We start from the raw sequence: 72,089 nt of genomic DNA on the forward strand, positions 1-72,089 counted from the left end.
TCCCCAGAATACTGAAGTGTAAAGTATACATACATGACATTATATCGGTATGGCAGGATTTTCTCATCAATTCCATTGTCAGAAAATAAAAACTGCTACATACCTCTATGCAGATTCATCTGCCCGCTGTCCCCTGATCTGAAGTTTACCTCTCCTCAGATGGCCGAGAAACAGCAATATGATCTTAACTACTCCGGCTAAAATCATAACAAAAACTCTGGTAGATTCTTCTTCAAACTCTGCCAGAGAGATAATAACACACTCCGGTGCTATTTTAAAATAACAAACTTTTGATTGAAGATATAAAACTAAGTATAATCACCATAGTCCTCTCACACATCCTATCTAGTCGTTGGGTGCAAGAGAATGACTGGGAGTGACGTAGAGGGGAGGAGCTATATGCAGCTCTGCTGGTTGAATCCTCTTGCACTTCCTGTTGGGGAGGAGTAATATCCCAGAAGTAATGATGACCCGTGGACTGATCACACTTAACAGAAGAAATAAAGATTAACACACCTTTCATACTGATGTATTTCATCAATAAATGCCCAGAGCCCTAATCATGCCACCAGCAATAATCCTAATGAATAAGCACCTCTGTAACTGACTAGTTACATAATTGTGCCTCTGTAGCAGAAACCCTGATTTAAAGGGACAGTCTACACCTTAGTCATCTTAAAGTCTTACCTTAGATTAAACTGTAAATAGCCTCTTGCAATCTTTCTACATTATGCAACAGAAATGGTACATTTTTTTAATTTAAAATTAATAGTGTTTCTGGCCAGTTTAAAATGGCTGCCAAGCTCAGCCCACTGATGACATCACAATCTGCCCTGCATCAAGGCACTCTGCTAAATAGAATTGACAGTCAGTTGAATCCAACTAGTGAGCCTATTGTGATTGGATGCCAAATGCAGCCAAGATCATGATGTTATCAGTGGGTGAGTTTGGCAGTCAATACAAAGTGGCCAAAAGCAATTTTCATTTTAAAATAAATGTTTTACCATTATTGCTGCATGATATAGAAAAGCTGCAGGAGCCTACTTGCAGTTTAATCTAAGGTAAGACTTTAAGATGACCAAGGTGTAGACCGTCCCTTTGGCCTGCTCATAAAAACATAAATTATGACTTACCAGATATTTTCCTTTCCATCGATACAGGGAGAGTCCACAGTTGCATTCATTACTTGTGGGAATACAGAACCTGGCGACCAGGAGGAGGCAAAGACACCCTAACTAAAGGCTTAAATACCTGTCCCACTTCCCTCATACTGCAGAGTAAACAAGGAATAGTAGGATAAATATCAGGGAGAGCACGGGCGGGAGCTGTGGACTCTCCCTGTATCAAAGTAAAGGAAATTATCTGGTAAGTCAAAATTTATGTTTTCTTTCTAAATACAGGGAGAGTCCACAGCTGCATTCATTACTTGTGGGGAATTATACCCAAGCTACAGAGGACACTGAATGCTAACGGGAGGGTACAAATAAGAGAAGGCCCAACTTGAGGGCACCACAGCCTGCAAAAAACCCAAACTCCCAAGGCTTCCTTGACAGAAGCAAAAAAATAAAATAAAAAATAGATAAGAATGTAAGGAGGACCAAGCAGCCACCCAACAATCAGAACCATAGGATCTCATGTCAGAGACCCTAAAAAAGTCAATGTACTCTATAAGCTAAGCGAACATGCTTCTCAACCATAAAAACAAGGAAGTGGATGAGACTTCCTGCCCCTTACGCTTCTCAGAATAGACACAAACAAGGAAGAAGTTTGACAAAAAGAAAATTTATGCTTACCTGATAAATTTGTGTCTTTTTAGACACGATGAGTCCACGGATTTCATCCTTACTTGTGGGATTACGCCTCCTGGTCAGCAGGAGGAGGCAAAGAGCACCACAGCAGAGCTGTATATATAGCTCCTCCCTTCCCTTCCACTCCTGTCATTCGACCGAAGTTAGGAAGAGAAAGCAAAAGCCAAGGTGCAGAGGTGTCTGAAGTTTACAAAAATTAATAACCTGTCTCAGAGAACAGGGCGGGCCGTGGACTGATCATGTCTAAAAAGAAACAAATTTATCAGGTAAGCATAAATTTTATTTTCTTCTTAAAGACACAATGAGTCCACGGATTTCATCCTTACTTGTGGGATACAATACCAAAGCTATAGTACACGGATGAAACGGGAGGCACAAGACAGGGAACCTAAACGGAAGGCACCACTGCATGAAGAACCTTTCTCCCAAAAAGAGCGTCAGTCAAGGCAAAATTATCAAATTTGTAAAAATTTTGAAAAAGTGTGAAGAGAAGACCAAGTTGCAGCCTTGCAAATCTGCTCAACTGATACATCATTTTTTAATGCCCATGAGGAAGCAACAGCCCTAGTGGAATGAGCCGTAACCTTTTCAGGAGGCCGCTGTCCAGCAGTCTCATATGCAAAGTGGATGATACTCTTCAGCCAAAAGGAAAGAGAGGTAGCCGTAGCTTTCTGACCCCTATGTTTCCCCGAAAAAACAATAAATAAAGAAGACGATTGACGAAAACCTTTAGTCAATTGTAAGTAGAATTTAAATGCACGGACTACGTCCAAATTGTGTAGCAGCCGTTCCTTCTGAGAAGGATTAGGACACAAGGAAGGAACAACTTTAGGAAGAAAACCTAGTTTAGTACGCAACACCACTTTATCAGCATGAAAAATAAGGTAAGGGGAATTATATTGCAATGCCGAAAGCTCAGATACTCATCAAGCAGAAGAGATAGCAACAATAAAACTTTTCAAAATAATAACTTAATATCTATGGAATGCATAGGTTCAAACGGAACCCTTTGAAGAATCTTAAGAACTAAATTCAAACTCCAAGGAGGAACAATTGGTCGGAACACAGGCCTAAGCCTAGTCAAAGCCTGACAAAAAGATTGAACATCTGGAACATCTGCCAGACGTTTATGCAACAAAATAGATCAAGCAGAGATTTGCCCCTTTAGGGAACTCGCTGATAACCCCATCTCCAATCCTTCTTGGAGAAAAGACAAAATCCTAGGAATCCTAACCCTACTCCATGAGTAGCCATTGGATTCACACCAATAAAGATACTTGCACCCTATCTTATGGTAAATTTTCCTAGTGACAGACTTACGTGCCTGAATCAAAGTATCTATGACCGAATCAGAAAAACCTTGCTTGGCTAAAATTAAGTGTTCAATCTCCAAGCAGTCAGCTGCAGAGAAAAAAGATTTGGGTGATTGTAATGTTACTCTAATATTCTCTTAGAGCAAATAATGTGCTAAATGGTTTAGGAGCACAACTGCAGAATTTAAGACTGTAATTGTATATATCTATATGCAAATAGATTAGTTTTGTATCAGCTCCATGCCAAGATGCACTATGGGAAAAGTGCAAAGTGCAGCAGGGAAATGAATTTAGTCTTTGAATCCCCAAGAGGGTTGTAAGAAAGTTAGAATTAACCCTCGAGTATAATCCAGTGATAGATTGAAAGAATATTAACCCTGCAGGAAGTGTGCTCTGAATCTGCAGACTTTTGGGTAACAGACAGAGTATTAGAAATAGTCTCTATTAGAAGCAAGAGCAACCGTTAGGCAGGAATCTGACTGAAATTACTTTACAACACAGTAAGGAAAACTTCTTGATATAAGTATAGTCTATTAGATAATACTCTTACTGTGACTCCGGATGCTGTGCTAGGTATTCCTGTGGCTGAGCTATTACAGAGATTGCAGGAGTTGTGTGCTACTGTGTCTGACTTCCGTGCTGTCCGCTGAGTGAGAGGAGTTGTCAGTGAAGCAGGTAAAGCTGCGGAATTGCGGTTAGCTGTTAGGTAGTGAGACAGAGTGAAATAGTCCTGTCTGTTCCTGCACAGTTACCAGATTGAGTGTAGGTATGTCCTTGCTGCTGAAAAGGAGGAATAACAATATTAACAGTCAGGGTTAACGAACTCCAGAAGGTTTATAAGTAGTTGAACTGTCCAAAATACAAAGTTCCTTATTGCATGCAAGACATCAGATAGATGCAGAAGGAAGTGTTAAAGATAACTCTTCAGTTGTTAGAAAAAGCTGTAGAATATTTGTAATCCAAAATGTTTAGAGAGCTTAGAGAAACAGCAGCTCTGAAACTGCTATACAAAATACTAAGCACAGAGGCCTGTGATCTCAGGTGTTTTATTAGTTAGGTAGGCAGGACAAGGTGAAACTGCGCTGGGTCCTAAAAGGTACAGGCTCTGACAGTGATGGAAGGGACCCTGAATGAGAAGGTCCTTCCTCAATGGAAGCTTCCACAGTTGCAGAGATGACATGTCCACCAGATCGGCATACCAAATACTGCGAGGCCACGCAGGAGCAATGAGGATCACCTATGCCCTCTCCTGCTTGATTCGAGCAATCACCCGGGGAAGAAGAACAAACGGGGAAAATACATACGCTAGGCTGAAAGTCCAAGGAACTGCCAACGAGTCTATCAGCTTGGCCTGGGGATCCCTGGACCTGGACCCGTATCTCGGAAGCTTGGCATTCTGACGAGACGCCATAAGGTCCAAATCTTCCCGACCCCATCTGAGGATCAGGGTTGAAAATACTTCCGGATGAAGCTCCCACTCTCCCGGATGAAAAGACCGTTTGCTCAGAAAATCCGCATCCCAGTTGTCCACCCCTGGGATGTGGATCGCCGACAGATGGCAAGAGTGAGTCTCTGCCCACTGAATTATCATGGCTACCTCGGTCATCGCCAAGGAACTCCTGTTTCCTACCTGATTGATGTAAGCCAATCTCGTTATATTGTCCGATTGGAACCTGAGGAATTGGGCCGAGGCCAACTGAGGCCAGGCAAGAAGTGCATTGAAGATCGCCCTCAGCTCTAGAATGTTGATGGGAAGGAGAGACTCTGCCTGAGTCCATACTCCCTGAGCCCTTAAAGAGCCCCAGATTGCTCCCCACCCCAAAAGGCTGGCATCCGTTGTCACAATCACCCATGACGGTCTGCGAAAGCATGTCCCCTGGGATAGATGATCCGGAGACAACCACCACAGAAGAGAGTCCCTCGTCTCCTGATCTAGGATTATTCGAGGAGACAAATATGTATAATCTCCATTCCACTGCCTGAGCATGCTCAGCTGCAGAGGTCTGAGGTGAAACCGAGCAAAATGAATGATGTCCATTGCCGCTACCATCAATCCAATAACCTCCATGCACTGAGCCACTGACGGCCGAGGATTGGACTGAAGAGCTCGCCAAGTATTTAGGATCTTTAACCTCAAATTTTCATTGCTATAGAGTCGAGAAGAGTTCCCAGGAATAGTACCCTTGTCTGCGGGATTAACTAACTCTTTCCCAGATTTACCTTCCACCGGTGAGTTCTCAGGAAGGATAGAAGAATGTCAGTATTGGAGTTTGCTATCTGATAAGATGACGCCTGGATCAGAATATCGTCCAGATAAGGCGCAACCGCAATGAACCCGTGGTCTTAGAACCGCCAGCAGAGATCCTAGAACCTTTGTGAAAATTCTGGGGGCGCCGTGGCCAGACCAAAAGGAAGAGCCACAAACTGAAAATGCTTGTCCAGAAAGGCAAACCTCAGAAACTTGTGATGATCTGCGTGTATAGGAACATGAAGATATGCATCCTATAGATCCACTGTCGTCATAAATTGACCCTACTGGATCAACAGAAGAACGGTACGAATAGTTTCCATCTTGAAACTTGTCTAGACTTTTGAGGTCTAGAATAGTCTGAACGTTCCCTCTTTTTTTGGAACTACAAACAGATTTGAATAAAACCCCTGTCCCCGTTCCTGAATTGGAACGGGACAGATTACTCCCATGGAGTTGATGTCTCCTACACAACGTAAGAACGCCTCTCTTTTTATCTGGTCTGCAGATAATCGTGAAAGAAGAAACCTTCCTCTGGGGGAAGAATTCCTGAACTCCAATGTGTAGCCCTGAGACACAATTATGAAGGCCTGGATGAAGAGAGCAAGTCTTCATTCTACTAGATACGGTCCCGGATCGGGGGCCGACCCTTCATGCTGACTTGGAAGCAGCAGCAGGTTTCTTGGATTGTTTACCCTTGTTCCAAGACTGATTGGGTCTCCAAGTGGACTTGGTTTGAGAAAAGTTCCCTTCATGTTTAGATGAAGAGGAAGGAAGGATTCCCTTAAAATTTTGAAAGGAACAAAAAATTATTCTGTCGCCCTCTCTGTTTGGATTTCTTATCCTGAGGGAGGAGATGACCCTTGCCTCCCGTGATGTCAGAAATAATTTCCTTCAAGTCAGGTCCGAAAAGGGTCTTTCCCTTGTAAGGAATACCAAAAGTTTAGACTTGGATGACACATCTGCAGACCAAAACTTCAACCATAAGGCCCTGCGTGCTAAGATGGAAAAGCATGAACTTTTAGCCGCCAATTTAGTAATCTGCAGAGAAGCATCCGTAATAAACAAATTAGCTAATATAAGAGCTTTAATCCGATCCTGGATCTCTTCCAAAGGAGTCTCAGTCTAAAGAGACTCTTCCAGAGCATCAAACCAATAAGCAGCTGCACTGGTAATTGTAACAATGCAAGCTGCTGGTTGTAATAGAAAACCCTGGTGAACGTAAATCTTCTTAAGAACACCCTCTAACTTCTTATCCATAGGGTCCTTAAAAGCACAACTATCCTCAATAGGAATAGTAGTCTATTTGGCCATGGTTGAAATAGCTCCCTCTACTTTAGGGACTATCTGCCAAGAGTCCCTAATAGCATCGGCTATAGGGTACATCTTTTTAAAAACGGGAGGAGAGAAGGAAATGCCTGGTCTCTCGAATTCCTTCGCAATAATCTCCGAAGTCCTCTTTGGAACTGGAAAAACATCCGAGTAAGAAGGAACTTCCAAGTATCTGTCCAACTTACTCAATTTCTCTGGAGGAACCACAATTGAGTCACAATCATCCAAAGTCATCAACAACTCCCTCAGTAATAAATGGAGGTGCTCAAGCTTAAACCTGAACGAAATTAATTCAGAATCAGTCAGGGGTAAAGCACTCCCTGAGTCAGAGAGTTCAACTTCGGATAGGACCTCCGTACCCTCCAACTCAGAACCCCGGGAGGGTACGTCCGCGATCGCCATCATAGTATCAGAGGCTGCATTGACTACATAGTTGTCCCTTATTGAACGCTTGCCGTGCAATATGGAAAAACATAATTTATGTAAGAACTTACCTGATAAATTCATTTCTTTCATATTAGCAAGAGTCCATGAGCTAGTGACGTATGGGATATACATTACTACCAGGAGGGGCAAAGTTTCCCAAACCTCAAAATGCCTATAAATACACCCCTCACCACACCCACAAATCAGTTTAACGAATAGCCAAGAAGTGGGGTGATAAGAAAAAAGTGCGGAAGCATATAAAATAAGGAATTGGAATAATTGTGCTTTATACAAAAAAATTATAACCACCACAAAAAAAGGGTGGGCCTCATGGACTCTTGCTAAAATGAAAGAAATGAATTTATCAGGTAAGTTCTTACATACATTATGTTTTCTTTCATGTAATTAGCAAGAGTCCATGAGCTAGTGACGTATGGGATAATGACTACCCAAGATGTGGATCTTTCCACGCAAGAGTCACTAGAGAGGGAGGGATAAAATAAAGACAGCCAATTCCGCTGAAAAATAATCCACACACAAAATAAAGTTTAAATTATAAGCAGAAGATTCAAACTGAAACAGCTGCCTGAAGTACTTTTCTACCAAAAACTGCTTCAGAAGAAGAAAACACATCAAAATGGTAGAATTTAGTAAAAGTATGCAAAGAAGACCAAGTTGCTGCTTTGCAAATCTGATCAACCGAAGCTTCATTCCTAAACGGCCAGGAAGTAGAAACTGACCTAGTAGAATGAGCTGTAATCCTTTGAGGCAGAGTTTTACCCGACTCGACATAAGCATGATGAATTAAAGATTTCAACCAAGATGCCAAAGAAATGGCAGAGGCCTTCTGACCTTTCCTAGAACCGGAAAAGATAACAAATAGACTAGAAGTCTTTTGGAAATTCTTAGTAGCTTCAACATAATATTTCAAAGCTCTAACAACATCCAAAGAATGCAATGATCTCTCCTTAGAATTCTTAGGATTAGGCCACAATGAAGGAACCACAATTTCTCTACTAATGTTGTTAGAATTCACAACCTTAGGTAAAAATTTAAAAGAAGTTCGCAACACCGCCTTATCCTGATGAAAAATCAGAAAAGGAGACTCACAAGAAAGAGCAGATAATTCAGAAACTCGTCTGGCAGAAGAGATAGCCAAAAGGAACAAAACTTTCCAAGAAAGTAATTTGATGTCCAACGAATGCATAGGTTCAAACGGAGGAGCTTGAAGAGCCCCCAGAACCAAATTCAAACTCCAAGGAGGAGAAATTGACTTAATGACAGGTTTTATACGAACCAAAGCTTGTACAAAACAATGAATATCAGGGAGATTAGCAATCTTTCTGTGAAAAAGAACAGAAAGAGCAGAGATTTGTCCTTTCAAGGAACTTGCAGACAAACCTTTATCCAAACCATCCTGAAGAAATTGTAAAATTCTCAGAATTCTAAAAGAATGCCAGGAAAAATGATGAGAAAGACACCAAGAAATATAAGTCTTCCAGACTCTATAATATATCTCCCTAGATACAGATTTACGAGCCTGTAACATAGTATTAATCACAGAGTCAGAGAAACCTTTTTGACTAAGAATCAAGCATTCAATCTCCATACCTTTAAATTTAAGGATTTGAGATCCCGATGGAAAAAAGGACCTTGCGACAAAAGGTCTGGTCTTAACGGAAGAGTCCACGGTTGGCAAGAGGCCATCCGGACAGGATCCGCATACCAAAACCTGTGAGGCCATGCTGGAGCTACCAGCAGAACAAACGAGCATTCCTTCAGAATCTTGGAGATTACTCTTGGAAGAAGAACTAGAGGCGGAAAGATATAGGCAGGATGATACTTCCAAGGAAGTGACAATGCATCCACTGCTTCCGCTTGAGGATCCCTGGATCTGGACAGATACCTGGGAAGTTTCTTGTTTAGATGAGAGGCCATCAGATCTATTTCTGGAAGTCCCCACATTTGAACAATCTGAAGAAATACATCTGGGTGAAGAGACCATTCGCCCGGATGTAACATTTGGCGGCTGAGATAATCTGCTTCCCAATCGTCTATACCTGGGATATGAACCGCAGAAACTAGACAGGAGCTGGATTCCGCCCATACCAGAATTTGAGATACTTCCTTCATAGCCAGAGGACTGTGGGTCCCTCCTTGATGATTGATGTATGCCACAGTTGTGACATTGTCTGTCTGAAAACAAATGAACGATTCTCTCTTTAGAAGAGGCCATGACTGAAGAGCTCTGAAAATTGCACGGAGTTCCAAAATATCGATCGGTAATCTCACCTCCTGAGATTCCCAAACCCCTTGTGCTGTCAGAGACCCCCAAACAGCTCCCCAACCTGTCAGACTTGCATCTGTTGAAATTACAGTCCAAGTCGGAAGAACAAAAGAAGCCCCCTGAACTAAACGATGGTGATCTGTCCACCACATCAGAGAGTGTCGTACAATCGGTGTTAAAGATATTAACTGAGATATCTTTGTGTAATCCCTGCACCACTGGTTCAGCATACAGAGCTGAAGAGGTCGCATGTGAAAACGAGCAAAGGGGATCGCATCCGATGCTGCAGTCATAAGACCTAGAATTTCCATGCATAAAGCTACCGAAGGGAATGATTGTGACTGAAGGTTTCGACAAGCGGATATCAACTTTAGACGTCTCTTGTCTGTCAAAGACAGAGTCATGGACACTGAATCTATCTGAAAACCTAAAAAGTTTACCCTTGTCTGAGGAATCAATGAACTTTTTGGTAAATTGATCCTCCAACCATGATCTTGAAGAAACAACACAAGTCGATTCGTATGAGATTCTGCTAAATGTGAAGACTGAGCAAGTACCAAGATATCGTCCAAATAAGGAAATACCACAATACCCTGTTCTCTGATTACAGACAGAAGGGCACCGAGAACCTTTGTAAAAATTCTTGGGGCTGTAGCTAGGCCAAACGGTAGAGCCACAAACTGGTAATGCTTGTCTAGGAAAGAGAATCTCAGAAACTGATAGTGATCTGGATGAATCGGAATATGCAGATATGCATCCTGTAAATCTATTGTGGACATATAATGCTCTTGCTGAACGAAAGGCAGGATAGTCCTTACAGTTAACATTTTGAATGTTGGTATCCTTACATAACGATTCAATATTTTTAGATCCAGAACTGGTCTGAAGGAATTCTCCTTCTTTGGTATAATGAAGAGATTTGAATAAAACCCCAGCCCCTGTTCCAGAACTGGAACTGGTATAATTACTCCAGCCAACTCTAGATCTGAAACACATTTCAGAAATGCTTGAGCCTTCACTGGGTTTACTGGGACACGGGAAAGAAAAAATCTCTTTGCAGGAGGCCTTATCTTGAAGCCAATTCGGTACCCTTTTGAAACAATGTTCTGAATCCAGAGATTGTGAATGGAATTGAACCAAATTTCTTTGAAAAAACATAATCTGCCCCCTACCAGCTGAGCTGGAATGAGGGTCGCACCTTCATGTGGACTTGGGAGCTGGCTTTGGTTTTCTGAAAGGCTTGGATTTATTCCAGACTGGAGATGGTTTCAAAACTGATAACGCTCCTGAGGATGAAGGATCAGGCTTTTGTTCCTTGTTGTGACGAAAGGAACGAAAACGATTATTAGACCTAAATTTACCTTTAGATTTTTTTATCCTGTGGTAAAAAAGTTCCTTTCCCTCCAGTAACAGTTGAGATAATAGAATCCAACTGAGAACCAAATAATTTATTACTCTGGAAAGAAAGGGAAAGCAGAGTAGACTTAGAAGACATATCAGCATTCCAAGTTTTTAGCCATAAAGCTCTTCTAGCTAAAATAGCTAGAGACATATACCTGACATCAACTCTAATGATATCAAAGATGGCATCACAAATAAAATTATTAGCATGTTGTAGAAGAATGATAATGCTATGAGAATTATGATCTGTTACTTGTTGCGCTAAAGCTTCTAACCAAAAGGTTGAAGCTGCAGCAACATCCGCTAAAGATATAGCAGGTCTAAGAAGATTACCTGAACACAAGTAAGCTTTTCTTAGAAAGGATTCAATTTTCCTATCTAAAGGATCCTTAAAGGAAGTACCATCTGCCGTAGGAATAGTAGTACGCTTAGCAAGAGTAGAGACAGCCCCATCAACCTTAGGGATTTTGTCCCAAAATTCTAATCTGTCAGATGGCACAGGATATAATTGCTTAAAACGTTTAGAAGGAGTAAAAGAATTACCCAAATTATTCCATTCCCTGGAAATTACTTCAGAAATAGCACCAGGGACAGGAAAAACTTCTGGAATAACTACAGGAGATTTAAAAACCTTATCTAAACGTTTAGATTTAGTATCAAGAGGACTAGAATCCTCAATTTCTAATGCAATTAGGACTTCTTTAAGTAAAGAACGAATAAATTCCATTTTAAATAAATATGAAGATTTATCAGCATCAACCTCTGAGACAGAATCCTCTGAATCAGAAGAACCAATATCAGTATCAGAATGATGATGTTCATTTAAAAATTCATCTGAAAAATGAGAAGTTTTAAAAAAACTTTTTACGTTTACAGACATAGCCTTCTTAAAGGGACAGTCTACACCAGAATTCTTATTGTTTTAAAAGATAGATAATCCCTTTATTACCTATTTCCCCGTTTTGCATAACTAACACATTTATAATAATATACTTTTAACCTCTGTGATTATCTTGTATCTAAGCCTCTGCAAACTGCCCCTTTTTTCAGTTCTTTTGACAGACTTGCAGTCTAGCCCATCAGTGCCTGCTCCCAGATAACTTCTCGTGCACGAGCACAGTGTTATCTATATGAAATACGTGAACTAACACCCTCTAGTGGTGAAAAACTGTTAAAATGCAATCTGAAAGAGGTGGGGTTCAAGGTCTAAGAAATTAGCATATGAACCTCCTAGGTTAAGCTTTCGACTAAGAATACCAAGAGAACAAAGCAAAATTTGTGATAAAAGTAAATTGGAAAATTGTTTAAAATTACATGCTCTATCTGAATCATGAAAGTTTATTTTGGCCTAGACTGTCCCTTTAATGGATTTAGAAACAAAATCTCTTATGTTATCAGGAACACTCTGAGTATTAGATGTTGACGGAACAGCAACAGGTAATGTAACAGTACTAAAGAAAATATTATCTGCATTAGCAAGTTTGTCATGACAAACAGTACAAACAACAGCTGGAGGAACAGATACCAAAAGTTTACAGCAGATACACTTAGCTGTGGTAGCTCCAGCAACAGGCAGGGATTTTCCAGAAGTATCTTCTGACTCAGCTTCAATGTGGGACATCTTGCAATATGTAATAGAAAAAACAACATATAAAGCAAAATTGATCGAATTCCTTAAATGACAGTTTCAGGAATGGGAAAAAAATGCCATAGAACAAGCTTCTAGCAACCAGAAGCACAAAATAATGAGACTTAAATAATGTGGAGACAAAAGTGACGCCCATATTTTTTTAGCGCCAAAAAAGACGCCCACATTATTTGGCGCCTAAATGCTTTTGGCGCCAAAATGACGCCACATCCGGAACGCCGACACCTTTGGCGCAAAAAAAACGTCAAAAATGACGCAACTTCCGGCGACACGTATGACGCCGGAAACAGAAAAAATGTTTGCGCCAAAAAAGTCCGAGCCAAGAATGACGCAATAAAATGAAGCATTTTCAGCCCCCGCGAGCCTACCAGCCCACAGGGAAAAAGACAATGTTTTAAGGTAAGAAAAAATGATTTATTCATATGCATTATCCCAAATATGAAACTGACTGTCTGAAATAAGGAACGTTGAACATCCTGAGTCAAGGCAAATAAATGTTTGAATACATATATTTAGAACTTTATATAAAAGTGCCCAACCATAGCTTAGAGTGTCACAGAAAATAAGACTTACTTACCCCAGGACACTCATCTACACATAGTAGAAAGCCAAACCAGTACTGAAACGAGAATCAGTAGAGGAAATGGTATATATAAGAGTATATTGTCGATCTGAAAAGGGAGGTAAGAGATGAATCTCTACGACCGATAACAGAGAACCTATGAAATAGACCCCGTAGAAGGAGATCACTGCATTCAAATAGGCAATACTCTCCTCACATCCCTCTGACATTCACTGCACGCTGAGAGGAAAAGCGGGCTCCAACCTGCTGCGGAGCGCATATCAACGTAGAATCTAGCACAAACTTACTTCACCACCTCCATAGGAGGCAAAGTTTGTAAAACTGATTTGTGGGTGTGGTGAGGGGTGTATTTATAGGCATTTTGAGGTTTGGAAAACTTTGCCCCTCCTGGTAGGAATGTATATCCCATACGTCACTAGCTCATGGACTCTTGCTAATTACATGAAAGAAAGGAAGATAACGCATCAGAAAGAGTAGAGGACATCACTGCAGCTATGTCTTTTAATGTGATTGCTGCAGAAACTGGTGAAACACATGGCACCGCTTGCACGGGCGTTAAGGGCTGTGACGATTGTGGCAAAAGCTGCAGCATACTCTGAATCTCATCTGTAGACTCTTGAGAAGCATCAGCCTTTGGCAAAGATTTATCAAAATAAAAATGGACAAAAATCCACAGTGGCATCCAAACACATGGAACATGTTACAGTCTGGATATCATCTGAATCCATGATAGCAATTATTGGTCTTTTCTCTTTAAATTAAAAAGTCTCACAATTTATAGCCAAATTGTACAATGAATATAAGCACTAACAAAATACTTGTCAATACATTTGATCTTGACAAGATGCTGTGCCTTTAAGAAATAAATGTCTAACAATTTTACTTTGTTACTGCCAATCAGTTAGACAATATCAGTATAAAGTGATTGTAACAAGGAAAAAAGCAGCAACTCGCCTCAACAGCTCGGCTGAGGCGCCTACCTGCCCCCACGGTCCATCGACCACTGTTAGGCACAAGTCCGGATCGTATCCCACAACGCCCAAGACTGCATGCTTAGTTCACAACCATGCATCACTTTGCGATGGGTCCTACAGACAGTCATAACTTCCGGAAGTAAATGCACGTTGCGCGGCTATTTTTTCAAAGTCCCAGCGCGCCAAGTAAGCCTGCCCTTCGTGGGCGTCACATAAGCATCCGACTAAGATTGCCGAAGGAAAGCCGTCTCAGTCCTAAGAGACTTTTTTTGTTGTTGTTGTTTATTAACAAATTTAATTTGTTCTTTGTTTATTTTTGAAGAAAAGCAGGTAGGTAGGCTCAAGAGCGTGCATGTGTCATGAGCGTTATATGACAGCAGTTTCTCTCAAGAATGTTATTAGCAATGTTTTACATTTCCAAGAGCACTAGATGGCAGCATTGTTTGCTGCCATACAGTGCTTCAGACACGTGCATGCTGCATACCCAGGCAGAAAAAAATGGGTTTCATGTAGCTATAAGAGATTCACCCTCAGAAACTGATAGCTCCCACTTCTTTTTTTTTTTTTTTTTTTTTTTTTTTTTATTTCGTTTATTGAAAAAGATAAATTGAACCAACAATGTTAGGAGACACAACTCCTATACAGTACAAATCAAATACATCTCAATTTCCATCGTTACATAACAAAAAATAGAATTGACAATAATCTTAAATTGATAATTATTTTTAAATTCCGTTTCATCCAAATCCAACAAATAAAAAATTAAGAGAAGATACAAAGAAAAAAGAAACGACCGATATCTTGGTTACATAAAACTGATAGAAAATAGATCCTCCTCTCCTAATTCTAAATTATTGCATAACTCAGTGCATACAGTCTTCTGCTCGAACTGACTAAAATGGTCCCTGGACCACTGGATTCTTCAGTCTCCTTAGTGTATATCATTAAGCTTTTTGAAGATATGAATTAACTAGGAGCGTTTCAAAAGCTAAACACTAGCTCCTGGTACCTATGTCAGGAATTTATGTCTAATAGTAACTTCTCTTCTACAAATTCCTCCTTGTTATAGACCATTACGGGATTCCTATAATTCCTTATACACTTTAAATTATCAGACACCTCTACTAAAGAACAGATGGACAGCAGGACCAGATAGAGGGGAGAGAAAAAAAAAAAGCCCCCCCCCCCCCCATCATTCCTCTATTGATTGCCCAGCCATAATCTAGGGAGCAAACCACGTTCTATTTGGCTTTGTAGCCAGGGAGAGGATTTATAATGTAACACCGCCTGTTCCTGCAACTCCTTAGGGAGTGAAATAATATATATCTTCCATTTGCTAAAGAATCTAGAAACTTGTTTTGAATTGGTAGATCTTGTATTACATTGTTCCAGCACCATTTGGTACTGGACTTCTTTTAAAAAATCGGTGAATTTGAGTGGTTTGTGGTTTCTCCAGTTCCTTAAAATTAGATTACGTGCTGTCAGAATGAATAAATTGATGAGTCTATTGTTAGGGAGGGCAGTAGAATATTTACATAAGAACAATATCTGCTATAACGTAACTTTAACATTTGTCCCCATTATCTTGGAGGCCTAGAAATTAATCTTCTGCCAAAATTGGGATATTTTGGGGCAAGTCCAAAAACAGTGTACATAATCTGTAGATTCCTTGCTACACTTAGGACAATTCCTTTTTTCTCGACTCCATTTTGCAAGTCTAGCTGGAGTGAGGTACGCCCTATTAACTAATTTGATATGGGATTCTTTCCATGTATGCATATAGGTTGCCCTGGCAACCAGCGAAATACTCTGTGTTATGATCTCGCTCTCTACTTTCAGCTTTTCTTTTGCCCATTTTGTTGAGAAATCTACAAGATTGTTTTGGCCCAAGGATCTCATAATAGCATGATATAGTTGGGGGATAGTGTTCACCCCATCATGATATTGTGTAATTATATGTTTCAGGTATTTGCTATCTATCCCCACCCCTGTATCTAGTCTCAATTTCTCCACACAGTGCCTAATTTGCAGAAAAGCAAAGAAACTGGACTTCGGAAGATGGAACTGGTTAGCAATATTCTCAAACGATCGGAGTCTCAGATTATCACCATCACACATCAATTACATAGTTCACTCCTTGTTCGGCCCATAGCTCGAATACCGAAGGTTTAGAGGTTATTGGGAAACTTGGGTTACCGATTAGAGGTAGAAATTCTGATTTCCTAAAATCTACTCCCAGTTCCTTGCATATTTTCTGCCATGCTTGTACAATAAACTTAAACGTGAACATCTGGCATAATTGGTCTGGTAGTTTACTTGCCGTGTGATGAAGGATCGCCTTCAAACTAAATGGTTTTATCAATATAGACTCGATCTCATAAAACGAAATCAGATTCTTTTCAGTGATCCAATCCAAAGCAAATTTTGCTACTGCAGCATAATTGTCAAGTTTCAGATTGGGGCAAGCCATACCTCCAAAAGCTTTAGGGAGTGTTAATTTGAATAGTGAAATCTGTGGTTTCTTTCCTTGCAAGATAAACTGATTGAACGCCCTATTGAGAATAGCTAAATCTTTTTTATACAACAGAAGCGGGAGGTTCTGCAAGAAATATAAAAGTTTGGGAAAAAACATCACTTTAATTAGCATAATACGAGCAGTAAGAGAAAGAGGAAGGCTACCCCAGTTCTGCAATTTCAGAGTCAGGCCCTTGATACACTGTTTAAAGTTAAGCTCATACCATCTATTAGGGTCCCTACTTAACATAATTCCTAGATACATAATCTGAGTAGATTCTAGAAATGAGTGAATACAGGGACCTATGGGTTTACGTATCCACATAATCTCTGATTTCTCGTAGTTAATTTTATAGCCTGAGAAAGAACTGAAAAGATTGCATAGTTCCAATAACCGAGGGATAGCTATCCTTGGGTTACTAAGGAAGAGCAGGAGATCATCTGCAAACAGGGAGAGAACCAGCTCATGACCTCCCAACTGGATATCCTGCAGTTCTTGCCTTAAAAGAATTGCAAACGGTTCAAGGGACAGATTAAAAAGGAATGGGGATAATGGGCACCCCTGGCGGGTACCCCGCCCTAAAATAATCTTCTCAGTTAGTTCTTCATTCACTATAATTGAGGATATCGGCTTCTTATATAGTTGTGTGATAAAATATTGGAAGGAGCCAGTTATACCAAATTTCCCTAGTACTGTTAACAAGTGGTCCCAGATAATAGAATTGAACGCCTTTTCAGCGTTGATTGTAAGTATGGCGAGATCCGGTTTAGGGGAGACCCTTTGTCTTTCTACCTTTTTCCAGAAGAAATCAAGAACCAATTGTACTTTCCTAAGATTTTTAATGGGGTTCCTGCCCATCATAAAGCCCGTCTGGGTGTACCAAATCTCCTAGAGGAATTTTCAGTCTACTAGCCAAGATATATGTCAAGATCTTATAGTCCTGGTTCAAGAGTGAAATGGGCCTATATGATGAAGTTAGCTCTAGGTCTTTGCCTTTTTTAGGGATTAAGACTATATTAGAAGCCGCAAACAAAGAAGATTGGGGTTTATTCCCAATAAAAACATAATTTATGCTTACCTGATAAATTCCTTTCTCCTGTAGTGTAGTCAGTCCACGGGTCATCATTACTTCTGGGATATTAAATCCTCCCCAACAGGAAGTGCAAGAGGATCACCCAAGCAGAGCTGCTATATAGCTCCTCCCCTCTACGTCACACCCAGTCATTCGACCGAGAACCAACGAGAAAGGAGAAGCTAAAGGGTGCAGTGGTGACTGGAGTATAATGTAAAAATTTAGACCTGCCATAAAAAACAGGGCGGGCCGTGGACCGACTACACTACAGGAGAAAGGAATTTATCAGGTAAGCATAAATTATGTTTTCTCCTGTTAAGTGTAGTCAGTCCACGGGTCATCATTACTTCTGGGATACCAATACCAAAGCTAAAGTACACGGATGACGGGAGGGACAGGCAGGATCTTTATACGGAAGGGACCACTGCCTGAAGAACCTTTCTCCCAAAAACAGCCTCCGAAGAAGCAAAAGTGTCAAATTTATAAAATTTGGAAAAAGTATGAAGAGAAGACCAAGTTGCAGCGTTGCAAATCTGTTCAACAGAGGCCTCATTCTTAAAGGCCCAAGTGGAAGCCACAGCTCTAGTAGAATGAGCTGTAATTCTTTCAGGAGGCTGCTGTCCAGCAGTCTCATAAGCTAAACGTATTATGCTACGAAGCCAAAAGGAGAGAGAGGTAGCAGAAGCTTTTTGACCTTTCCTCTGTCCAGAATAAACGACAAACAGGGAAGAAGTTTGGCGAAAATCCTTAGTTGCCTGTAAATAAAATTTCAGGGCATGGACTACATCTAGATTATGTAGGAGACGTTCCTTCTTTGAAGAAGGATTAGGACACAATGATGGAACAACAATCTCTTGATTGATATTCCTATTAGTGACTACCTTAGGTAAGAACCCAGGTTTAGTACGCAGAACTACCTTGTCTGAATGAAAAATCAGATAAGGAGAATCACAATGCAAGGCCAATAACTCAGAGACTCTTCGAGCCGAGGAAATAGCCATTAAAAACAGAACTTTCCAAGATAACAATTTGATATCAATGGAATGAAGGGGTTCAAACGGAACACCCTGTAAAACGTTAAGAACTAAATTTAAGCTCCATGGTGGAGCAACAGTTTTAAACACAGGCTTAATCCTGGCCAAAGCCTGACAAAAAGCCTGAACGTCTGGAACTTCTGACAGACGTTTGTGTAAAAGAATGGACAGAGCTGAGATCTGTCCCTTTAAGGAACTAGCAGATAAACCCTTTTCTATACCTTCTTGTAGAAAAGACAATATCCTAGGAATCCTAACCTTTCTCCATGAGTAACTCTTGGATTCGCACCAATGCAAGTATTTACGCCATATTTTATGGTAAATCTTTCTGGTAACAGGTTTCCTAGCCTGTATTAAGGTATCAATTAAAATCAAGCGTTCAATTTCCAAGCAGTCAGCTTCAGAGAAATTAGATTTGGATGTTTGAAAGGACCCTGAATTAGAAGGTCCTGTCTCAGAGGCAGAGACCAAGGTGGACAGGATGACATGTCCACTAGATCTGCATACCAGGTCCTGCGTGGCCATGCAGGCGCTATTAGAATCACTGATGCTCTCTCCTGTTTGATCCTGGCAATCAATCGAGGAAGCATCGGGAAGGGTGGAAAAACATAAGCCATCCCGAAGGTCCAAGGTGCTGTCAAAGAATCTACCAGGACCGCTCCCGGGTCCCTGGACCTGGACCCGTAACAAGGAAGCTTGGCATTCTGACGAGACGCCATGAGATCTATCTCTGGTTTGCCCCAACGTCGAAGTATTTGGGCAAAGACCTCCGGATGAAGTTCCCACTCCCCCGGATGAAAAGTCTGACGACTTAGGAAATCCGCCTCCCAGTTCTCTACTCCTGGAATGTGGATCGCTGACAGGTGGCAAGAGTGAGACTCTGCCCAGCGAATTATCTTTGATACTTCCATCATCGCTAGGGAGCTTCTTGTCCCTCCTTGATGGTTGATGTAAGCTACAGTCGTGATGTTGTCCGACTGAAGCCTGATGAACCCCCGAGTTGTTAACTGAGGCCAAGCCAGAAGGGCATTGAGAACTGCTCTCAATTCCAGAATGTTTATTGGAAGGAGACTCTCCTCCTGAGTCCATGATCCCTGAGCCTTCAGAGAATTCCAGACAGCGCCCCAACCTAGTAGGCTGGCGTCTGTTGTTACAATTGTCCAATCTGGCCTGCTGAATGGCATCCCCCTGGACAGATGTGGCCGAGAAAGCCACCATAGAAGAGAATTTCTGGTCTCTTGATCCAGATTCAGAGTAGGGGACAAATCTGAGTAATCCCCATTCCACTGACTTAGCATGCACAATTGCAGCGGTCTGAGATGTAGGCATGCAAAGGGAACTATGTCCATTGCCGCTACCATTAAGCCGATTACCCCCATGCATTGAGCCACTGACGGGTGTTGAATGGAATGAAGGACACGGCAAGCATTTTGAAGCTTTGTTAACCTGTCTTCTGTCAGGTAGATCTTCATTTCTACAGAATCTATAAGAGTAACCAAAAAGGGAACTCTTGTGAGTGGAAAGAGAGAACTCTTCTTTTCGTTCACCTTCCACCCATGCGACCTTAGAAATGCCAGTACTAACTCTGTATGAGACTTGGCAGTTTGAAAGCTTGACGCTTGTATCAGAATGTCGTCTAGGTACGGAGCTACCGAAATTCCTCGCGGTCTTAGTACCGCCAGAAGAGCGCCCAGAACCTTTGTGAAGATTCTTGGGGCCGTAGCCAATCCGAATGGAAGAGCTACAAACTGGTAATGCCTGTCTAGGAAGGCAAACCTTAGATACCGGTAATGATCTTTGTGAATCGGTATGTGAAGGTAAGCGTCCTTTAAATCCACTGTAGTCATGTACTGACCCTTTTGGATCATGGGTAAGATTGTCCGAATAGTTTCCATTTTGAACGATGGAACTCTTAGGAATTTGTTTAGGATCTTTAAATCCAAGATTGGTCTGAAGGTTCCTTCTTTCTTGGGAACCACAAACAGATTTGAGAAAAACCCCTGCCCGTGTTCCGACCGCGGAACCGGGTGGATCACTCCCATTAGTAAGAGATCTTGTACACAGCGTAGAAACGCCTCTTTATTTGGTTTGTTGACAACCTTGAAAGATGAAATCTCCCTCTTGGGGGAGAGGTTTTGAAGTCCAGAAGATATCCCTGAGATATGATCTCTAAAGCCCAGGGATCCTGGACATCTCTTGCCCAAGCCTGGGCGAAGAGAGAGAGTCTGCCCCCCACTAGATCCGTTCCCGGATCGGGGGCCCTCAATTCATGCTGTCTTAGGGGCAGCAGCAGGTTTTCTGGCCTGCTTGCCCTTGTTCCAGGACTGGTTAGGTTTCCAGCCTTGTCTGTAGCGAGCAACAGCTCCTTCCTGTTTTGGTGCAGAGGAAGTTGATGCTGCTCCTGCCTTGAAGTTACGAAAGGCACGAAAATTAGACTGTCTAGCCCTAGGTTTGGCTCTGTCTTGAGGCAGGGCATGGCCTTTACCTCCTGTAATGTCAGCGATAATTTCTTTCAAACCGGGACCGAATAAGGTCTGCCCTTTGAAAGGTATGTTAAGTAATTTAGATTTAGAAGTAACATCAGCTGACCAGGATTTTAGCCACAGTGCTCTACGTGCCTGAATGGCGAATCCGGAATTCTTAGCCGTAAGTTTAGTTAAATGTACTACGGCATCTGAAATAAATGAATTAGCTAGCTTAAGGGTTTTAAGCTTATTTGAAATCTCATCTATAGTTATTGAGTCAAGAGTCTCTTCCAGAGACTCGGACCAAAATGCGGCCGCAGCCGTGACAGACGCAATACATGCAAGGGGTTGCAATATAAAACCTTGATGAACAAACATTTTCTTAAGGTAACCCTCTAATTTTTTATCCATTGGATCTGAAAAGGCACAGCTATCCTCCACCGGGATAGTGGTACGCTTAGCCAGAGTAGAAACCGCTCCCTCCACCTTAGGGACCATCTGCCATAAGTCCCGTGTGGTGGTGTCTATTGGAAACATTTTTCTAAATACAGGAGGGGGGGGAAGGGTACACCGGGCCTATCCCACTCCTTAGTAATTATCTCTGTAAGCCTCTTAGGTATAGGAAATACGTCAGTACTCGCCGGTACCGCATAGTATCTATCCAGCCTACATAATTTCTCTGGGATTGCAACGGTGTTACAATCATTCAGAGCCGCTAATACCTCCCCTAGCAGTACACGGAGGTTTTCTAGCTTAAACTTAAAATTTGAAATGTCTGAATCCACTCTATTTGGATCAGATCCGTCACCTGCAGATTGAAGCTCTCCGTCCTCATGTTCTGCAAATTGTGACGCAGTATCTGACATGGCCCTATTATTATCAGCGCACTCTGTTCTCACCCCAGAGTGATCTCGCTTACCTCTAAGTTCTGGTAATTTAGACAAAACTTCAGTCATAACATTAGCCATGTACTGTAATGTGATTTGTAATGGCCGCCCTGAAGTACTCGGCGCTACAATATCACGCACCTCCCGAGCGGGAGATGCAGGTACTGACACGTGAGGCAAGTTAGTCGGCATAACTTCCCCCTCGTTGTTTGGTGAATGATGTTCAATTTGTACAGATTGACTTTTATTTAAAGTAGCATCAATGCAATTAGTACATAAATTTCTATTGGGCTCCACCTTTGCTTTTTCACATATAGCACAGAGATATTCCTCTGAGTCAGACATGTTTAACACACTAGCAATTAAACTAGCAAGCTTGGAAATACTTTTCAACTCAATTTACAAGTAATATGAAAAACGTACTGTGCCTTTAAGAAGCACAGAAAAAAACTATGACAGTTGAATAATAATGAACCGGAGAAACTATAAAAATCAAATTTTTCCCGGTAAAAACACAAATTAGCAAAGGATTGCCCCCATTAGCAATGGATAACTAACCCTTAAATAGCAGAAAAAAATGTACAAAATATAAACGTTTTTTATCACAGTCAAAGCACAATCTCACAGGTCTGCTGTGAGTGATTACCTCCCTCAAAATAATTTTTGAAGACCCTTGAGCTCTGTAGAGACGATCCGGATCATGCAGGGAAAGAAACAGACTTGTGACTGAATTTCTGCTGCGTAGCAAAAGCGCCAAAATAGGCCCCTCCCCCTCACACACAACAGTGAGGGAAGTTCAGTGAACTGTCTTAAATTAAAATAAACGACCGCCAAGTGGAAAAACAGTGCCCAAAAACAATTTTTCACCCAGTACCTCAGATAAATAAACGATTTAACATGCCAGCAAAACGTTTAAAATCAAATAAAATGAAGTGTCATTAAAAAGCCTGCTGCTAGTCATTCCCACTGCAAGTTAGGCTAAAAGTTATATGCATACAGTATTATCCCAGTGAAGTGCCATTCCCCAGAATACTGAAGTGTAAATATATATATACATAACAGCCTGATACCAGTTGCTACTACTGCATTTAAGGCTGAACTTACATTATATCGGTATTAGCAGTATTTTCTCAGTCAATTCCATTCCTCAGAAAATAATATACTGCAACATACCTCTTTGCAGGTGAACCTGCCCGCTGTCCCCTGATCTGAAGTTTACCTCACTCCTCAGAATGGCCGAGAACAGCAAAATGAATCTTAGCTACGCCGGCTAAAATCATACAAAAAACTCAGGTAGATTCTTCTTCAAATTCTACCTGAGAAGGAACAACACACTCCGGTGCTGTTTTAAAATAACAAACTTTTGATTGAAGATATAAAAACTAAGTATAATCACCACAGTCCTCTCACACATCCTATCTATTAGTTGGGTGCAAGAGAATGACTGGGTGTGACGTAGAGGGGAGGAGCTATATAGCAGCTCTGCTTGAGTGATCCTCTTGCACTTCCTGTTGGGGAGGAGTTAATATCCCAGAAGTAATGATGACCCGTGGACTGACTACACTTAACAGGAGAAATAGTCGTTAAATAAATTAACTAACACCGGCGGGATCTGATCGAAGAGTAGTTTATAAAACTCTGCCGGCAGGGCATCTGGCCCGGGGGCTTTCCCTAGCTTCAGCTTCTGGATGGCATTCGCGATTTCTTTGACAGTAAAAGGCTTGTTCAATTCTTGAAGATCCTCTTTCTTAATTTGAGGCAAGGTTAACCCTTGCCAAAACTGTTGTTTCGAGAGGAGGTTGATCTGCTTCTCTGCGTATAGTTCTTGGTAGGTCTTAAAAAAGGCTGCTCTTATTGCTGAGGGGTCGGTTACTCTGGTATTTCTACATTTGACTGCTGAGATATAATTATGTTGCTGTCTAATTTTGACAATCCTAGCTAGATATTTAGCTGAGACACCATGCACCCCAGTGTATAGGGCCTTCAGCTTTAAATCCTCTGATACAGAGTGCTGTTTTAAAAAAAAGATCATACAAAGCTTTACTGTCTTTATATTTATGCCATTGCTCAGATGAAGGATCAAAAAGGTATCTCCTATAATTATTACTTAAAGTATTTGCTAATTGCTCCTCCCTTTTCCTCCATATCGCCCTCATTCTTACTGTATACGCCTTAATCTCCCCTCTGAAAACGGCTTTCGCAGTTTCCAAGAAAATTTCTGGCTTGTCTAGATAATCTTGGTTGTCAACCACATATTGGTACCATCTCTTTTGAATCCATTTTTTGAAATGGGGATTATTATAGAGATATTGGGGGGAAAATGGATGAAATGGTTTATCACTTAAACCTAGCTCTAATGAAATAATAGCGTGGTCAGAAATCACAATATCCTGGATATCAGCCTGCATTTTTATTTTCAGCATATGCGTTGTGGTTAAAAAGAAATCAATCCTTGAGAAAGAAGCATGTGCATAAGAGGCACATGTGTACTCCCGACGATCTGGGTTCTGTACCCGCCATATATCTTGTAATACCAAGCTCTTAGTGAACCTTTGAAGAATATCTACTCCCCTAGCTTTCCTTCGTACACTTGTTGTCTTTGATCTATCTAAAACCTGAGAGAAAACCAGATTGAAATCACCGACAACTATCAAATTTTTCCCGGAATGCAAAAACAGTTTCAGTCTTAAATCTTCCCAAAAACTTTTATCTATCCCATTGGGACCATATACATTGCAAAAAACGAAGATAGAACCATTTACTTCCATCTCCAAAATTTGATACCTCCCATTTAAGTCATTTTCTGCAGTTATAATTTTATAATCCAATTGCTTACGTATTAATATTGCTAAACCTCTCTTAGATTTGTCGTATGGGGTGAACACTAACCCCCCCCCCATCCATTTGCTCTTCAGTTTAATAGCCTCCTTAGGTCTAAGATGGGTCTCCTGGACAAACACTATATCGGGATTTTGGCGTTCAAGATGTCTAATAGCCAACTTCCTTTTACGTGAGGATGAGATCCCTCCAATATTCCAAGATAATAATTTTAGCTTAACCATTTAAGCTACTGGGGGGTGGGGAAAGAAGAGAAAAAAAAAAAGGAAAGGATTAAAACAATCCCCCCCCTCCCTCATCACACCTGGTCCCTCCTCTCCACCCCTCTAGATTCTTTGTAGTTAGGTTCCTGCTTAAATAACCAGCTAACTTAATCGTGTTTATCTCCATCACATCAAAAACCGCCATTTGGTTCCCTTTTGGGGCTCATTCTCCTAGTTAAAATACCTAAATTACAAACCTATACTCTGACAGAATGTCATGATCTCTTCAAGCTTTGTAAAGCTGTGAGATTCAACATCTTTCTCCAATATCACCTTAGCAGGGTACACTAATCTTGCCATTAGATTGGCTTTAATCAATTGAGAGCAAAATGGGGCCATTTCCCTGTGCTTACTCTGAGTCTCCAGCGAGAAGTCCTGAAATAACATAATTTATGCTTACCTGATAAATTCCTTTCTTCTGTTGTGTGATCAGTCCACGGGTCATCATTACTTCTGGGATATAACTCCTCCCCAACAGGAAATGCAAGAGGATTCACCCAGCAGAGCTGCATATAGCTCCTCCCCTCTACGTCAGTCCCAGTCATTCGACCAAGAATCAACGAGAAAGGAGTAACCAAGGGTGAAGTGGTGACTGGAGTATAATTTAAAAGATATTTACCTGCCTTAAAACAGGGCGGGCCGTGGACTGATCACACAACAGAAGAAAGGAATTTATCAGGTAAGCATAAATTATGTTTTCTTCTGTTATGTGTGATCAGTCCACGGGTCATCATTACTTCTGGGATACCAATACCAAAGCAAAAGTACACGGATGACGGGAGGGATAGGCAGGCTCATTATACAGAAGGAACCACTGCCTGAAGAACCTTTCTCCCAAAAATAGCCTCCGAAGAAGCAAAAGTATCAAATTTGTAAAATTTGGAAAAAGTATGAAGCGAAGACCAAGTTGCAGCCTTGCAAATCTGTTCAACAGAGGCCTCATTCTTAAAGGCCCAAGTGGAAGCCACAGCTCTAGTGGAGTGAGCTGTAATTCTTTCAGGAGGCTGCTGTCCAGCAGTCTCATAGGCTAAACGTATTATGCTACGAAGCCAAAAAGAGAGAGAGGTAGCAGAAGCTTTTTGACCTCTCCTCTGTCCAGAATAAACGACAAACAGGGAAGAAGTTTGGCGAAAATCTTTAGTTGCCTGCAAGTAGAACTTGAGGGCACGAACTACATCCAGATTGTGTAGAAGACGTTCCTTCTTTGAAGAAGGATTTGGACACAAGGATGGAACAACAATCTCTTGATTGATATTCCTGTTAGTGACTACCTTAGGTAAGAACCCAGGTTTAGTACGCAGAACTACCTTGTCTGAGTGAAAAATCAGATAAGGAGAATCACAATGTAAGGCTGATAACTCAGAGACTCTTCGAGCCGAGGAAATAGCCATTAAAAACAGAACTTTCCAAGATAACAATTTTATATCAATGGAATGAAGGGGTTCAAACGGAACACCCTGTAAAACGTTAAGAACTAAGTTTAAACTCCATGGCGGAGCAACAGCTTTAAACACAGGCTTGATCCTAGCTAAAGCCTGACAAAAGGCCTGGACGTCTGGATTTTCTGACAGACGCCTGTGTAACAAGATGGACAGAGCTGAAATCTGTCCCTTTAAAGAACTAGCTGATAAACCCTTTTCTAAACCTTCTTGTAGAAAGGACAATATCCTAGGGATCCTAACCTTACTCCAGGAGTAACGTTTGGATTCGCACCAGTATAGGTATTTACGCCATATTTTATGGTAAATCTTTCTGGTAACAGGCTTCCTAGCCTGTATCAGGGTATCAATAACCGATTCAGAAAAACCACGTTTTGATAAAATCAAGCGTTCAATTTCCAAGCAGTCAGCTTCAGAGAAGTTAGATTTTGATGTTTGAATGGACCCTGTATCAGAAGGTCCTGTCTTAGAGGTAGAGACCAAGGCGGACAGGATGACATGTCCACTAGATCTGCATACCAAGTCCTGCGTGGCCATGCAGGCGCTATTAGAATCACTGATGCTCTCTCCTGTTTGATTTTGGCAATCAATCGAGGAAGCAGCGGGAAGGGTGGAAACACATAAGCCATCCCGAAGTTCCAAGGTGCTGTCAAAGCATCTATCAGAACCGCTCCCGGATCCCTGGATCTGGACCCGTAGTGAGGAAGTTTGGCGTTCTGGCGAGACGCCATGAGATCTATCTCTGGTTTGCCCCAACGTCGAAGTATTTGGGCAAAGACCTCCGGATGAAGTTCCCACTCCCCCGGATGAAAAGTCTGGCGACTCAAAAAATCCGCCTCCCAGTTCTCCACTCCCGGGATGTGGATTGCTGACAGGTGGCAAGAGTGAGACTCTGCCCAGCGAATTATCTTTGATACTTCCATCATTGCTAGGGAGCTTCTTGTCCCTCCCTGATGGTTGATGTAAGCTACAGTCGTGATGTTGTCCGACTGAAACCTGATGAACCCCCGAGTTGTTAATTGGGGTCAAGCCAGAAGGGCATTGAGAACTGCTCTCAATTCCAGAATGTTTATTGGAAGGAGACTCTCCTCCTGATTCCATAGTCCCTGAGCCTTCAGAGAATTCCAGACAGCGCCCCAACCTAGTAGGCTGGCGTCTGTTGTTACAATTGTCCAGTCTGGCCTGCTGAATGGCATCCCCCTGGACAGGTGTGGCCGATAAAGCCACCATAGAAGAGAATTTCTGGTCTCTTGATTCAGATTCAGAGTAGGGGACAAATCTGAGTAATCCCCATTCCACTGACTTAGCATGCACAATTGCAGCGGTCTGAGGTGTAGGCGTGCAAAAGGTACTATGTCCATTGCCGCTACCATTAAGCCGATCACCTCCATGCATTGAGCTACTGACGGGTGTTGAATGGAATGAAGGACACGGCATGCATTTAGAAGCTTTGTTAACCTGTCTTCTGTCAGGTAAATCTTCATTTCTACAGAATCTATAAGAGTCCCCAAGAATGGAACTCTTGTGAGAGGAAAAAGAGAACTCTTCTTTTCGTTCACTTTCCATCCATGCAACCTTAGAAATGCCAGAACTAACTCTGTATGAGACTTGGCAGTTTGAAAGCTTGAAGCTTGTATTAGAATGTCGTCTAGATACGGAGCTACCGAAATCCCTCGCGGTCTTAGTACCGCCAGAAGGGCACCCAGAACCTTTGTGAAGATTCTTGGAGCCGTAGCCATCCGAATGGAAGAGCTACAAACTGGTAGTGCCTGTCTAAGAAGGCAAACCTTAGATACCGGTGATGATCTTTGTGAATCGGTATGTGAAGGTAAGCATCTTTTAAATCCACTGTGGTCATGTACTGACCCTTTTGGATCATGGGTAAGATTGTCCGAATAGTTTCCATTTTGAACGATGGAACTCTTAGGAATTTGTTTAGAATCTTTAAATCTAAGATTGGCCTGAAAGTTCCCTCTTTTTTGGGAACCACAAACAGGTTTGAGTAGAACCCTTGTCCTTGTTCCGACCGCGGAACCGGATGGATCACTCCCATTAATAACAGATCTTGTACACAGCGTAGAAACGCTTCTTTCTTTATCTGGTTTGTTGACAACCTTGACAGATGAAATCTCCCTCTTGGGGGAGATAATTTGAAGTCTAGAAGGTATCCCTGAGGTATGATCTCTAGCGCCCAGGGATCCTGAACATCTCTTGCCCAGGCCTGGGCGAAGAGAGAAAGTCTGCCCCCCACTAGATCCGGTCCCGGATCGAGGGCTCTCGGTTCATGCTGTCTTTGGGGCAGCAGCAGGTTTCCTGGCCTGCTTGCCCTTGTTCCAGGACTGGTTAGGTTTCCAGCCTTGCCTGTAACGAGCAACAGCTCCCTCCTGTTTTGGTGCAGTGGAGGTTGATGCTGCTCCTGTTTTGAAATTCCGAAAGGGACGAAAATTAGACTGTCTAGCCTTAGCTTTGGCTTTGTCTTGAGGTAGGGCGTGGCCCTTACCTCTTGTAATGTCAGCGATAATTTCTTTCAAACCGGGCCCAAATAAAGACTGCCCCTTGAAAGGTATATTAAGTAATTTGGACTTAGAAGTAACATCAGCTGACCAGGATTTTAGCCACAGCGCCCTACGTGCCTGGATGGCGAATCCTGAGTTCTTAGCCGTAAGTTTGGTTAAATGTACTACGGCCTCCGAAATGAATGAATTAGCTAGTTTAAGGACTCTAAGCCTGTCCGTAATGTCGTCTAGCGTAGATGAACTAAGGTTCTCTTCCAGAGACTCAATCCAAAATGCTGCCGCAGCCGTAATCGGCGCGATACATGCAAGGGGTTGTAATATAAAACCTTGTTGAACAAACATTTTCTTAAGGTAACCCTCTAATTTTTTATCCATTGGATCTGAAAAAGCACAGCTATCCTCCACCGGGATAGTGGTACGCTTAGCTAAAGTAGAAACTGCTCCCTCCACCTTAGGGACCGTTTGCCATAAGTCCCGAGTGGTGGCGTCTATTGGAAACATCTTTCTAAATATTGGAGGGGGTGAGAACGGCACACCGGGTCTATCCCACACCTTAGTAACAATTTCAGTTAGTCTCTTAGGTATAGGAAAAACGTCAGTACTCGCCGGTACCGCAAAGTATTTATCCAACCTACACAATTTCTCTGGTATTGCAACGGTGTTACAATCATTGAGAGCTGCTAAAACCTCCCCTAGTAATACACGGAGGTTCTCCAATTTAAATTTAAAATTTGAAATATCTGAATCCAATCTGTTTGGATCAGAACCGTCACCCACAGAATGAAGCTCTCCGTCCTCATGCTCTGCAAGCTGTGACGCAGTATCAGACATGGCCCTAGTATTGTCAGCGCACTCTGTTCTCACCCCAGAGTGATCACGCTTGCCTCTTAGTTCTGGTAATTTAGACAAAACTTCAGTCATAACAGTAGCCATATCTTGTAATGTTATCTGTAATGGCCGCCCAGATGTACTAGGCGCCATAATATCACGCACCTCCCGGGCGGGAGATGCAGGTACTGCCGCGCGAGGCGAGTTAGTCGGCATAACTCTCCCCTCGCTGTTTGGTGAAATTTGTTCAAATTGTACAGATTGACTTTTATTTAAAGTAGCATCAATACAGTTAGTACATAAATTTCTATTGGGCTCCACCTTGGCATTGGAACAAATGACACAGATATCTTCCTCTGAGTCAGACATGTTTAACACACTAGCAATAAACTTGCAACTTGGTTATAATCTTTTTTAGCAAAAACGTACTGTGCCTCAAAGAGGTACTAAACGATTAAATGACAGTTGAAATAATGAACTGAAAAACAGTTATAGCATCAAACTTTAAAACAACACAACTTTTAGTAAAGGTTTGTTCCCATTAGTAAAATAACAATAATTAAATTTGACATAAAAAATTACAGAGCAACGTTTTTATTCACAGTCAATATAAAATTCTCACAGCTCTGCTGAGAGAATCTACCTCCCTCCAAAGAAGTTTGAAGACCCCTGAGATCTGTCAGAGATGAACCGGATCATGCAGGAAATATAAAAGTAGCTGACTGGAAATTTTTGATGCGTAGCAAAGAGCGCCAAAAACGGCCTCTCCCTCACACACAGCAGTGAAGAGAAACGAAACTGTCACAATTAAAAGCAAACAACTGCCAAGTGGAAAATAATGCCCAAATATTTATTCACTCAGTACCTCAGAAATGTAAACGATTCTACATTCCAGCAAAAACGTTTAACATGATAAATACTTATTAAAAGGATTAGTGACTTTTAACAGAGTAGTTCCGGTGAAATACCATCCCCAGAATACTGAAGTGTATACATACATGTCATTATAACGGTATGGCAGGATTTTCTCATCAATTCCATTCAGAAAATAAAAACTGCTACATACCTCAATGCAGATTCATCTGCCCGCTGTCCCCTGATCTGAAGCTTTTACCTCCCTCAGATGGCCGAGAACAGCAATATGATCTTAACTACTCCGGTTAAAATCATAGTAAAAAACTCTGGTAGATTCTTCCTCAAACTCTGCCAGAGAAGTAATAACACGCTCCGGTGCTATTGTAAAATAACAAACTTTTGATTGAAGTCATAAAAACTAAGTATAATCACCATAGTCCTCTCACACATCCTATCTAGTCGTTGGGTGCAAGAGAATGACTGGGACTGACGTAGAGGGGAGGAGCTATATGCAGCTCTGCTGGGTGAATCCTCTTGCATTTCCTGTTGGGGAGGAGTTATATCCCAGAAGTAATGATGACCCGTGGACTGATCACACATAACAGAAGAAAATAAAATTTTGTTGGGTCCTATCATAATATTGTTGTTCTTACGATATAGTCTGAGAATATGAAATTTATCTTGATAATTCAAGAATTTGATAATAACTCTAGGTCTTGTCTGTCCCTCTAAATTCCTTCTGGGTTGGCCTAGTCTATGTGCTCTCTCAATCGGTAACCTTACGTTCTCTACATTGCTACCTACAAGTTTTGGGAGCTGCGTGGCTGCAAAATTTACTAAGTCATGATACTCCGCAGTTTCCGGCAGCCCCACAACCCTCAGGTTGTTGCGCCTTGCTCTATCCTCTAATTCCTCGATTTTAGCTTGTAAGACAGAGAGTTTGATATCATGTGCATTGATCATCTGGTCTTATGTTGCTAGTCTATCTTCTATGTCTGATACTCTAGACTCTACTTCATTCATACGAGTTGAAAACTGTTTGATTTCATTTGTGACCGTTACCATTTCTGACTTTAAAGCTTCAAATTGTGGCATAACTAACTCTGAGATCTGTTGAATTAGTAGAGAGTTATCGGGACCACTCGCTCCTGCATCATTCTGATTATATATCTCTGAACTGCTCTCATTTGGTTTGAGCTTTTTGTCTCTTGATTTGGGTGGAATGCTAGGTGAGGTGGTTTTAGTATGTGAAATAAATCTTTCCATGTATTAAGTGAGTAAGTGACCAAAATTGTACCGGACCCTGCTAAAGATAGAATTAAGATGTTTCAAAATAATTTTAGTCTTTGGGTCCCTTTGAGTGAAATATAAGTCTAAAACCAATTAGGATAGAACACTAAAAAAAAAACAGTGAATATGTGTTACATAACCTGCCACAGATCTATCAGGCTTTTTTTCTTTCTCTTTTTTTTTTTCCTATTCCTTTTTATATAAAAAAACAAAAAAACAAAATTGTGAATTCAAAACAGAAAAATCAAATATAGTGGTATAGCAACTGGTCTATACTTACAACTAATGAAAAGAAAAAAAAAACAGTGTCTTTTAAGTTTTCAGCAACTTCTAGGAGCGCAGTAATGGGCCCCTTAGAGAGTGTAAAAAAAGAAAAAAAAAGGTGAACATGTGCATACCACCTCCAAAGATAATATTGATCTCAGTCTTCTAATTCCAAAGAAAAATAAACAAATTGGTCACTCTGCCTAGAAAATCCTAATCTCTATAGAGTGAAGAGGAGAAGCATACAGTGAAATACAATTAGAAAATTAAGCTCAGAACCAATTATTTCAACCTTTTAACCAGCCTTTGCTACCTTACAAGTTTCCTCTTCCCTATGTAACAATTTTAACCAAGAAGAAACATTTAACCTGAACCCTAATAGGTAGAGTATATACAAGATACAACACGCTTGGAGGAAAGGCTTCCTCTTACAAGCATTAACACTTGAACACAATTGTCAGACAGATTGAGCTAAAGAAACAATTGGTTATCTAGTTATCTAACAAAACACTTTCTACGCAGGGTATTAATTCTTAGAATTTAGATTTTATACAAATCCTAACGTTTAACCAGTCTGACCAATAGTTTATTCAACACATTTCAAATTAAGTTTTATCTAATACCCAGATCTAATTCTTCTAAATTATGCAGTACCTTCAAAACCCGTAGGTACCTATACCTTCTACAGCTCTTATCTCTCAGTTATATACCACCTTATAATCACATTGGACCCACAAGCTCAATTATGTAATCAAGCCAACCCAAGTGTGGGTATCAAGTAGTCTTTTATTGTTTTTGACAGTCCCTTGCTTCAAAAAAGCCTCTTTACTCTGGCCAGATTTTAAATCAGAAGAACTTTTCTCTAATGTGTCCAAGTAATGCAGCTGTCCCCAAGACCATTTATAAAGCGGTCCTAGTTGATCGAATGTATAAGGGGGTACTGTTTTCACCCACACCTGAGTCTTTGTTGTTGGGAAGAGAATAATTTATTAGTATGGTGTGAGGAGTATTGTTTGTCCTTAGCTTTTTAGGTGAGATAGAGCCCCTTCAACCTAGCTGTATCCAGCTTTTGCGACAGTTTTTAAGGGAGGTATTTAAAGGCCAGATATATAGTGAGCGGCAGATAACGGCATAGCCCCCAGCTCAGATTCAGTAAAATAGGAGATCTTACCAGTCCGTGGCGGCGGAAACCTTGCCCCTGGTACCAGCTCTGCTTAAGCGTTTTACTCTCCTCCAGGTCTCACTGTGATCCCCAGCTTTTCCGGTTCACAGGTTTCAGCGCTACATGCCTCCCTCATACGGCACTTCCTGCAGCAGAGTGCCGTCTTACCAGCTCGGTTCCAGCGTCCTCTCACCGCCAAGCCTGCTTATGATCTTCCGCTGTTCCGGTTCACGCTTAGGCAGGAACACGCCTCCAGGATGCGATATTGTCTGGGTTAACCTGCCGTCTTGCCAGACCTTGGCTCTTCTGGAGAGGGAGATAAGTAGCTGCGGTAAGTAAAGAGGCCGCCGGTCTCGAACACCTCCGAGATCTCCGCCTCATAGACAGCAACCCTGTCTCCCCTCCTTTCCTGGCTGTGATCTTGAGAAGTTTCCACGGAGCTTCTTGTAAATGTTATCTGTCTTGAAGCAGGGTAGATATGTATAGGAACGCCGCCTGGCGTCACAACTCTGCACCTGAGTCTGCTATTTAGGAACTGGCGTCTGCAGAAAAGCATCCAGACCAGGTAGCTTCTCTCTGGCCAAGGCACAGATGGGGGGTGATCGATATTGCCCTTCACAATAGAGCAAGGTGCTAGCGTGCAGGTAGCTGCTAACTCCTCCCCTTCCGGTTCCCATCAAACTCTAAGAGACTCTTAAAAGCCAGTCAGTTTCTCAAAAAACACACAGCCATGAACCGGAGTCTTTTTGCAATGTTCCGTTAACATATCCCCAGCGTCTGTCCCCAGTACACATAGACAGTGACGTGTAGGGAAGCCCTCACTGCAAGAGCCCATGCTCCTAATTAAGTACAGTGAAACATAAAATTACAGTGTCGGTTGACATGGCCACATGGAAACCCCACACGCTGTTCAAAAGGAAAGCCCTTCCCAGAGAGCCCATGTTTCCCAACAGATTATAAGAGTACAGTCATTTCTGAGATAGCAAGTGGCCCAGAAAAATAAAGACTGCACTTACCTCTATGCTGAGCGTCAGCATGACAAGTCTCACAGGATCAAGAGGTCTTCTCCCTCCTGTAGTTCTGTGGACACAGAAAGGGCCTTAGTTAATATCTGCTAAAACCATCATCATCAGAAGGGCAGCACTAGTATGGGAGGTGCAGTGAGAGTAAAGTCCCACCAGTCCCCATTGCTTTAAAGCCACCTGTAGCTCTACTCTAGAGGCTGACAAGGAATACGGCTACACCCTATAGTAAAATAGCAATGGTACCATTTTAAAAATAATAAACTCTTGATTGAAGAATCTAAACTAACACCTCACTTTACCTCTTCCTATCACTAACACAGGCAAAGAGAATTGACTGGAGTGGGAGGGAAGGGAACAGCTATATATACAGCTCTGCTGTGGTGCTCTTTCCAACTCCTGCTGACCAGGAGGCGTAATCCCACAAGTAAGGATGAAATCCGTGGACTCATCGTGTCTTTAAAAAGAAAACTCCTTTGTAGCCTGAAGGCCTGAACCACGTCCAAGTTAAGAAATAACCACTCCTTCTAAGAGGAAGGAACCACAATCTCCTGATTGATGTTGCGATCTGAAACAACCATAGGAAGAAAACACAACCCAGAGAAAACAGCCTTAGCCACATGAAAAACTAGGTAAGGGACCTCACAATGGAAGACAGCCATCTCAGAAATTCTGTGCGCTGAAGCAATAATTAGTAGAAAAAAGGAACCTTCCAAGACAGAAAATCTTAATGTCAACTCTATGCATAAGTCCAAACGGGGGCCTTCTGCAAAACTTAGAACAAGGAGGAGCACTAGATCTAAACACAGGCCTGATCTAGTCAAAGGTTAAACAAGACTGGACATCTGGAAGCTCTGAGAGCCTCTCGAGCAGTAAAACAGATAGGGCCAAAATCTGTCCCTTAAGGGAGCTAACAGAAGGCCCTTCGCCAGAGCATCCTGGAGAGAAAAAAAAAGATCCTGGAAAACTTGGTCTTATGCCAGGAGAAACCACCAGAAGAAGTAGGTCCTGCACCCCTTATGATAGATGCGACTATACCCCGGCTTATGAGCTAAAACGAGAGTATCAACACTTTATCAGAAAAACCTTTCTTGTATAAGACTAAGCGCTCAATTCCACGCAGTCAGCCTCAGAAAGTCCAGGATGTGATGAACACCAAGACCCTGCTCAAGCAGATCCCTGTAACAAGGTCCATGTTAAAGCCCCATGGTGAAGCCCCTAAACTGCGACACAACTCTAAATATAAACGGAGCAAACCGTCTCATTGATGTCTGCTCCTGCTAGGATCGACCATTCACAACAAGAAATGACATGGACGAAGAGAAGAAGGTTAAAATAAACCTTTAAGGAATGCTAGATGTCTAGCATATTCAGAGTGAAAAGGCTGGAGCCCCACCTGGGTTCAAACCCACCTTCTGCTACAGCAGTTGTGGAACTAACCTGACGCCTTAAAAACCTGAACGGATTCCCCATCTGACACTATTACAGTCGAGCAGGGAAAGATAGTGGACATCCGAACCTGAAGAGTACACTCATAGAGAGGATCGCTAGCAATAAGCCGACGTGGGTTTTCGCCCACCACCAAACACGAGAGCCCCCCGTCTAGCAGGAGGAACTCTAATTCTTCAAAAGAGGACCCCCCCTTGAGAGATCCCAACTGGTAAGAACCCAGAAGACCAAGTCCTCCAAGCAGAATGCCCACTGAGGAACCAAAGGAATAGACAGAAGGAAACTCCCAACCCCCGGACCTCTGTAGGACACTCTCTCACCATGGACAAGGAAGCGACAAGGTCAAAACCGTCCCGTGAGAACTATGAGAAAAATTTTTCAGAACAGGGAGATCTAACACCATGCCAAAATCAGGGCCTCGACTGTGTCTATCACTCTACACTTCCGCGTCAATGAAGACCAGAAGGGGGCTGGAGGGCATAACCTGATAGTAAATGCACAAGATCTCAGGATTGAAAGAAAGTTGCCAAAACAGTATTCAACACTAAACCTTCAGCTTGCTAGGCAGGGTAGAGAAAAATCCCTGTCCCTAAGACAAAACAGAATTCAGATCCACCCTGGTGTCGACACCAGCAACTCAGGTCTAGATCCAACTCTGAGGATCGAAAACACACGAGAAAGACCCTAAAAACAGAATTTATGCTTACCTGATACATTACTTTCTCCAACGGTGTGTCCGGTCCACGGCGTCATCCATTACTTGTGGGAAAATGTTCTCCCCCACAGGGAAAGGCAAGGAGAGCACACAGCAAGAGCTGTCCATATAGCTCCCCCTCTGGCTCCGCCCCCCAGTCATTCGACCGACGGTTAGGAGAAAAAGGAGAAACTATAGGGTGCCGTGGTGACTGTAGTGTATAAAGAAAACATTTTCAACCTGATTTAAAAAAAAAAAAAAAAAAACCAGGGCGGGCCGTGGACCGGACACACCGTTGGAGAAAGTAATTTATCAGGTAAGCATAAATTCTGTTTTCTCCAACATTGGTGTGTCCGGTCCACGGCGTCATCCATTACTTGTGGGAACCAATACCAAAGCTTTAGGACACGGATGAAGGGAGGGAGCAAATCAGGTTACCTAAACAGAAGGCACCATGAGGGCGGAGCGAACGGCCGACTAAGATGGCCGCACTGTACTGAGGCTCCGTGTACAGACTGGGTGCCTTTGACACTAAAAGCGGCACAAAATGCTTTATTTGGTGAGAACACAGCGGAGAATCTAGTCGGAACCCCCAGCCGACATTACAACGTGACCCTTCAAACAGCCGAGTAAAACACTGAATCCCGGCACAACCAGAAGGAACTGCGGCCTAACACGGAGAGCATGACACTTGCCGCGTGGGACGTAAGCTGAACTACTGTGCATGCCTGCGGATGATTCCAAGCTGAACTCACAAGCTTCTAGTTCCCTAGACGGGGTCACTATCGGCAACAGGCAGCAGACTCACAGTCTCCCAAGGAGACAGCTACGACACACCGCTGATATACGGAGACTACCGGTGGCGGTAACGTATGTAAAATATGCAACGTATATAAAGTATATGGAGATAAGTAATGCCACTCTGTTTACTTGAACACATGGGCCCACTGTGAAACAAAGAACACCACATTGCCTTACTGGTAGAGACATTTTATCAAGCTAGAGGAGTTGTTAGACCCGCATAGCAGAAACTTTGTCTGGGCTAACTGAAAGTGACTGATTGAAGTGAAATGGCGCAATAGATATACTGGGACAATGTTAACACACTACTAAAGCTTCATAAGGAGATATACTTGATACCGACACCGAACGAAACATCTTGTGAAACACTACAGTGTCTGGAATCTGCTAGCTTTAAGCCACGCAATAAGCAAGAAAACAGAATTTATGCTTACCTGATAAATTACTTTCTCCAACGGTGTGTCCGGTCCACGGCGTCATCCTTACTTGTGGGATATTCTCTTCCCCAACAGGAAATGGCAAAGAGCCCAGCAAAGCTGGTCACATGATCCCTCCTAGGCTCCGCCTACCCCAGTCATTCGACCGACGTACAGGAGGAAATATGCATAGGAGAAACCATATGATACCGTGGTGACTGTAGTTAGAAAAAATAATTCATCAGACCTGATTAAAAAAAACAGGGCGGGCCGTGGACTGGACACACCGTTGGAGAAAGTAATTTATCAGGTAAGCATAAATTCTGTTTTCTCCAACATAGGTGTGTCCGGTCCACGGCGTCATCCTTACTTGTGGGAACCAATACCAAAGCTTTAGGACACGGATGAAGGGAGGGAGCAAATCAGGTCACCTAAATGGAAGGCACCACGGCTTGCAAAACCTTTCTCCCAAAAATAGCCTCCGAAGAAGCAAAAGTACCAAATTTGTAAAATTTGGCAAAAGTGTGCAGTGAAGACCAAGTCGCTGCCTTACATATCTGGTCAACAGAAGCCTCGTTCTTGAAGGCCCATGTGGAAGCCACAGCCCTAGTGGAGTGAGCTGTGATTCTTTCAGGAGGCTGCCGTCCGGCAGTCTCATAAGCCAAACGGATAATGCTTTTAAGCCAAAAAGAAAGAGAGGTAGAAGTTGCTTTTTGACCTCTCCTTTTACCAGAATAAACAACAAACAAGGAAGATGTTTGTCTGAAATCTTTAGTAGCCTCTAAATAGAATTTTAGAGCACGGACTACGTCCAAATTGTGTAACAAACGTTCCTTCTTTGAAACTGGATTCGGACACAAAGAAGGTACAACTATCTCCTGGTTAATATTTTTGTTGGAAACAACTTTCGGAAGAAAACCAGGCTTAGTACGCAAAACCACCTTATCTGCATGGAACACCAGATAGGGCGGAGAACACTGCAGAGCAGATAACTCTGAAACTCTTCTAGCAGAAGAGATTGCAACCAAAAACAAAACTTTCCAAGATAATAACTTAATATCTACGGAATGTAAGGGTTCAAACGGAACCCCTTGAAGAACTGAGAGAACTAGATTTAGACTCCAGGGAGGAGTCAAAGGTCTGTAAACAGGCTTGATTCTAACCAGAGCCTGAACAAACGCTTGAACGTCTGGCACAGCTGCCAGCCTTTTGTGAAGTAAAACAGATAAAGCAGAGATCTGTCCCTTCAGAGAACTTGCAGATAATCCTTTCTCCAAACCTTCTTGTAGAAAGGATAGAATCTTAGGAATTTTTATCTTGTTCCATGGGAATCCTTTAGATTCACACCAACAGATATATTTTTTCCATATTTTATGGTAAATTTTTCTAGTTACAGGCTTTCTAGCCTGAATCAGAGTATCTATTACAGAATCTGAAAACCCACGCTTTGATAAAATCAAGCGTTCAATCTCCAAGCCGTCAGTTGGAGGGAAACCAGATTCGGATGTTCGAATGGACCTTGAACAAGAAGGTCCTGTCTCAAAGGTAGCTTCCGTGGTGGAGCCGATGACATATTCACCAGGTCTGCATACCAAGTCCTGCGTGGCCACGCAGGAGCTATCAAGATCACCGAAGCCCTCTCCTGATTGATCCTGGCTACCAGCCTGGGAATGAGAGGAAACGGTGGGAATACATAAGCTAGGTTGAAGGTTCAAGGTGCTACTAGTGCATCTACTAGAGTCGCCTTGGGATCCCTGGATCTGGACCCGTAGCAAGGAACCTTGAAGTTCTGACGAGAGGCCATCAGATCCATGTCTGGAATGCCCCATAACTGAGTTATTTGGGCAAAGATTTCCGGATGGAGTTCCCACTCCCCCGGATGGAATGTCTGACGACTCAGAAAATCTGCTTCCCAATTTTCCACTCCTGGGATGTGGATTGCAGACAAGTGGCAGGAGTGATCCTCCGCCCATTGAATTATCTTGGTCACTTCCTCCATCGCCAGGGAACTCCTTGTTCCCCCCTGATGGTTGATATATGCAACAGTCGTCATGTTGTCTGATTGAAACCTTATGAATTTGGCCTTTGCTAGTTGAGGCCAAGCTTTGAGAGCATTGAATATCGCTCTCAGTTCCAGAATGTTTATCGGGAGAAGAGATTCTTCCCGAGACCATAGACCCTGAGCTTTCAGGGGTTCCCAGACCGCGCCCCAGCCCACCAGACTGGCGTCGGTCGTGACAATGACCCACTCTGGTCTGCGGAAGCTCATTCCCTGTGACAGGTTGTCCAGGATCAGCCACCAACGGAGTAAATCTCTGGTCTTTTGATCTACTTGAATCGTCGGAGACAAGTCTGTATAATCCCCATTCCACTGTCTGAGCATGCACAGTTGTAATGGTCTTAGATGAATTCGTGCAAAAGGAACTATGTCCATTGCTGCAACCATCAATCCTATTACTTCCATGCACTGCGCTATGGAAGGACGAAGAACAGAATGAAGTACTTGACAAGAGCTTAGAATTTTTTATTTTCTGACCTCTGTCAGAAAAATCCTCATTTCTAAGGAATCTATTATTTAAACACCAAAAAACTCTTAGCCATCTCCGTGGAGATGTTGCCTGTGCAACGGCAAAGAGAATGACTGGGGTAGGCGGAGCCTAGGAGGGATCATGTGACCAGCTTTGCTGGGCTCTTTGCCATTTCCTGTTGGGGAAGAGAATATCCCACAAGTAAGGATGACGCCGTGGACCGGACACACCTATGTTGGAGAAACACCTCTTCTCACAAAATCTCTACCTAACTTACAGAACGGTTCTAAAACAGATTCTTGCAGTCTTCTAGGCCTTATTAGAGTTGGTCACGTATCTATCTATACCCTGTACCCCTACTCCTTTTCCTGTCACACGTCGTGGTGACGGGTCATACCCAACTCTCCTTCTCCGTGATCACCCTGTGAGGGTAAATTCCCCGGGGGGTACAGAGGTCTCTGGCCGCTTAGTGAGGACTTTTACAAAACAACAGCAAGACAATATGTCACAGAGGAAAAACACCAGGCAGTATAAGGCTCTTAAACCTCCGCAGGTCACTCAGGGAGCGGTACATGAGTTCTTTAAACAAATGGATCAGACAGTACAAAAAACAACAGTGAACGCACCACAAGCTCCCACCAATAGCGACCACATTGACACCTTGGTTGCCCCTATCTGCTTACCACCCACAGAGCAAGAACTAGAGAATGACCCCCCTATTACTTACAAGGCTATAATGGCCCTGATCGAGCAAGTAAAGTCGTGCATCAGAGACGAATGCGCTGACTTGAAACAGGAAATGAATGACCTTGGCCACAGAGTCGACTCATTAGAGGAGCACGAATATGTGATGGCGCAAAAAATAGCAAAAATTGCAGCAAATCAAACACATCAATCCCAACACATAAATGAATTAGAAGACAAAATTGACGATTTGGAAAATCGTTCAAGAAGAGGTAATTTGCGCTTTAGGGGGGTCCCAGAGTCAGTTCTAAACAACGAACTCTAGGATTATCTACAGGCCCTGTTTGCAGAAATACTGGGAGAGGAGACCTCAGAAGATTCCATTATTCCACTTGATCGAGCACATCGTGCTCTCCGTCCGAAACCCCCAGATGACTCCCCGCCTAGAGACATTGTAGTACATTTTCAGAACTACAGACAAAAGGAAGAGCTCTACAACATAACCAGAAAACGACAAGCTATAAGTTTCCAGGGCCACAAAATCCAGGTTTACCAAGACCTATCGGTGAGAACATTACAAAAACGAAGAGACTTTCAGTTTCTAACATCCCATTTAAGATCACTATGTATCCCCTACAGATGGGGTTTCCCCACGTCAGTAATATCAATGAAAAATGGCAAGAAGATAGAGTGTACCTCTATATCAGAAATAAACAGATTCTGCAACATGATGAACATTCCACAGCCCCCTACTGCAGACTCCCAATCACAAAAAGAGAACCAGAAAATCCAGGGTAGCCCTAAATCACAAAGGCGTCCAAACCCTGACCTGCTAAATAAACAGAACAAAAGAAGACAACTACTACAGACGGAGGTTGACACAATGGACACAGACTCAATTGGATAAGTACTTTTGATTACCCATTTGTGCCCCTAGTCATGCTGCTCATATAACATAAAAGGCTGAACTGCCCAATAAGAGACTTTTATGTATATATAGTGTTCCTAGGCTGAGTATATATACAGCTGTTAGAAGGGCGACCTCTTAGCCTAGCTCATATAGATTTCCACCATAGTTACTTAGATCTCAAACTGGTCTTAGACCCAACTAATCTGCCTTAACATCTAGACCCCTCACATTGTATAAACGTATTATTTAATAATGTGATCTGAAATGAATGTTGGTTTTCTTATGTTGAATTAATACATGTGTTTCTACTTATAGAACTCTAGTTTTTTTTTGTTTGTTTTTTTTAAAAAGGGAAAAAAAACAAAAGTTTTCACTAAGGAGACGTTGTTATCTAACTCTGTTGTATTATTGTTGCCATTGTTTGCTATAATCACCTAACTGTTATATCTGTTATTATAATCTTCTATGTATAAAACGAGACAGCTCCATACAACACATAAGCTCCTGGTAACGAAGAAATATACCAAATCTTGTTCCTTAATTAATTATATATAACCAAACATCTTAAAATTGTTATCTTTGCCCTACGGAGCAAAGTATGTCACTATGACGTCCCATTCCCCTATAGTACCCAAAAAGCGACCGAGGGCCATGATTAAAGTACTGCACTAGCTAGCTCCACGTTAAGCTAAATACTTCCCATTAAACAATAGCCGCATTACCGAACTTTAACAAAAGCACCTAGACACCCGGTCTGTAAAAAAGCCCCCAACTTAGAACTTACAACCGCAGACCTTAATTGTTAGTCCCTGCACTTTGGAGCTCAGATTGCGGACTCTGAACTGCAGGTTCTACCCCAGCATTTCCACCCCCTAGATTCCCCTCATTTTTATTTTTATTTCAATCCCTAACTCTCCCACAGCTGTCTCCCCCCTTACACCCTTTTACCAATACCCACACTCCTATACACTGCACCTTCATTGCTCTAACTCAAGCCAGTACACTGACTAGACTAGATTAGCTCTTTTTCAGTATCATAGTACATCGTTTTTACCACACTATGGCCCAAAAGCTTAACAACAGAGCGGGCACACTCCAAATTGCAACTCAAAATGTTAAGGGGTTCCTCTCGGCTGAGAAACGCTCCATAGCCTTCCATGACTTCTACAAGAGGAAAATAGACGTAGTAATGACCCAGGAAACCCATTTCACTAGACACAAAGAACCCACCTTATCCAAGAGATACTTTGACCAGCACTATTGTAACTCAAGTCCAAATAGAAAAAATGGAGTGTGCATCTCATTTAGACGCAATACTCCCTTTGAACTCTTGCAGAGGTACGTAGATAAGGAAGGCAGGATACTTGTCCTAGTTGGACTTTGCTACGGAACCCCTGTAACTTTTGCCAACATATACGCCCCAAACAAACCTACCATTCACTTTTATAAATCAGTAATTAACATTCTTATAGACAATGCTAAAGGCCCGATTATACTTGGAGGAGACTTCAACTTCCCCATGCAACCTGCATTAGACACCTCAACAGGAAGATCATACTTACGTAAAAACACCCTAAGGAATAACTATATGGCCCTACAATCCATAAACCTCTTTGATACCTGGAGAATAGCACACCCAACTAAGAGGGACTATACCTTTTTTTCTCACCCGCAACACTCATACTCTCGATTAGATTACATCCTGAGCAGTCAAGCTCTCCTTTCGAACATGATACACTCCAAAATAACCCACACAACTTGGTCCGACCATAGTATGGTTACTACAACATTCCAATGGACAGGTAGGACTCACAACACATTAAATTGGAGACTTAATGACTCCTTGCTTACTAGCCAGGAGGTAGTAGATGAGCTCAGAGCGTCATCAGAGGAGTTCTTCTCCCTGAACAAACCAGAGGACATGTCGTCCGCAAACAACTGGGAGGCATATAAATGCTACATACGTGGCATCCTAATAAAACACAACGCCAAGCAGAAAAAATTATATACGACTCAATTCTCTGAGTTAACCTCTGCATTGACCGTGCAAGAAACTTTGCATAAAGCTGATCCAAAGTCCACCGCTAAGCTCGCTGACTTAAATGAAGCAAGAGAAAACCTAAACAAATTTCTAACACAAAGAGCGCATATGAGAGCCCTCACAACTAAATCTAGATTCTTTGCGGACAGCAACAAGGCAGGTCGAATGCTAGCCAGGTCACTTAAAAAGCAGAAATACTCTACTTTTATTAAATCTCTTAAAGTAGCATCAGATAAACACACATCTAAAATTGAGGAGATCACAAACCAGTTTATTTCCTACTACACAAACCTATACAATATAACAAAAGACCCAGCGCTGGATGCACAACACAAGCTGAACTCCTTCTTAGCGGACATTCCTACGCCCGCCCTTACAGAAGACGACAGGCAAATATTAGATTCCCCTATTACATTAAAAGAAGTTGTCCTGGTTATTAAAATCACTACCTGGTGGGAAGTCCCCTGGTCCGGATGGCATTACCGCAAAACTATACCAACTCCTCCAAGAGCAAGTAAGCCCTCATCTCTGTTCACTCTTCTCAGACATAGACCGAGGTAAAGTTTTCCCTAGCACTTTATTAGAGGCATTAATAACTGTGATCCCGAAACCAAATAAAGCTACAGATATTGTAGGCAACTATAGGCCAATATCACTCATTAATATAGATATGAAACTATACGCCAAAATCCTAGCGAACCGCATAAATACAGTTCTGCCTAAAATAGTTCATCCGGACCAGGTGGGCTTCATTAGAGGACGGGAGGCCAAAGATAACTCTATAAGACTGCTCCATACTTTGCAATTTGCCCGTGACAACCATACTCCGATGTTCCTACTATCCACTGACGCGGAGAAAGCTTTCGACAGGCTGGACTGGCAATTTATGTGGGCCACCCTGTCGAAGTTTGGCTTCTCCGAAACGTTCATTAAGAGAATACAGGCCTTATATCATAACCCAAGCGCTAGAGTTAAGATTAATGATGTCACCTCCCAATCGTTCCCTATATCGAATGGCACAAGGCAAGGGTGCCCACTCTCGCCCTTGCTATTTGCATTAACAGTAGAGATTTTAGCAATACAAGTGAGGAATAACCCACATATCCAAGGCATAAAATTAGGCGACATAGACCAGAAACGCCTCTTGTTCGCGGACGATGTGATTTTCACTTTAAAATCACCGTCGACCACACTTCCAGCACTTCTCGATACGTTGGAGAACTATAAACAAGTCTCTAACTTTTCTATTAATATGGATAAGTCTGGCCTTATGCCGATCAACTTAGCATCACAAGAAGTTGAAAATTTAGCGCACATAGGAAGGTTTAGCATAACTGATAAACTTCAATACTTAGGATTAGCTATATCATATGATACTGACAAGCTTTTTACAGACAATTTCCTCGCACTCCAAACGCGCACCAAGAGCTTACTGGAAAAGTGGCACTCACAGGGACATTTGTCCTGGTTTGGAAGAATTAACACAGTTAAAATGATGATCATTCCTAAATACCTATATATCTTCCAAACACTTCCACTGGCTCTCCCAAACTCATACCTCAAGACACAACAAAAGCTAATTAATTCATTCATCTGGTCGTACAAACGCCCAAGAGTGGCACAGAACACATTATACCTTAGCAAAGAGGACGGGGGTCTCAATGTTCCTAATATCACCAACTACTACAGAGCAGCACATTTAGCAAGGATCATTTCTTGGAATCACGCACTTCCAGCAAAATTATGGGTACAGATAGAGGGACACTTAACACAGACCAGACACATGAGAGATTTACCCTGGCTCCCTAAAGCCACTAGACCACATTTGACACAGCGTAATGAATACATTAGAGCTACACTCGAAGTGTGGGATTATGTCATATTGCATACCAAAGGTGTATCGACTGTAATTTCTCCACTTACCCCACTACTTCACAATCATTTGTTTCTACAACACAGTAGATTTACTCACACTAACCCAGTAAGACACTTGCAGAACCTTCCTCTATACCTTTTTGTAGGCCCAATGGGCATAAAAGACAGAACTGTACTAGAAGAAGAACTAGGGCCCCCCTTTCATAGCTGGTATGCATACCTGCAAATTAGGCACGCATAACAACCCATACAAGAGAGATATCCTTAGACCACTAACCGCATTTGAGCAACTATGTACCAATCCTGTTATCACGAGAGCACACCTGTCCATAGCATATAAAATCCTTAGGAATAAATTTCCTGAGACACGCCCATCCTACCTAGATAGGTGGTCTGAGGAAAACATAATTTATGCTTACCTGATAAATTCCTTTCTTCTGTAGTGTGATCAGTCCACGGGTCATCATTACTTCTGGGATATTAACTGCTCCCCTACAGGAAGTGCAAGAGGATTCACCCAGCAGAGCTGCATATAGCTCCTCCCCTCTACGTCACTCCCAGTCATTCGACCAAGGACCAACGAGAAAGGAAAAGCCAAGGGTGAAGTGGTGACTGGAGTATAAATTAAAAAATATTTACCTGCCTTAAAAACAGGGCGGGCCGTGGACTGATCACACTACAGAAGAAAGGAATTTATCAGGTAAGCATAAATTATGTTTTCTTCTGTTAAGTGTGATCAGTCCACGGGTCATCATTACTTCTGGGATACCAATACCAAAGCAAAAGTACACGGATGACGGGAGGGATAGGCAGACTCTTTATACAGAAGGAACCACTGCCTGAAGAACCTTTCTCCCAAAAATAGCCTCCGATGAAGCAAGGTGTCAAATTTGTAAAATTTGGAAAAAGTATGAAGCGAAGACCAAGTTGCAGCCTTGCAAATCTGTTCAACAGAGGCCTCATTCTTGAAGGCCCAAGTGGAAGCCACAGCTATAGTAGAATGAGCTGTAATTCTTTCAGGGGGCTGCTGTCCAGCAGTCTCATAAGCTAAACGAATTATGCTACGAAGCCAAAAAGAAAGAGAGGTAGCGGAAGCTTTTTGACCTCTCCTCTGCCCAGAGTAAATGACAAACAGAGAAGACGTTTGTCGGAATTCCTTAGTTGCCTGCAAGTAAAATTTTAGAGCCCGGACTACATCCAGGTTGTGCAGTAGACGTTCCTTCTTTGAAGAAGGATTTGGGCATAAAGAAGGAACAACAATCTCTTGATTGATATTCCTGTTAGTAACTACCTTAGGTAAGAACCCAGGTTTAGTACGCAGGACTACCTTATCCGAATGAAAAATCAAATAAGGAGAATCACAATGTAAGGCTGATAATTCAGAGACTCTTCGAGCCGAGGAAATAGCCATTAAAAATAGAACTTTCCAAGATAACAACTTTATATCAATGGAATGAAGGGGTTCAAACGGAACGCCCTGTAAAACATTAAGAACAAGGTTTAAACTCCATGGTGGAGCAACAGTTTTAAACACAGGCTTAATCCTGGCCAAAGCCTGACAAAAAGCCTGGACGTCAGGAACTTCTGACAGATGTTTGTGTAACAGAATGGACAGAGCTGAGATCTGTCCCTTTAATGAACTAGCAGAAAAACCCTTTTCTAAACCTTCTTGTAGAAAAGACAATATCCTAGGAATCCTAACCTTACTCCAAGAGTAACCTTTGGATTCACACCAATGTAGGTATTTACGCCATATCTTATGGTAAATCTTTCTGGTAACAGGTTTCCTAGTCTGTATTAAGGTACTAATAACTGACTCAGAAAACCCACGTCTTGATAAAAACAGAATTTATGTTTACCTGATAAATTACTTTCTCCAACGGTGTGTCCGGTCCACGGCGTCATCCTTACTTGTGGGATATTCTCTTCCCCAACAGGAAATGGCAAAGAGCCCAGCAAAGCTGGTCACATGATCCCTCCTAGGCTCCGCCTACCCCAGTCATTCGACCGACGTTAAGGAGGAATATTTGCATAGGAGAAACCATATGGTACCGTGGTGACTGTAGTTAAAGAAAATAAATTATCAGACCTGATTAAAAAAAAAAAAACCAGGGCGGGCCGTGGACCGGACACACCGTTGGAGAAAGTAATTTATCAGGTAAACATAAATTCTGTTTTCTCCAACATAGGTGTGTCCGGTCCACGGCGTCATCCTTACTTGTGGGAACCAATACCAAAGCTTTAGGACACGGATGAAGGGAGGGAGCAAATCAGGTCACCTAAATGGAAGGCACCACGGCTTGCAAAACCTTTCTCCCAAAAATAGCCTCAGAAGAAGCAAAAGTATCAAATTTGTAAAATTTAGAAAAAGTGTGCAGTGAAGACCAAGTCGCTGCCTTACATATCTGATCAACAGAAGCCTCGTTCTTGAAGGCCCATGTGGAAGCCACAGCCCTAGTGGAGTGAGCTGTGATTCTTTCAGGAGGCTGCCGTCCGGCAGTCTCATAAGCCAATCGGATAATGCTTTTAATCCAGAAGGAGAGAGAGGTAGAAGTTGCTTTTTGACCTCTCCATTTACCAGAATAAACAACAAACAAAGAAAAGTTTGTCTGAAATCCTTAGTAGCTGCTAAGTAAAATTTGAGAGCACGAACTACATCCAAGTTGTGCAACAAACGTCCCTTCTTTGAAACTGGATTAGGACACAAAGAAGGCACAACTATCTCCTGGTTAATGTTTTTGTTAGAAACAACCTTTGGAAGAAAACCAGGTTTAGTACGCAAAACCACCTTATCTGCATGGAACACCAGATAAGGAGAAGAACACTGCAGAGCAGATAATTCTGAAACTCTTCTAGCAGAAGAAATTGCAACCAAAAACAAAACTTTCCAAGATAATAACTTAATATCAACGGAATGTAAGGGTTCAAACGGAACCCCCTGAAGAACTGAAAGAACTAGGTTGAGACTCCAAGGAGGAGTCAAAATTTTGTAAACAGGCTTGATTCTAACCAGAGCCTGAACAAAGGCTAGAACATCTGGCACAGCTGCCAGCTTTTTGTGAAGTAACACAGACAAGGCAGAAATCTGTCCCATCAAGGAACTTGCAGATAATCCTTTTTCCAATCCTTCTCGAAGGAAGGATAGACTCTTAGGAATCTTAACCTTGTCCCAAGGGAATCCTGCAGATTCACACCAACAGATATACCAAATTATGTGGTAATTTTTCTGGTTACAGGCTTTCAGGCCTGAACAAGAGTATCAATAACAGAATCTGAGAACCCTCGCTTTGATAAGATCAAGCGTTCAATCTCCAAGCAGTCAGCTGGAGTGGGTCGAACGGACCTAGAACAAGAAGGTCTCTCAAAGGTAGCTTCCATGGTGGAGCCGATGACATATTCACCAGATCTGCATACCAAGTCCTGCGTGGCCACGCAGGAGCTATCAAAATCACTGACGCCCTCTCCTGATTGATCCTGGCTACCAGCCTGGGGATGAGAGGAAACGGCGGGAACACATAAGCTAGTTTGAAGATCCAAGGTGCTACTAGTGCATCCACTAGAGCCGCCTTGGGATCCCTGGATCTGTACCCGTAGTAAGGAACTCTGAAGTTCTGACGAGAGGCCATCAGATCCATGTCTGAAATGCCCCACGGTTGAGTGACTTGGGCAAAGATTTCCGGATGGAGTTCCCACTCCCCCGGATGCAATGTCTGACGACTCAGAAAATCCGCTTCCCAATTTTCCACTCCTGGGATGTGGATAGCAGACAGGTGGCAGGAGTGAGACTCCGCCCATAGAATGATTTTGGTCACTTCTTCCATCGCTAGGGAACTCCTTGTTCCCCCCTGATGGTTGATGTATGAACTTGGCCCTTGCTAGCTGAGGCCAAGCTTTGAGAGCATTGAATATCGCTCTCAGTTCCAGAATATTTATCGGTAGAAGAGATTCTACCCGAGACCAAAGACCCTGAGCTTTCAGGGATCCCCAGACCGCGCCCCAGCCCATCAGACTGGCGTCGGTCGTGACAATGACCCACTCTGGTCTGCGGAAGGTCATCCCTTGTGACAGGTTGTCCAGGGACAGCCACCAACGGAATGAGTCTCTGGTCCTCTGATTTACTTGTATCTTCGGAGACAAGTCTGAATAGTCCCCATTCCACTGACTGAGCATGAACAGTTGTAATGGTCTTAGATGAATGCGCACAAAAGGAACTATGTCCATTGCCGCTACCATCAAACCTATCACTTCCATGCACTGCGCTATGGAAGGAAGAGGAACGGAATGAAGTATCCGACAAGAGTCTAGAAGTTTTGTTTTTCTGGCTTCTGTCAGAAAAATCCTCATTTCAAAGGAGTCTATTATAGTTCCCAAGAAGGGAACCCTCGTTGACGGAGATAGAGAACTATTTTCCACGTTCACTTTCCATCCGTGAGATCTGAGAAAGGCCAGGACAATGTCCGTGTGAGCCTTTACTTGAGGAAGGGACGACGCTCGAATCAGAATGTCGTCCAAGTAAGGTACTACAGCAATGCCCCTTGGTCTTAGCACCGCCAGAAGGGACCCTAGTACCTATGAGAAAATCCTAGGAGCAGTGGCTAATCCGAAAGAAAACGCCACGAACTGGAAATGCTTGTCCAGGAATGCAAACCTTAGGAACCGATGATGTTCCTTGTGGATAGGAATATGTAGATACGCATCCTTGAAATCCACCTTGGTCATGAATTGACCTTCCTGATGGAAGGAAGAAGTGTTCGAATGGTTTCCATCTTGAACGATGGAACCTTGAGAACTTGTTCAAGATCTAGAGATCTAAGATCTGAACGTTCCCTCCTTTTTGGGAACTATGAACAGATTGGAGTAGAACCCCATCCCTTGTACTCCTAATGGAACAGGATGAATCACTCCCATTTTTAGCAGGTCTTCTACCCAATGTAAGAATGCCTGTCTTCTTATGTGGTCTGAAGACAACTGAGACCTGTGGAACCTCCCCCTTGGAGGAAGCCCCTTGAACTCCAGAGAATAACCTTGGGAGACTATTTCTAGCGCCCAAGGATCCAGAACATCTCTTGCCCAAGCCTGAGCGAAGAGAGAGAGTCTGCCCCCCACCAGATCCGGTCCCGGATCGGGGGCCCGCATTTCATGCTGTCTTGGTAGCAGTGGCAGGTTTCCTGGCCTGCTTTCCTTTGTTCCAGCCTTGCATAGGTCTCCAGGCTGGATTGGCTTGAGAAGTATTACCTTCCTGCTTAGAGGACGTAGCCCTTGGGGCTGATCCGTTTCTGCGAAAGGGACGAAACTTAGGTTTATTTTTGGTCTTGAAAAGACCTATCCTGAGGAAGGGCGTGGCCCTTGCCCCCAGTGATATCAGAGATAATCTCTTTCAAGTCAGGGCCAAAGAGTGTTTTCCCCTTGAAAGGAATGTCAAGCAATTTGTTCTTGGAAGACGCATCCGCTGCCCAAGATTTTAACCAAAGCGCTCTGCGCCACAATAGCAAACCCAGAATTTTTTCGCCGCTAACCTAGCCAATTGCAAGGTGGCGTCTAGGGTGAAAGAATTAGCCAATTTAAGAGCACGAATTCTGTCCATAATCTCCTCATAAGAAGAAGAATTACTAATAATCGCCTTTCCTAGCTCATCAAACTAGAAACACGCGGCTGCAGTGACAGGGACAATGCATGCAATTGGTTGTAGAAGGGAACCTTGCTGAACAAACATCTTTAGCAGACCTTCTAATTTTTTATCCATAGGATCTTGGAAAGCACAACTATCTTCTATGGGTATAGTGGCGCGCTTGTGTAGAGTAGAAACCGCCCCCTCGACCTTGGGGACTGTCTGCCATCAGTCCTTTCTGGGGTCGACTATAGGAAAACAATTTTATAAATATGGGGGGAGGTACTAAAGGTATGCCGGGCCTGTCCCATTCTTTACTAACAATGTACACCACCCGCTTGGATATAGGAAAAGCTTCGGGGGGCCCCGGGGCCTCTAAGAACTTTTCCATTTTACATAGTGGTTCTGGAATGACCAGATAATCACAATCATCCAAATTGGATAACACCTCCTTAAGCAGAGCGCGGAGATGTTCCAACTTAAATTTAAAAGTAATCACATCAGGTTCAGCTTGTTGAGAAATGTTTCCTGAATCTGAAATTTCTCCCTCAGACAAAACCTCCCTGGCCCCCTCAGACTGGTGTAGGGGCCCTTCAGAAACCATATCATCAGCGTTCTCATGCTCTACAGAATTTTCTAAAACAGAGCAGTCGCGCTTTCGCTGATAAGTGGGCATATTGGCTAAAATGTTTTTGATAGAATTATCCATTACAGCCGTTAAATGTTGCATAGTAAGGAGTATTGGCGCACTAGATGTACTAGGGGCCTCCTGTATGGGCAAGACTGGTGTAGACGAAGGAGGGGATGATGCAGTACCATGCTTACTCCCCTCACTTGAGGAATCATCTTGGGCATCATTTTTACTAAATCTTTTTATGACATAACATACATATAGTTAAATGAGAAGGAACCTTGGTTTCCCCACAGTCAGAACACAATCTATCTGGTAGTTCAGACATGTTAAACAGGCATAAACTTGATAACAAAGCACAAAAAACGTTTTAAAATAAAACCGTTACTGTCACTTTAAATTTTAAACTAAACACACTTTATTACTGCAATTGCGAAAAAGTATGAAGGAATTGTTCAAAATTCACCAAAATTTCACCACAGTGTCTTAAAGCCTTAAAAGTATTGCACACCAAATTTGGAAGCTTTAACCCTTAAAATAACGGAACCGGAGCCGTTTTTATATTTAACCCCTTTACAGTCCCTGGAATCTGCTTTGCTGAGACCCAACCAAGCCCAAAGGGGAATACGATACTAAATGATGCCTTCAGAAAGACTTTTCTATGTATCAGAGCTCCACACACATGCAGCTGCATGCCATGCTGTCCTCAAAAACAAGTGCGCCATACCGGCGCGAAAATAAGGCTCTGACTATGATTAGGGAAAGCCCCTAAAGAATAAGGTGTCTAAAACAGTGCCTGCCGATAAAATCATATCAAAATACCCAGAATAAATGATTCCTCAAGGCTAAATATGTGTTAATAATGAATCGATTTAGCCCAGAAAAAGTCTACAGTCTTAATAAGCCCTTGTGAAGCCCTTATTTACTATCTTAATAAACATGGCTTACCGGATCCCATAGGGAAAATGACAGCTTCCAGCATTACATCGTCTTGTTAGAATGTGTCATACCTCAAGCAGTAAGAGACTGCACACTGTTCCCCCAACTGAAGTTAATTGCTCTCAACAGTCCTGTGTGGAACAGCCATGGATTTTAGTTACGGTGCTAAAATCATTTTCCTCATACAAACAGAAATCTTCATCTCTTTTCTGTTTCTGAGTAAATAGTACATACCAGCACTATTTTAAAATAACAAACTCTTGATTGAATAATAAAAACTACAGTTAAACACTAAAAAACTCTAAGCCATCTCCGTGGAGATGTTGCCTGTACAACGGCAAAGAGAATGACTGGGGTAGGCGGAGCCTAGGAGGGATCATGTGACCAGCTTTGCTGGGCTCTTTGCCATTTCCTGTTGGGGAAGAGAATATCCCACAAGTAAGGATGACGCCGTGGACCGGACACACCTATGTTGGAGAAATTAAGCGTTCAATTTCCAAGCAGTCAGCTTCAGAGAAGTTAGATTTTGATGTTTGAAGGGACCCTGTATCAGAAGGTCCTGTTTCAGAGGTAGAGACCAAGGCGGACAGGATGACATGTCCACCAGGTCTGCATACCAAGTCCTGCGTGGCCACGCAGGTGCTATTAGAATCACTGATGCTCTCTCTTGTTTGATTCTGGCTATCAATCGAGGAAGCAACGGGAAGGGTGGAAACACGTAAGCCATCCTGAAGTCCCAAGGTGCTGTCAGAGCATCTATCAGGACTGCTCCTGGATCCCTGGATCTGGACCCGTAACGAGGAAGCTTGGCGTTCTGTCGAGACGCCATGAGATCTATCTCTGGTTTGCCCCAACGTCGAAGTATTTGGGCAAAGACCTCCGGATGAAGTTCCCACTCCCCCGGATGAAAAGTCTGACGACTTAAGAAATCCGCCTCCCAGTTCTCCACTCCCGGGATGTGGATTGCTGACAGGTGGCAAGAGTGAGACTCTGCCCAGCGAATTATCTTTGATACTTCCATCATAGCTAGGGAGCTTCTTGTCCCTCCCTGATGGTTGATGTAAGCTACAGTCGTGATGTTGTCCGACTGAAACCTGATGAACCCCCGAGTTGTCAACTGGGGCCAAGCCAGGAGGGCATTGAGAACTGCTCTCAATTCCAGAATGTTTATTGGCAGGAGACTCTCCTCCTGACTCCATAGTCCCTGAGCCTTCAGGGAATTCCAGACGGCACCCCAACCTAGAAGGCTGGCGTCTGTTGTTACAATTGTCCAGTCTGGTCTGCTGAATGGCATCCCCCTGGACAGGTGTGGCCGAGAAAGCCACCATAGAAGAGAATTTCTGGTCTCTTGATCCAGATTCAGAGAAGGGGATAAGTCTGAGTAATCCCCATTCCACTGACCTAGCATGCACAGTTGCAGTGGTCTGAGGTGTAAGCGTGCAAAGGGTACTATGTCCATTGCCGCTACCATTAAGCCGATTACCTCCATACATTGAGCCACTGACGGGTGTTGAATGGAATGAAGAGTGCGGCAAGCACTTTGAAGTCTTGATAGCCTGTCCTCTGTCAGGTAAATCTTCATTTCTACAGAATCTATAAGAGTCCCCAGGAAGGGAACTCTTGTGAGTGGAACGAGTGAACTTTTCTTTTCGTTCACCTTCCATCCATGTGACCTTAGAAATGCCAGCACTAACTCTGTATGAGATTTGGCAGTTTGAAAGCTTGAAGCTTGTATCAGAATGTCGTCTAGGTATGGAGCTACCGAGATTCCCCGCGGTCTTAGTACCGCCAGAAGAGCACCCAGAACCTTTGTGAAGATTCTTGGCGCTGTAGCCAATCCGAATGGAAGAGCCACAAACTGGTAATGCCTGTCTAGGAAGGCAAACCTTAGGTACCGGTAATGATCTTTGTGAATCGGTATGTGCAGGTAAGCATCTTTTAAATCTACAGTGGTCATGTACTGACCCTCTTGGATCATAGGTAAAATTGTCCGAATAGTCTCCATCTTGAACGATGGAACTCTTAGGAATTTGTTTAGGATCTTTAAGTCCAGGATTGGTCTGAAAGTTCCCTCTTTTTTGGGAACCACAAACAGATTTGAGTAAAACCCCTGTCCCTGTTCCGATCGTGGAACTGGATGGATTACTCCCATTAACAAGAGCTCTTGTACGCAGCGTAGAAAAGCCTCTTTCTTTGTCTGGATTGTTGACAATCTTGACAGATGAAATCTCTCTCTTGGAGGAGAGTATTTGAAGTCCAGAAGGTATCCCTGAGATATTATCTCTAGCGCCCAGGGATCCTGAACATCTCTTGCCCAAGCCTGGGCGAAGAGAGAAAGTCTGCCCCCCACTAGATCCGATCCCGGATCGGGGGCCCTCAATTCATGCTGTTTTGGGGGCAGCAGCAGGTTTCCTAGTCTGCTTGCCCTTGTTCCAGGACTGGTTAGGTTTCCAGCCTTGTCTGTAGCGAGCAACAGCTCCTTCCTGTTTTGGTGCAGAGGAAGTTGATGCTGCTCCTGCTTTGAAATTACGAAAGGAACGAAAACTAGACTGTCTAGTCTTGGCTTTGGCTTTGTCCTGAGGCAGGGCATGGCCTTTACCTCCTGTAATGTCAGCGATAATCTCTTTCAACCCGGGCCCGAATAAGGTCTGCCCTTTGAAAGGTATATTAAGCAATTTAGACTTAGAAGTAACATCAGCTGACCAGGATTTTAGCCACAGCGCCCTGCGTGCCTGAATGGCGAATCCTGAATTCTTCGCCGTAAGTTTAGTAAGATGTACTACGGCCTCCGAAATGAATGAATTAGCTAGTTTAAGGACTCTAAGCCTGTCCGTAATGTCGTCCAGAGTAGCTGAACCAATGTTCTCTTCCAGAGACTCAATCCAGAATGCCGCTGCAGCCGTGATCGGCGCAATGCATGCAAGGGGTTGCAATATAAAACCTTGTTGAACAAACATTTTCTTAAGGTAACCCTCTAACTTTTTATCCATTGGATCTGAAAAAGCACAGCTATCCTCCACCGGGATAGTGGTACGCTTAGCTAAAGTAGAAACTGCTCCCTCCACCTTAGGGACCGTTTGCCATAAGTCCCTTGTGGTGGCGTCTATTGGAAACATTTTTCTAAATATCGGAGGGGGTGAGAACGGCACACCGGGTCTATCCCACTCCTTAGTAACAATTTCAGTAAGTCTCTTAGGTATAGGAAAAACCTCAGTACTCGTCGGTACCGCAAAATATTTATCCAACCTACACATTTTCTCTGGTATTGCAACTGTGTTACAATCATTCAGAGCCGCTAACACCTCCCCTAGTAATACACGGAGGTTTTCCAGTTTAAATTTAAAATTTGAAATATCTGAATCCAGTCTGTTTGGATCAGAACCGCCACCCACAGAATGAAGTTCTCCGTCCTCATGTTCTGCCACCTGTGACGCAGTGTCTGACATGGCCCTAATATTATCAGCGCACTCTGTTCTCACCCCAGAGTGATCACGCTTACCTTTTAGTTCTGGTAATTTAGCCAAAACTTCAGTCATAACAGTAGCCATATCCTGTAATGTGATTTGTAATGGCCGCCCAGCTGTACTCGGCGCTACAATATCACGCACCTCCCTCTGAGCGGGAGATGTAGGTACTGACACGTGAGGCGAGTTAGTCGGCATAACTCTCCCCTCGTTGTTTGGTGAAATTTGTTCAATTTGTACAGATTGATTTTTATTTAAAGTAGCATCAATACAGTTAGTACATAAATTTCTATTGGGCTCCACTTTGGCATTGCAACAAATGACACAGGTATCATCTTCTGAATCAGACATGTTTAACACACTAGCAAATAAACTTGCAACTTGGAAATACAATTCAAATAGAATAATATTAAAACGTACTGTGCCTTTAAGAAGCACAGAAGATCTATGACAGTTAAAAATTAATAAATTGAAACAGTTATAGCCTCAATCCTTGTAAACAACACAACTTTAGCAAAGGTTTAATCCCATTAGCAAAGATAACAATTTCTGAAAGCAGGAAACAAATTACAGAATAAAAGTTTTTATTTCAGTCAAACTATAATTCTCACAGCTCTGCTGAGAGAAATTACCTCCCTCAAAATAAGTTTTGAAGACCCCTGAGCTCTGTAGAGATGAACCAGATCATGCAGGGAATACAATGAGTTGCTGACTGAAATATTTGATGCATAGTAAAAGCGCCCCTCCCCCACACACACAGCAGTGAGGGAGAACAGAAACTGACAGAAAAAACAGATTTAAGCAAAGTGGAAAAATGGTGCCCAAACATTTATTCACTCAGTACCTCAGCAAATGAAAACGATTTTACATTCCAGCAAAAACGTTAAACATAATCTCTAGTTATTAAACAGCTTTATGTCTTTCTTACAGTGTAATTCTAGTGAAGTACCATTCTCCCAGAATACTGAAGTGTAAAGTATACATACATGACATTATATCGGTATGGCAGGATTTTCTCATCAATTCCATTGTCAGAAAATAAAAACTGCTACATACCTCTATGCAGATTCATCTGCCCGCTGTCCCCTGATCTGAAGTTTACCTCACTCCTCAGATGGCCGAGAACAGCAATATGATCTTAACTACTCCGGCTAAAATCATAGCAAAACTCTGGTAGATTCTTCCTCAAACTCTGCCAGAGAGGTAATAACACACTCCGGTGCTATTTTAAAATAACAAACTTTTGATTGAAGATATAAAACTAAGTATAATCACCATAGTCCTCTCACACGACCTATCTAGTTGCTGGGTGCAAGAGAATGACTGGGAGTGACGTAGAGGGGAGGAGCTATATGCAGCTCTGCTGGGTGAATCCTCTTGCACTTCCTGTAGGGGAGCAGTTAATATCCCAGAAGTAATGATGACCCGTGGACTGATCACACTTAACAGAAGAAATACCGTATGACCTAGACGATGAAGATTTGAAACGTTGTTTCCGTAACACACACGCCTCCTCAACCTCCCTCTTGTTATCAGAACTAAATTACAAAATCATGGCCCGCTGGTATCTGACCCCACACCGCCTGCGGGTTATCTACCCGACGGCCTCTTCTAGCTGTTGGAGAAGGTGTGGCGAGACGGGCACCATGGCACATGTCTGGTGGTCCTGCTCGAGTCTAACCATATTTTGGCAACAAGTGGCTAAACTGATGAGCGAAACGCTAAACATAGAAATCACACTAAACCCTCACATCATTCTCCTTAACCATACTCCAAAACTCCCTTGCGCCTATAGAAAAAAGCTTTTCTTAATAATGCTGACATGTGCCAAGAGATTAATCCCCAGGCTATGGAAATCAACAGAAACTCCCACAATAGCCCAATGGATAGCTGAGGTTAATCATGTGATACTGCTAGAAAAAATGCACTACTGCTACCTAGGTAAACAAGAGATGATAACTAATGTACAATTTATCTGGGAGCAAAGACCTCATAGTACCCCTTAAAGCAGTTTAGGAACCAATAGAAGAACACTCTGAATCGTTTACTGGGTTTAAAAACTAAGTACTAAAAATTAAACATTAAAAAAGCAAACATACGAACTATTGGCTGTTAGTTAAGAACATAAAACCATCACTTTAAGCTATCAACTCTACATGTACAAACCTGTCAGTGTATGACCTGATTCTCTCCCCTCCCCTACCCCAGACCCCTGGCTCCCTTGAGCGCACATTCCGATCCCCATAAGCCAACTTGAGCAAATCACAGAGCTGTGCAGTACTAACTCAACTCATTGAATTCAGAATGTCTCCCCTTTCTCTCCATTCCTCTCCTAACAGTCTTTATACTTCCCTTTTTTGTTTATCCCTCATTTATCCTACCCCCCCCCCTCGCCACCCACAAAAAAGCTGGGCTACTGGTTTACTGTTGTTTGACAATGCTTATTTTGATAATACTGTATTATTGCTTATTTGTCTACTATGTCAAGAATTTACATTTTGATTTGTTGTAACCTAGTGAACCCTATTCTAATAAAAATTATTTAAACACAAAAACAGAAGGCACCACGGCTTGCAAAACCTTTCTCCCAAAAACAGCCTCCGAAGAAGCAAAAATATCAAATTTGTAGAATTTGGCAAAAGTGTGCAGAGAAGACCAAGTTGATGCCTTACATATCTGGTCAACAGAAGCCTCGTTCTTTTAGGCCCATGTGGAAGCCACAGCCCTAGTAGAGTGAGCTGTGATACGGTCAGGAGGCTGCCGTCCGGCAGTCTCATAAGCCAAGCGGATAATGCTTTTCAGCCAGAAAGAGAGAGAGGTAGCAGTAGCTTTTTGACCTCTCCTCTTACCAGAGTAAACGACAAACAAGGATGAGGTTTGTCTAAAATATTTTGTTGCTTCTAAATAGAACTTTAAAGCACAAACAACATCTAAATTGTGTAATAAACGTTCCTTCTTTGAAACTGGATTCGGACACAAAGAAGGAACAACTATTTCCTGGTTGATGTTCTTGTTGGAAACAACTTTTGGAAGAAAACCAGGCTTAGTACGCAAAACAACCTTATCTGAATGGAACACCAGATAGGGTGGATCACACTGCAAAGCAGATAATTCAGAAACTCTTCTAGCAGAAGAAATAGCAACCAAAAACAGAACTTTCCAAGATAGTAACTTAATATCTATGGAATGTAAAGGTTCAAACGGAACCCCTTGAAGAGCTGAAAGAACTAAATTTAGACTCCAAGGAGGAGTCATGGGTCTGTAAACAGGCTTGATTCTAACCAAAGCCTGAACAAAAGCTTGTACATCTGGCAAAGCTGCCAGTCGTTTGTGCAACAAGACGGATAATGCAGAAATCTGTCCTTTTAGAGAACTAGCTGACAATCCTTTATCCAAACCTTCTTGGAGAAAGGAGAGAATCTTTGGAATTTTAATCTTACTCCAGGAGAATCCTTTGGATTCACACCAACAGATATATTTTTTTCCATATTTTATGGTAAATCTTTCTAGTCACAGGTTTTCTGGCTTGGACCAGAGTATCTATCACAGAATTTGAAAACCCACGCTTGGATAAAATCAAGCGTTCAATTTCCACGCAGTCAGCTGCAGAGAAACTAGATTGGGATGTTCGAATGGACCTTGTACTAGAAGGTCCTGTCTCAAAGGTAGCTTCCATGGTGGAGCCGATGACATATTCACCAGGTCTGCATACCAAGTCCTGTGTGGCCACGCAGGAGCTATCAGAATCACCAAGGCCTTCTCCTGTTTGATTCTGGCTATGAGCCTGGGGAGGAGAGGAAACAGTGGAAACACATATGCTAGGTTGAACGACCAAGGCGCCACTAATGCATCCACTAGTCTCGCCTTGGGATCCCTGGATCTGGACCCGTAGCAAGGAATCTTGAAGTTCTGACGGGACGCCATTAGATCCATGTCTGGAATGCCCCATAATTGGGTTAACTGAGCAAAGACCTCCGGATGGAGTTCCCACTCCCCTGGATGGAAAGTCTGACGACTCAAATAGTCCGCCTCCCAGTTGTCTACTCCTGGGATGTGAATAGCAGATAGATGGCAGGAGTGATTCTCTGCCCATTGGATTATCTTGGTTACTTCCTTCATCGCTAGGGAACTCTTTGTTCCCCCCTGATGATTGATGTACGCAACAGTCGTTATGTTGTCCGACTGAAATCTTATGAACCTGGCTTCCGCTAGCTGAGGCCAAGCCAGGAGCGCATTGAATATAGCTCTTAGTTCCAAAATGTTTATCGGGAGAAGCGACTCTTCCCGCGACCATAGGCCCTGAGCTTTCAGAGTCCCAGACCGCGCCCCACCCCAAGAGGCTGGCGTCGGTCGTGACAATGACCCACTCCGGTCTGCGGAAACTCATTCCCTGAGACAGGTGATCCTGGGTCAACCACCAGAGAAGTGAGTCCCTGGTTACCTGGTCTACTTGAATTTGGGGAGACAAGTCTGTATAGTCCCCATTCCACTGATTGAGCATGCACAGCTGTAATGGTCTTAGATGAATTCGAGCAAAAGGAACCACATCCATTGCTGCGACCATTAGTCCTATTACTTCCATGCATTGAGCTATGGAGGGTTGAGGAATAGAGTGAAGAACTCAACAAGCTTTTAGAAGTTTTGTCTTTCTGACGTCTGTGAGAAAGATCTTCATTTCCACAGAATCTATTATTGTTCCCAGAAAAGGAAACCTTGTGGACGGTGACAGTGAACTTTTTTTCTATGTTCACTTTCCACCCGTGAGATCTGAGAAAAGCCAACACAATGTCTGTATGAGCCCTCGCTTTGGAAAGAGACGACGCTTGGATTAGGATGTCGTCTAGATAAGGTGCTACAGTGATGCCCCTCGGTCTTAGGACCGCTAGAAGGGACCCTAGCACGTTTGTGAAAATTCTGGGAGCGGTGGCTAAACCGAATGGAAGAGCCACAAACTGGTAATGTTTGTCCAGAAAGGCGAACCTCAGGAACTGATGATGAGATTTGTGGATTGGGATATGCAGATACGCATCCTTTAGATCCACGGTAGTCAAAAATTGACCCTGCTGGAATGTTGGTAAGATTGTCCGAATGGTTTCCATCTTGAAGGATGGAACTCTGAGGAACTTGTTTAATATCTTTAAATCCAGAATTGGCTTGAAAGTTCCCTCTTTTTTGGGAACCACAAACAGGTTTGAGTAAAACCCTAGACCTTGTTCCCCGGAGGGGACTGGGTTTATCACTCCATCTTTGATAGGTCTCTTACACAATGTAAGAATGCCTGTTTCTTTATCTGGTCTGAAGATAAGCGAGACAGGTGGAACCTTCCCTTTGGAGGAAGTCCCTTGAATTCTAACAGGTATCCCTTGGAAACTATCTCTAGTGCCCAGGGATCCAGAACATCTCTTGCCCAAGCCTGAGCGAAGAGAGATAGTCTGCCCCCTACCAGATCCGGTCCCGGATCGGGGGCTACCCCTTCATGCTGTCTTGGTAGCAGCAGCAGGTTTCTTGGTTTGTTTACCCTTGTTCCAGCCTTGCATGGGCTTCCAAGCGGGTTTGGGCTGGGCCGCGTTACCTTCTTGTCTAGCGGCAGTGGAGTTATTAGCCGGTCCGTTCCTGAAATTGCGAAAGGAACGAAAATTAGACTTGTTCTTAGCCTTAAAAGGCCTATCCTGTGGGAGGGCATGGCCCTTACCCCCAGGGATGTCTGAAATAATTTCCTTCAATTCCGGCCCAAAAAGGGTCTTACCCTTGAAAGGAATATTCAGTAACTTAGTCTTGGACGACACATCTGCCAACCAGGATTTTAGCCAAAGCGCCCTCCGTGCTACTATAGCAAAACCTGAGTTTTTTGCCGCCAATTTCGTTACATGAAAGGCGGCATCCAATATAAAGGAATTAGCTAACTTTAATGCGTGAATTCTGTCCATGACTTCTTCATAGGAAGTCTCTTTCTGGAGCGACCTTTCTAGTTCTTCGAAACAAAAGGACGCCGCTGAAGTGACAGTAATAACACACGTAGCTGGTTGAAGGATGAACCCTTGCTGAACAAAAATCTTTTTAAGCAATCCTTCCAATTTTTTATCCATAGGATCTTTGAAAGCGCAGCTGTCCTCTATAGGAATAGTTGTGCGCTTCGCTAGTGTTGAAACAGCTCCCTCAACCTTCGGGACCGTTTGCCATGCGTCCCTTCTAGGGTCTACTATGGGAAACATTTTCTTAAATATAGGAGGTGGGGCAAAGGGTACACCTGGCTTCTCCCACTCCTTTTCCACTATGTTCGCTACCCTCTTAGGTATTGGAAAAGCGTCGTCGTGCACTGGGACCTCTAAAAATTTGTCCAATTTGCACAACTTCTCTGGTACTACCATGGAATCACAGTCATCCAGAGTAGCTAATACCTCCTTAAGCAAAGCGCGGAGATGTTCTAGCTTAACTTAAATGCCACTAGATCAGGTTCTGCCTGTTGAGAAATTTTTCCTGAGTCTGAAATTTCACCCTCAGACAGCCCTTCCCTCACAGCCAATTCCGATTGATGTGAGGGTAAAATAGATAAGGCATCGTCAGCGTCTGATTGTTCATCCTTTTTATCTGTATTTAAAACTGAACAATCACGCTTTCTCTGAAAAACTGTCAGTTTGGATAAAAGATTTGCTATAGAATTATCCATTACTGCTGATAATTGTTGCATAGAAATAAGCACTGGCGCGCTAGGTGTCGCCTGTGCGGGCAAAGCTGGTGTAGACACAGAAGGAGAGGATGTAGAGCTATCCCCACTACCTTCATTAGATAAATCATCTTGGGTAACATTATGAAAAATAACAGAGCTGTCCTGATTTTGTTTGGACGCTATGGCGCAATTATCACAAACACTCGAAGGGGGAACCACATTTGTCTCTATACACACAGAACATAGGTTATCTGATGGAACAGACATGTTAAACAGATTTAGGCAGGCAAACAATGCAATAAAAACGATTTTAAACAAAAACGTTACTGTCTCTTTAAATAATAAAATGACACATTTATTTCTGAATGTTCAAAACACTATGAAGGCAATATCCGATTGTTCTGAAATTTGGACCCCAGTGTCTTAATGCTTAGAAAGTATTGCACAGCAAATATGGAGACTCTAGCTCTTAAAACAAGCAAACCGGAGCTAATTGTTGGATTTAACCATGTTTACACACCACAATCCCAGTTACAGCCTTGCTGCAGCTTTTTACCTTCCTTAGGGGTCACCATTCACAGAAAAAAGCCTTTTGGAGTCACTTTCTGAACCACAGGACACTCTCACATGAATCTGCATGCACTGCCTTGAAATTCAACTGCACAGCTGAAGTGCCAAAATGAGGCTTCCTCCCTCAGCACACTAGAGTGAAGGGGCCTTCCTGACTAGATTTAGGTGTCTAAAACAAGCCAGATCAATAAAAAACGTTCCCAAGTGTATGTGAGCTTATAAAATATTTCAAATGGTATAATATTGTAATAAAAACCAATCGATTTAGCCCCTAACAGTGTCTACCAGCATAAAAAACAAAAAGGGGAAGCCTGTTATCTTTTTTGCTGAGGTGAAAGAAAAATGGCTTACCGTTTCCCCTGAGGGGAAAAATGACTGTCATCTAGCATTAGCCTGTGTTGTTAGAAGGAGACTAGTCATACCTGAAGCAGATGAGTCTGCAAACTGTTACCCCCAACTGAAGTTCTCTTGTTTCAACAGTCCTGTGTGCTATATGGACAGCTCTTGCTGTGTGCTCTCCTTGCCTTTCCCTGTGGGGGAGAACATTTTCCCACAAGTAATGGATGACGCCGTGGACTGGACACACCAATGTTGGAGAAATTCTATTACAGGTGAAGGTAAGAAACCCAGAAAGCCGAGACCCGGGAACTACCATAAAATCTGGAAGCAAGATAATGCCACCTAAAACCCCAGATCCCAAGAAGGTTCAGAACAAGGTTTACAGAAAGATACGGCTCCTAAGAACCGAATTTGCACAAAAGGGATGAAACAGAAAAAACATCCTTCTTCCGAACAACGAGAGGGAGAGCCTTGCATTCTCCAGCGAAAAGAAAAACTGATAAGCTCTGCTTCAATATTATAGAACCCAATTAGGATGAGAAGACCCTTCCCCTATTAGGGCATGCACCAACAGAGGAAGAAAATATCCTGCAGTGCGAAAGATACCGGAACAATGACTCCAAAAGGCCCCATGTCTTCTCTGACAAGACAATAGCCCAGACAGAAAGCCTAGTTCCGGTCTCTAGGACCCCTAGATCCATATGATCCAGTATCAAGCAACCAACCTAGATAATACCTAAAAACAGGTCCAGACTGTTCACTAGGATAGATGGGCCTGCTGTACCTGGACCGGAATCTAGAAGAAAAAACTCCTTCACCTAAGTAGAAAGAAGGAAAAGACCTAACTAGTATCCACAACAGGTCCTGCCTGTCATCTAGGATACAATGTAACGTCCAGAGCACTCCTGGGCTAAAGAGAAATGTCTTAAGTTCCAGCAAACTATCACCCCGAGCAGAAATCTATAAGCTTCCACCGGAAGTTTTCAACAATCTCGAACATCAAAGTCGATAGAATCAGAAATCACATGTGATGAAATGTCTTTCTAAAAAGAGTTTCAAAAACAATCCAGAGCTCAAAACAAAAAACTATCCGAAACAGAACAGCAAAGAAAAAGGCAAGCGCCCACAGTGATAAGCTGATAAGGAGTGTGTAAACAAAAACAGGTCCTGCCTCTCATACGACACAACCCACATAGAGTTTAGAACTGGGATTCTAAATAAACAATAAAACAAAAAGTAAAACAAGACGATGAGGAATATTACCATCCTCCACTCGTCTTAGTTAAGATTGTTATCTGATTTAGAGAACAGAGATTCAACTGACGGAGAAGTACTGGAAACCTCTAACATTGTCAAAACATGTCTCAGAAGTAAACACAGGCGTGCCAATCTAAATGCTAAGCTCTCCGCAGTCGGAGGACCCAAGTCAGCAGACTCCGACCCTGGAGGTTCTCCCTCTGAAGCCTCTGAGGGAACCGCATCCCCAGAGGACTAATCGAACACCAATTATCCTTGGGCAGGAGAGCCAGGACTAACCCCTCGCTTGCGCGTAGCAGGAATAGGTAATCTTGCTAAGTCTGTAGAGATGGCCATGCGGAACTGCATAGTAACCTCTGGAGGAAACAAACCCCTTACAGGCGAAGGAGGATCGGAACTCGGGAAAACTGCATATGTAGGAACAGAATCAAGGGAACACACCTCACTGGTCGAAGAGTCCTCAGAGGCAGATGGCTCAGTGGCCTCTAACATCTCAACATTGGTTGATGAGAACACTCTATTGCAGCATAAAGAACATAATTGAGCGGGCTGGATCACCCGGGCTGGATCACAATATACACAGGAATCAAATTCTGTATCGGAGGGATCCCCCTATAAATTATCGGAATTCTCCATAACTTGTCTATATAAAATTATAGAAAGGAAAAACAACTGCCAACTTATACCCCCAATAGCTGGGGCACTCACCACCTCCTATGACCCAGACAGATAGAGAAGAAGATCTTCTCCGCAAACATTAGGTCAGGATTTAGAAGCAGTGAAAAAAATGTGACCATTCCCGGTCACATGGTGCTCATGAAGGCCCTGTGCCTGCTAAGGAAAAAGTGTGCTAGCTTAATATAAAGAAACTGTGGAGCTCTCAAAATGAAAATAAATTGTAAGTTCCGTATCAGCATAAGAGCCCAAACATTCTTACACATAAGCAGTCGAAATCAAATAACAAATATGATTTAAAAAAAAAAAAAAAAATTGTTCAATAATCCCCCTCAGGAGATATTAACCCTGGATTCCATAAAGATAAAGGAGTCTCACTGTGACCCTGTTTTCTATCGTTAAAATGTGCGTAAAATAATTAAACTATCTTACCGGAATCTATGCTGTGGAACAGTGACATGTTCCTTCAAGTTTGACAGAAAGTAGCAGCGCCTCCGACATGGACTTGAGTGAAGAAAAGCAGGCAGTGAAATCAACGCTGATTGCTTAAGGAGCTGTTAATATGAGTCTGGATGGGTTCACAGAAAGACTCTCTCTGCATTTTCAGACTCTAACTTTCGTCAATGCTTTCACTGAGAGGCTAACAAGACTACTTAAAACTCCAGTCATATCTCGAAGAGTACTACCCTCCATAAGGGACTACTCCGAATTCTTCTGACATTTAACTGCCAACCTCCTGTGACAAAAGGCAAAGAATGACTGGGGGGTGAGGGAAGTGGGGGAGGTATTTAAGCCTTTGGTTGTGGTGTCCTTGCCGCTTCCTGGTGGCCAGGTTCTGTATTTCCACAAGTAATGAATGTAGCTGTGGACTCTCCCTGTATTTAGTATCCTGAGTAAAGGATACAGATAAAGTCCCCTGGGCCCTTAGAAGGAAATAGGTGCCATTCCGTTCGCCAGAGACAATGCCCCATTATTTTCAGGTCCCACCAGAGGGGAGAGATAAATATAAAGTGATTTACCCTGCAGGGTCACTGCTGTGGAGCAGGCATAGCACCTCCAGGTCTGACAGCTTCATGCACTTCTGACAGGGACCCGAGAAATAAAGGAAAGCAGTGTAAACTTATACTGGTTGCCAGGTGAGGTGTTAGCAAAACTATACAGGAAAGAGACTAGGGAAGGTTCACTGCAACATCCAGAAGCTAACAGCTACCAACACTCTTACTAAGAGGATTACATAGACAAAGCATAATCCTAGACCAAACTTGCAAGGAAACTGTCCATTAAAGGACTTAAAATCCATTTCCTTCAGAGTACTTTCTTCGCCAACCTCCTAGTTGACATAGGCAGTGATATGACTGGGGGAGTAATGGATGTATTTGTGGACTCACCCTGCAATTGGAAAGAAATATTGTTGTGCGTAAACCAACTTAGAGCCTACAACAATAAAAATATGGGCATCTATGGCATGCCTGTGACTATCATAATGTGTTCTTGTGCCACTACTCATACTTCAAAAACATCTCTATGTCCAGACAGTAGCTCTTTAAATGGAAACTGGGCTATAAATCGGTCTGAGCACCCTTCTAACAAACACCTGAAACACCTTCCATCTTCACCTTCCTTCTGCAAAGTCAAAGTTTACAGTAAGGTGGGAGAGGTTTTAAGGACTCTGGGACTTTTGATATCTCTGCCTCCTACTAGTGGACAGGAAAAGTATTCCCAACAGTAATGGATTATATACTCTCAACACCTTTATGAAAGAAATACCTTTGTTTATCTTGTAGATCAACACTTCAATATCTCATCTTGCTCGATCAAAGGAGCACAAATTTAACTGAGGTAGTATGAGAGAGTGGGAGAGTTCAAAGCTCTGGCACATAAAGGTATTTAATCTCCTCCTAGTAGACAGGAAGTGTTATCCCGCATGTGAGCTTATAAACTCTCACCATCTTATGAAAGAAAAACATTTGAAAAAGTAAATTTATGCTTACCTGATAAATTGATTTATTATATGATACGACGAGTCCACGGATTCATCCTTACTTGTGGATATTATCCTCCTGCTAACAGGAAGTGGCAAAGAGCACCACAGCAGAGCTGTCTATATAGCTCCTCCCATGACTCCACCCCCCATACATTCGAACGAAGGTACAGGAAGAAAAAGGAGAAACTAAAAGGTGCAGAGGTGACTGAAGTTTTAAACCAAAAAGTATAATCTGTCTTAAATTGACAAGGTGGGCCGTTGACTCGTCGTATCATAGAAGAAATCAATTTATCAGGTAAGCATAAATTTACTTTTCTTCTATAAGATACGATGAGTCCACATATTTATCTTTACTTGTGGGATACAATACCAAAGCTACAGGACACGGATGAACGGGAGGGATAAGACAGATGCCTAAACAGAAGGCACCACTGCTTGAAGAACTTTTCTCCCAAAAATAGCCTCTGAAGAAGCAAAAGTATCAAATTTGGAAAAGGTATGAAGTGAAAACCAAGTCGCAGCCTTACAAATCTGTTAAACAGAAGCATCATTTTTAAAAGCCCATGTGGAAGCCACCGCTCAAGTAGAGTGAGCTGTAATTCTTTCAGGAGGCTGCTGTCCAGCAGTCTCGTATGCCAAACGGATAGGGATGCACCGAAATGAAAATTCTGGACCGAAACCAATACCGAAAAGAAACCAAAATTGTTTTTTTCTTTTTTAACTACAGTGTGTGTGTGTGTAGCTGAGAGAGCTTGTAGGCGGGAAAGCTCCAACAAATGGACATGGTCACTTGTACAGTAGGGCGTGATCTGCAGTGAAACTGGAGCTCTATAAGGGAGAGCGTGGTTATAGCCAGACAACAATACAAGGTGGACATCTGTTTTGTTTTTGGGTGTAGTTATCCGTGCAATGAGCGTGGCTGCACCTGATCGTCTCTCATAGTATCTCCGCCTAGTTCCTGGTTCGGGTCTCATACTGACCCATCAGATTATATGTCCGGAGCCCCAAATGGAGTCTGCCTGTCACCTATCACCAGGACCACTGGACTTAGCTACAACCTTACGTGCAAGGTGGTTATAGAAAGTTACTGTGCTTTTTTGTATACACTGTCTGGTTAGTGCTAATTTGTACCAACTGTGTGCGAGCTTGGGGCTTATGCTTATAAAGTGTGCACGCATATTTGCCTCAGGCAAATAGAATGTCTACGCACAAGAGGCTGATGTATGAGCACTGTATATAAGGCTTAAAGATATTCACTGTGTGTGCTTAGGGCTGTGTCTGATAATATCAAGTGTTTATAAACATGTTACTTATCCTCCTTTGTTATTTGTATTCACTATTCAGAACTTTGGTTTCCTTCTCTGCTGGTTTCAAATATCATCATGTAATGGTACTTATGTGTGTGCTCTGTGTACCATGCCAGTATTGTGCTGCTCACCTTATGCTAAGGATAGACATGTAACTCAATAGAACAGGGCTGTACATTTTTAGCCATTTTGGTCTTCTTTGGGCCGAAATTGGAAATGCACATTTTCGGCGGCCCAAATTTTGGTGCATCGCAAGTATTATTCTTTATTTAGTTCTGTGTAACAGAATCAGATTTAACCGTTTTTGTTTTGTTACCAATTATCAAAATAAAGTATAGTCCTAGAAAACTATTATTATATGCAAAACAGTAAGTCAAGTAATGAACTCAAACAGCAGCTCTAGGCTGGCATCAAATTTAAAATATGCTACACAATAATTTTGCCGAAAATAAAAGGCAAAAAAAACGAAAACCGAAATAACAAAGAATGCTATTTTCGGCCGAAACTTTCTGCGGCCGAAATTTCGGTGCATCCCTACAAACGGATGATGCTTTTCAGCCAAAAAGAAAGAGAGGTAGCCGTAGCTTTTTCACCTCTACGTTTTTCCAGAATAGACAACAAACAGAGAAGATGTTTGACGAAAATCTTTGGTCGCTTGCAAGTAAAACTTCAAAGCACGAACCACGTCCAAGTTGTGTAACAGACGCTCCTTCTTAGAAGAAGGATTAGGACACAGAGAAGGAACAACAATTTCCTGATTAATATACTTATTAGTAACAACCTTAGGAAGGAATCCAGGTTTAGTACGCAAAACCACTTTATCGGAATGGAAAACAAGATAAGGCGAATCGCATTGCAATGCAGATAGTTCAGAAACTCTTCGAGCCGAAGAGATAGCAACTAAAAACAGAACTTTCCAAGATAGAAGCTTAATATCTATGGAATGCATAGGTTCAAACGGAACCCCTTGAAGAACTTTAAGAACTAAATTCAAACTACATGGCGGAGCAACAGGTTTAAACACAGGCTTGATTCTATATAAAGCCTGACAAAACGACTGAACGTCTGGAACATCTGCCAGACGCTTGTGCAGTAAAATTGATAAAGCAGATATCAGTCCCTTTAGGGAACTAGCTGATAGCCCCTTCTCCAATCCTTCTTGGAGAAAGGACAAAATCATAGGAATCCTGATCTTACTCCATGAGTAGCCTTTGGATTCACACCAATAAAGATATTTACACAATATCTTATGGTAAATTTTCCTAGTGACAGGCTTTCGAGCCTGAATCAAGGTGTCAATGACCGACTCAGAGAATCCCCGCTTAGATAAAATCAAGCGTTCAATCTCCAGGCAGTCAGCTGCAGAGAAACTAGATTTGGATGCTGGAACGGACCCTGAATGAGAAGGTCCTGTCTCAGTGGCAGTGTACACGATGGTAGAGATGACATTTCCACCAGGTCTGCATACCAAGTCCTGCGTGGCCACGCAGGTGCTATCAAAATCACTGAAGTCCTCTCCTGTTTGATTCTGGTAATCAGACGAGGAAGGAGAGGAAATGGTGGAAACACATAAGCCAGGTTGAACGACCAAGGTACTGCTAGAGCCTCTATCAGTACTGCTTGAGGATCCCTTGATCTGGATCCGTAACAAGGAAGTTTGGCATTCTGACAAGATGTCATCAGATCCAATTCTGGTGTGCCCCATTGATGAATCAATTGTGCAAACACCTCCGGATGGAGCTCCCACTCCCCTGGATGAAAAGTCTGACGACTTAGAACATTCGCTTCCCAGTTCTCCACTCCTGGGATATAGTAAGTCTCTGCCCATCAAATTATTTTGGAAACCTCTATCATCGCTAGAGAACTCTTTGTTCCCCCTTGATGATTGATATATGCTACAGTTGTGATATTGTCCGACTGGAATCTTATGAATCTGTCCGAAGCCAGCTGAGGCCACGCCTGAAGGGCGTTGAATATCTCTCTGTTCTAGAATATTTATTGGAAGGAGAGCCTCCTCCTGAGTCCACATACCCTGTGCTTTCAGGGAATTCCAAACTGCACCCCAGCCCAATAGGCTGGCGTCCGTCGTCACTATGACCCATGCTGACCTGCGGAAACACAATCCCTGGGACAGATGATCCTGTGACAACCACCAAAGAAGAGAGTCTCTGGTCTCTTGATCCAGATTTATCTGAGGAGATACATTTGCATAATCCCCATTCCACTGTCTGAGCATGCATAGTTGCAGTGGTCTGAGATGCAAGCGAGCAAACGGAACGTCCATTGCCGCTACCATTAGTCCAATTACCTCCAAACACTGAGCCACTGACGGCCGAGGAATGGAATGAAGAGCTCGGCAGGTGGTTTAGAACTATGATTTTCTGACCTCCGTCAGAAAATTTTTAATTTTTACCGAATCTATCAGAGTTCCCAGGAATGGAACTCTTGTGAGAGGGATAAGTGAACTCTTCTGTACGTTCACCTTCCACCCATGAGATCTTAGAAAAGCCAACATGATGTCGGTGTGAGATTTGGCTAGTTGGTAAGTGGACGCCTGAATTAAGATATCGTCCAGATAAGGCGCCACTGCTATGCCCCGCGGCCTTAGAACTGCCAAAAGGGACCCTAGCACTTTTGTGAAAATTCTGGGAGCTGTGGCCAACCGAAGGGAAGAGCCACAAAGTGGTAATGCTTGTCCAAGAAGGCGAACCTGAGGAACTGGTGATGATATTTGTGGATAGGAATGTGAAGATATGCATCCTTCAAATCCACGGTGGTCA

This window comes from Bombina bombina, chromosome 1, assembly GCF_027579735.1.
Source record: "Bombina bombina isolate aBomBom1 chromosome 1, aBomBom1.pri, whole genome shotgun sequence".
Lineage (NCBI taxonomy): Eukaryota > Metazoa > Chordata > Amphibia > Anura > Bombinatoridae > Bombina > Bombina bombina.